Source organism: Ruditapes philippinarum, unplaced genomic scaffold (genome assembly GCF_026571515.1).
Source record: "Ruditapes philippinarum isolate M1 unplaced genomic scaffold, ASM2657151v2 ctg6617_1_1_1_1, whole genome shotgun sequence".
Taxonomy (NCBI): domain Eukaryota; kingdom Metazoa; phylum Mollusca; class Bivalvia; order Venerida; family Veneridae; genus Ruditapes; species Ruditapes philippinarum.
The window spans coordinates 69342-141430 of record NW_026855916.1 but is presented as its reverse complement, the minus strand read 5'-3'; the positions used below and the strand labels follow the sequence as shown (position 1 = coordinate 141430).

Here is a 72089-nt window from a genome sequence, read left to right as displayed (position 1 = left end):
TTATGTACACATAATCAATATAATAAAATCGTATATTTTATGTTTCAAGCAATCCAGCAAAAAAGAATAAAATATGTGTTAAAGATTTTGGACTCGTTTAAAGAAACGACTCATTAAATTGGTCTATCATATACATTTCAATTTTCTCCCAAATTACCTGAAAACGTGTTTCATACAATATGCATTCAAAATAAAAATACAAGAAGCATAATAATGATAATTAGGATTAAGAATGAATATTGATTGATCACTTTGAACAGAATATCTATTAACGAAATGGTACATCAGACAAATTCAATAAACATTATCTCGGATAAGGCATGGATGAACATCTTCCCAAAAAGGTTTAACTATATTTTGATTTATTACACTAGTATAATTGAGGGAGAAAAATACATATAAATTCATTCTATAAAAAGTAACTACAATCCAATAAAAACGACTCATTTGTGAAAACAAGGATCTTTTAATAAGCAAAGCATGATCATTATTCTTGCATTCTATCTTTGAATCTAAAGAGAATGGCCATGGTGATCAATTTCTTATTATATAAGTAAGACGTCTTCATAATTAAAATGAAATTAAAGATAAAATGTAAGATACACTTTTAAATGACTATCGGTCTTTTTGTGTTTAGTTGTTAAGATTGTTTAGATGATTATTCTGTTTGGAAAGTTGCAGACAACTGAAATGATTGGTAAATAATAAAATCTATGATATATTCTGATTCAATCGGTTAAAAAGCGGCATGTTCGATTATATAACGATTCCGCGTATAACATTGCTTCTCGACCCATAGTTTCACACGCTACATAATTCTTTACTTTTCTTTTGTATGTTTGTTATTGTATAATTACCTATCATCTTTGAAGCATATGTTATACATGCATCTACCTTTTATATTTCGATTTTCAAGATCCTTTTCATGTTAAGTGTAATTACGTGTTCATTACATTGTAGTACACTTTGTATTACACTTTATAATCCATTTATATCATCGGAACATCGGTAAATAACAAATACAGCCATTCTAATTTTTGATGATTTTTTTTCTTTTTGAAAAAAAAAACATATTTAATTGGTATCACAATATAATATATAACAATATATATAGTCACATGTATCTACCTTTTATATTTCGATTTCAAGATCCTTTTCATTTTAAGTGTAATTACGTGTTCATTACACTGTATTACACTTTGTATTACACAAAGTATTTTTTGGCGTCACAATATCATTTTAGAAATATCAATTTTCTTCCAAACAACCAGAAAAAGGTTATTTCAGACCTATCAAAATAGAAATGTTACTAACGTAATGATGATCATTAAGTTGTAGTTTTAACATTGATTGATCACTTCGAACTGAATATCTATCCACGAAATGTACATCAGACAAATTCATTTAACATTATCTCAGATAAGGCATGTGATGAGCATCTACCCAAGAAGTCAAGATACATTGTGATTTATTATACTAGAATAATCGAGGGAGTCACAGACATATCTATATATTTTATATACCTTGGGAGCAGATATACCTGTAACGGATGTCTGATAAAAATGCAATTACGCAACAGAAATCACACTGCAACATTTCAATAGTGACAGTAAAATTAAGGATTAATTCCTTTTATTTAATTTATAAGGATTTGAGAAATTTACTATAATTCAATTAACATGAGTCATTTTTGAAAGAAAAAACCTTTCAAAACTAGGATCTTTGAGTAAGTAAAATCATGATCATAATTCTTGTAGCCCATCTTTGAATACTTTCAATGACAATTGATTACCGATACTGTGTTACTTAATAATAAGATAAAAATACGAGTTTATTCTGTGATTCTGTTCAAATTTGTTATCGTTATATACTTTAAAGTATGACTCAATACCTTAGAGCATACATTGTTATATCTGGGTTGTCATGGATCGCGTCAAATACCAGAGAGTCTTATCATAAAAGTATACCCATTTTTATTAAAATAGGAAATGAAAGTTATAGCAACCAGATAGTATTTTCTTGCATGTCAGACAGGATTATCTACCGTTTACAACGGTGCTAGAAAACCCTGTCTTACACCCCCATGTAAGACAAGTCGCGTGCTTTAAATTACGTCATTGCTGCGCGCCTTTTATGAATGAATTTCGTTCTTAGGATGACGTCACTTAACCGTTATGAATGAAGTTGTAAGTCCATACGCTACTATAAGAAAAAAGTGCGTAATGGAAATATCAGGTTTCGTAATTTCTGTTCTGAAAATAATTGGTATGTAATATGCAAGAAAAAGAATCAAACACCGGCTGTCGGTACAGACGGAAATATCTAGCTCTTGGGTAACTGTTTAAGCGGAAACTCGGCAGAGCCTCGTTACCGCCGTAAACAGTTACCCTCGAGCTAGATATTCCGGTCTGTACCGGCAGCCAGTGTAAGATTCTTATAATATACCATAGACGTTATAAAGCAGTTTAATAATCCTTTTTATGTCAACTCTTTTTATGTCATCTTTTTCGTGTCAAATTTCGGAAATTGTGATAGATGACGGGAGTAATTGTAAATCAAATTTCCTTTCGAGACAATATTAATGCCAAGATAATGATCTATTAGTAACATTATTACATAGTTATCTGGAGAAATATGTCGGGAAAAAGGAAAAAAATATGTAAGCTTTCGATATTTTCTTTATACAGTTTTGCAAAATAAAAAAATGCATTTTGAACTTTGGAAAAGAAAATAACGACAGAAATATATATATATATATATATGTACTTAGTCTTAGTTATTAATACCTGGATAGCTTAACAAGATGTCAGACATAGTTGATACTTGTAAAATTTAATGTGCAAACAATTAGCGTATATATTTGTAGTATATCGTTTTATATTAATGTGATCATTACTATCAAGTATGAAGTTATGTTATAGATTTTTTTCTTGTGATAAGCAAAAACGTCGGCAATTATAAACAGTGAACTGAATCGCACAATTAAATAGCCTTTCTTATTCATTTCCGAAATGCTGGCGGCAAGTATTTCTTAAGGTTTACTGATGTTGAAAATGTCTAGGTTCTTTTCTATACATTATTGTTTAACATTGTTTTTCATTCGATTTGCCATGCTCGTAAATGCTTGTTTTGCGCGATTTGGCGGAAAAGAACAACATTATTATGACGTACTCAAAATATCGTTTTATTAGAAAGTTAATCTGCACATGTTCATAGCATGTGACCTTTTGAAATGAAAATTGAAATTGGTATTTTATTTTACTTTCAAATGACTAATTCTTTGTATTAAAATTGCTTTGATCGCTTGAACGGCCAATACACAATAGTAGCTGCTGTAAATATGATATTCCCTAATCATCTGTAAATCAGATTTTAAAGGTCGGTTACATAATGAGAAATCCTATGTGAATACGTTGTCTTCCCATGTCATTATGTATGCCGTTGCTATATATAGTCGTGTTTTTCGCTCCTACATTATATTCTAGCTAAGTTAGCAACCTACTGAGCACAAATCAAATTTATTGTATACCAAATGGGTGATAAATCAAGAAATATATATGGAAAACATGACATTATTACAAAATTTACCCTAGTAACATATATACCATGATAAGGCTGTAATAGTCATGTGGTTTAATGATATGGATCTATATTTATTAGATATTCTTTGCATTGAATGTACACGTTTGCGGAGACTTTTTTTTTTGGGGGGGGGGGGGGGGGGGGCAGCAATTAGTTTGAAAGCATAAGCATTGATTTTATTAAAGATAAAAACACTTATTTACAACTGATGTCAAATGCAAGTCTTTAAAGTTCTGTCTTTCAGATTATTCTTTTATTTATATTTTTTCTGGTTTTTTTTGTTATATATGTTACAGCATGCTATCGAGCATTTGTTTGATAAGTATCAATCATTAAAGGTGCTCATTTAAACCATCATTTGGTTCATGCTGTGTCCATGCTAACTGCATAGCAAATGAAAAAAAAACACCGTATTTTTTAAAGTCAATTAAGTCAATTTAGTGTTTGTTTGTTGCCCATACGGAACATATTTCTGCAATCTTAATTTTTAAAGTAATTCGAGCATACACGTTACACTGGAAAGGATTGAAAAAACGTTGAATTGACTAGAGGTAGAATTCAAATAGCAACTTTCAAGCCTTACTGGTAGGGGGATACCTTCTTATATAAGCCTCGAACAGGCACCTGAATAGATCCATTGACGTTCCAAAAGCTAGCTGGATAACTTACTCGTGTAAAAAAATCGCATGACATGATTCGAATCCACTGTGGTCAAGTGGTTTGAAGTTAACTGTTTAAACTTTATCTCACTCCTTTCAACATATCATTCTTTTAGCACTTTCGTTTAAATTATTGTTTTTTTTTCCTTCAAATTCATACATTCTGTATCTTGAACAATACAGGCCGCCTATCAAAATAACTAAAACATTTAATTTTATTTTTACATTCCGATTTAAAAATTATATAACGCTCATCGCAAAAACATATTTTATATCATATATTCTAACATATTCAAAATTATTACCCTATATAACAGATAAGGAAAGCAGATGCATTATTACACAAATATGTATGACATTAAAAATGAATGTTCACATGTCATATTACGTCACATATGACGTCAATAAACTAAATGACGTCATGATACTTCTGCTGTGCACAATGTTGGTTTTCTGGCACAAATTGGCTATATGTAAAGCAAGCTTGCTTCCGCTGAAAACAGAATCATATGTTCCCAAAGGATTGGTAAAATTTCTCTTTCATCGTTTTGCATTAAAATTAATCATATCAAATCTGAAATAAATTTAGGGCTAAATGATTTTAATCTCCCAAGAATGTGATTGATTGTTTCAATTTATTTCATTTTCCTTTCTCCCAAAGAAAATGCATTATACAAAAATGCATAAAAAATAGTCTCTTGTTGGCATCATCAAAATATATTAAGAAATAAACGCAGGTTTTATCCTTGAATCTCATTATAATGGCTACTGTGTGAAAATTTGCAAGTTGTTACTAAATACACATTAGCTTAGTTAACCAGACAATTAATGAACTGAAAAGCCTCAAAGCATGAAAGACATGGGTTATTAACATTGTTGGAAATGTATGCATGAAAATATTATTTTCAAAATAAAAAATCAGGAAGATGTTAATGTTTAACGCGAGGTTATATAATTATATTATACAAGTGACTAAAGATATGTGCCAAAAGATATTCACAATTATAGAAAAAATGGAGAAGTCAATTGAAAATGAGTACAAACTTAATGTTTCTGTTTTGTCGTGACCATTTATCTTATATCACATATTGATACTGTAATATATCAACTGTAGAAAATTTAAAGAAAATGACTAGCAACGCGGCTTTTTCTTGGTTTATTATACAAATAAAAAAAATGATTGTCACTAGAGAGTAACTTAAGATATAAGCCCATTAAAACCTTTATTTGTTTCAATATTTTCTTCAAGTTATTTTACTGAAAGACCTATGCTGATTTATAATATCAAATGGATGAAGTATGCAGTAGATGAATATTGTTACTCAAAATACATATTTCCTTCAAGTTATTTACTTTCGAATCGTACTTTTCATAAATTCCTCATCCATACATTCCATCGGCCTGTGAATAAAATTTTCTACAGCTTCCGTGTTTTCTTTTTTAATTTATTTTAGAAACAAATCTTTGTACATGTATTAAATCAATTTTATAATTTAGAAACATTTTTGTTATCCACATATTAAACGGAAATTCTCAGTAGATCAACGTATGGAATTAAAAGTCTGTATTTTGTTTTGATTTGAATGATACACATACAAATTTATGGAAACAGTGATAATGGTATGTCAAAACAACCTATTAGTAAAAACGTTTTACACTTTTAAGAATACACAACACAATATTCCATTGACAAGTAAGCTAAGGATACATGGGCACACAGAGATTTTTCAGAGGAACCTCTTGTCAGTGCCAGAAAAATGATCAGATGCCATAACTGTACACCAGGAAGCAAATCAGAGATGATAAATTATGCAATAGTTAAACGCGTTGTCTGCTTGCAATGTGATACATTGTACTTATACCGTTGGGAATGTTGTAGACAACACAATTGATTAATTAACTATGTTTCGATTATATATTCTGATTCAAATGGTTTAATAGTGACATTTTCTAAAATGTAATGATTCCGTTCATAATACTGCGAAACATATTTTACACACTAAATCAATGGCACTTTTACGTTCTTGCGGTTGTCTTTGCAAAGTTATTTATGATTACTTTTTTTAAATCATAATATGTTATAAATCCACCTTCTTAATTTTGATTTTCAAGATACTTCTGCACATTTAATTAAAACATCATTAAGTGATAAGAAGCGAAACGTTGCATTACACTTTGTGATGATGAAATTTATGAACCTGTATGTAAACAATGTATTAAAAATTTATATTTTATCGTTCAAACAATCCATTTTTTATCACCAGAGTGTATGTAAACGACAAAATAAAGCCATTCTAAGATGTTTGGAAAAAGGGGATTTTAAATGTTGACTCGATTTCAGAAACAACTTTTTAAATTGATAACACAGTATAATTCTATAGATTTCAAATTTCCTCCTAACAACCAGAAAACGTATTTCAGACCAATCAAAATAGAACTATAAGTAACATTATGATGATCATTAGGTTGTAGATTGAACATTGATTGATCACTTTGAACTGCATATCTATCCAAGAAGAAGTACATCAGACAGCTTCATTAAACATTATATTAGATAAGGCATGTGATGAAGATCTAACCAAAAAGTCAGACAACATTTTGATTTACTACACTAGTAAAAGACATTGATATAAACGCAATTACGTTATAAATGCACAATGGCGTATTTCAATTATAGTGGCAGTGACATTTACAGCTAAATTTAGTAAAATGTAAACCGTATTTGATTAAGAGCTAATATAAATGCTATTAAAATGAGTCAATTTTATAGAGAAACGTTTAAAATACGGACCTGAAAGCAAGCAAATTATAATTCTAAAAGTCCATCTTTCAATACGTTAAACAATGACAATAGTGATAAATTTCTTATTATATAAGCAAGGCGTGTCCTTGATTCAAATCAAATTAAAGAAGATACAAATTTTAAATGGATTATATACGCTTTAAAATGAAAAGGGGTTTTCTCTGTTAACATATTAGATGGTAAATGGCCAAAGCAAAATTTTAAATATATAATAAGGCTGATAAATAATCTGTTATTTATCTGTTACACGAAAACTGACTAATAAGTCAGATAGTTTACGTGTTAATAATATGGTTTACTATTGGGAGAAATATGCCACCATTGTTATCTTTTGATTTAAAAAATACATACTTTGGAAGAATATTTGATGCGTATGTGTTAATTCATTTAGAGTGTTATAATAACATTAGGGATAGAACTGTATCAGTATTGGCGGATAATTTATCTTATTTTTAATGCTTAGCTATGTCATTCGGAGATCATTTTGATAAGATAATGTTAAAGAAAATGACATTTTGCTGACAATAATTATAGCAATTTCGAAAAAAATAATTGTATTGAATTAATCTCATTCTTTGCAATTAATGTCAAGCAATAATTTCAAAGAGTCTGAGATGGCTTCTTTTCAAGTTCATTAATACATTGTCTAACATTGACAGCTATATTGTATACCAATCATTCTAAACGATTATTATAAGAATCATTTCTATTTTTTTTATATTAATATGTTTCTGTCAATATTTTTAATGCTATAACGTCGCATAAGCACACTTTGTGCATTCAACGGCATATTAATTACATCACTAAAAACACCGATTTTATTGATTTTAATCATCTTAAAAAATTGTTTTCCTGTACAATATCAAAAACGAATTTCATGAATGAGAACCATATGTTATATTTCCTTTTCAGAAAAATAGTATAAATTGTTATACATGTGTTTAACGTTTTAATGTAATGCAACATAAACGTATACTCTATGGAACAACGTTTCTCGATACTATTGTATAAATGAAACCTTCACATACAAACATGAACTATTTTTAAGAATAAAAAAAAAACTTGAGTATGTTGTATAATTCTAAATCGCCGAAAGCTTAATAATGACCGTATTTGTTATATGTGCATTTTTTAGGCTTTCATTTTTGTGTGGCACGAAATGACTAAACCAAGCTTTTACAAAACCCAAAAAATAATTGCTGTAAAAAGGAAGGGATAAAAAATCCCTGTTTCAAATTTTCCCTTTAAATCTTATCAAAATCGGGAAGGGAATTTGAAGACTAAAAAAGTTTTAAATCTTCCGAGAAGGGTTTTTAATTTATTGATATATTATAACACAGTATAACTTTATAAATTTCAATAATTCTTCTAAACAACCAGAAACGAATTTCAGACCAATCAAAAATAGAAATATCAGTAACATGAGGATGATCATTAGGTTGAAGATTGAACATTGATTGATCACTTTCATCTAGAAGAAGTACATCATACAAATTTGACATTATCTGAGATAAGGTATGTGATGAACATCTAACCTAGAAGTCTGTCTTCATTTTGATTTATAGCACTAATATATAGTAGGGAGTTACAGACATATCAATTCATTTTGTAACCCTAAGCAGCAGATAGACCTGTAACGGGTTTCTGATACATGCAATCACGTTATAAAAGCACAGTGCAATGTTGCAAATTAAAGAGACCTTTTAGTTAGAGATATTCTCAAAACTAGGATCCTTAAGTAAGCAAATTATGATCATTATTCTTTTAGCCAATCTTTGAATACACTTTATAATGACAAAAGTGATACATTTCTTATATAAGCAAGAAGGAAATTAAAGATTTACTTTAAAATTAGTACATGGTTCTCCCTATTCTGATGTTATGATGATGTATGATACAAAACAAAATTGTAAATAAATTATTCAATCATATACTTAGTATTTATGTGTGTATACATATGTATATGTACGTTGAAATATTTCATTGGTATAATGTTCTGGACATTGTTCATCGATAATAAATGTTTACCAATTGTGTAGTAGTATTTGTTTTTTGATTAAAGACAATACATATTAGGTCAGACAATGTTTTGTTTTATTGTTAATTATTTAGGATGCCGAAATAACACATAAGGCTGGTTGAATGTTTCCGGCGAATAATAATATAATGAGTTCGAATTTTATATCAATATTGGGTTTAATTGTTCTTGTTTTTATAACACTTAAATTAAATTGTCTAAGTATCATTCAAACCAAAATGAAATATAGACTCTGAATGCAATACTTAGATCTAAATGTGAATTCCCGTGTAATACATGGATAAAAAAAAATGCGTTTCTAGATAATATATGATTTAATAAAATCTTCCATGCATTTCTTCCGGAAATAAATGGAAAAATGAAGGCTCTGAAAAACTGTAGAAAAATTTGATTCAAGCGTCCACTTGAAGGTAATAATGAGGAATTTATTAAAAGGACGATTCAACGACTAACAATATTCATCTACTGCATACTTCAAGCTATTAAATAACGTAAATAAGCTATGTAATTTTCCAGTCAAATACCTTTTTGAGAAAACTATTGTAATAAAGAATAGTCTCTTGTGGCAATCAAATAGATAAAATAGATCTTTATCTGTATAATAAACCAAGAAAAAAGCCGTGTTGCATGACATTTTCTTTAAAAGTGTCTACAGTTGTAACAAGTTAAAGTATCAAATCTATGTGATATAAAATAAATGGTCAAAGTCAAAACAGAAACAACTAAAAGTTTGGTGCACATTCATATTCAATTTCATTTTCTATTTATTCTGTAAAGATTCATATTTGAATCTTTTGGCAAACACATGATTTGTATTGTCAATCAACTTGATCTCATTATTTTTTTTTTCTTTTGTCTATTTTGAAAATATTAATGTTCTTGTTTAATTTGAAGGCCAAGGATGAAAAGATAATTTTCGTCATTATTTATTTCGTAGACGTCACGTCAACAAAAACAGATTATTTCTTGCATTTTTTTGTGTTATGCATTTTCTTTCGGAGAAAAGAAATATGATTCAATCAATCACATTTTCTTAAAAAAAAAAAACCATTTAGCCGTAAGTTTATTTCAGTTGTTGATAAGATTAAAGCAAAATAATGGAAACGAGCATTCTTACCATTATTTAGGCAAAAAATGATTATGTTTTCAGTAAAAGCTTGTTTTAGTAATTTTGTTCCAGACAAAAATGTTAATTGTATACAAGAATAACCAAAGCCCTACAAAATCCAGTTATAGCAACTACACAGACAATCTTAAGCTTTAGCTAATTAGAATTTAACATCATGGTCAAGTTTTCTGTGAAAACTAGTTCATGTTTTATGAGGAGGTTTTCATAAACACTAATGGTATCGAGAGACGTTTTATCGAATGGGTGTACGTATTTGTGGCATTCCGTTAAATGTTAAACACATGCATAACAATGGCATATTTAAATTTCTTTTTTTATGAAACAAAAATATAACATGTGGTTCCTTTTTTCATGTAATTTTGTTTTGATATTAGTAGGGAAAAACAATTTAAGGACATCATGCTTTTAAAGATGATTTAAATCTATAAAATCAGCCTTTTAGTAATTTAATAAAACTGTCATTGAATACACAAAGATTAAGTGTTTGAAATCTGATTATCCAACGTTTTAAAGCAAAAACAATACTGACCAAAATAATCTTAATATCATCTTATCATGCTTATTGCCTTGATGAGTTTGTCTGGAAAAAAAAACAACCCAGAAACAATATTTGTAATAATCGTTTAGAATTGATTGGTCTACAAATGTAGCTGACAATGTATTAATGAACTTGAAAATGAAGTCTTCTTGGACATTGGAAATTATGATTTGACATTAATTTGTTACCATTGAGATTAATTCAATATAATTATGTATAAGCTTGTTTCGAATTTGCTATAATTTATCGTCAACCTAATGCCATTTTCGTCACATTCATCTTATTACAATGATCTTTTTTAAGCGTTAGGAAAACAGAAAAGTTAATCGGCCAATAATTGATATTAAGTTTGAATTAATTTATATTAAATTTCCTACAAACATTCAGCTAGGTATTAATGTCAGCACTCCAAAGGATTTAACAATGAAACAAAATATTAACTTCCCTAATTATAATAATCAAGCAAACAATAAGATTAAAAAATTTATAAACCAAAACAATTATCGTTACCAGTCTCATCGGATGTCGGTATCCCACAGGGTGCATTTTGCGTTAGAATTGTGTTGTAGGTGGTCTGTATTTGGTATAGTGCGCTCTTAGACGTTTCGTCTTTACTCACATTTTTACCATATGCAACAAAAGTAACAGTTACATGTATTACAATTAATTTTGAGAAAAAAAGTAAACGCTAAATAGAATCGAATTTAAAGTTAATATGAACATGATAAAAAACATTTTTTCCGTCTCAGATATTCTTTTTAAAGTTGATGTATTGTCTTAATAATTTTAAACACAAATACAGTTAAAAAAAATACCCCCAAAGAAATACCCCAAGCGGTACGAATATATGGGTAGATTTTGTACATAAATGTATATAAAATCTTGGTAGAATTAGAAGAGCTCTAAATAGGCGTCCCCGTCTTTTCGTAGTCCAGAAAAATTTCCATCATATACTTTTATATACATATTTATACATAGATTTTAAGATAATTTGTCAGTGCAATAAGCTGGTTTAAATTTTCAACCGTTTTGTTTTATTTCTTTTCTTCAACAAAACTAATTGCTTTTATATGAACTACATCTATACATATGGAAAAAATCAAAACTATAACAATTTAGGAGAATGGTATGGTATGCTGCAATATGTAAACAAAAAAATAATAAAAGAAATATTGTTTTTTTTTATAAATTCATGTTGGCTTATAGATAATGAAGCTCAATTTAGAACGCAAATAATATTCTGTATTCAGTGTCGTGTTTAAGTTTATTCATACACCTTCCTTTATCCTTTTATATTTTTTGATCACCGTTAAATTGTAAATTATTAATATTGGTTGATACGCTGCCTCCTTGCGCTTCAATTCAATACATACTTAGCTACCGATGGTCTTGTATACTTTACTGTGAACATCGCACTGCCTTGGTGATCTTGAGTTTCATATGTTATGTTTATTGCATTCTCTGCATTCTCCACGACTTAGTCATAATAATAATAATAATACAATTTGACTCAACAGCAAAGATGATTATACAAGACATTATACAATCTGTCATATGTCCAGAAACATATGTGTAAAGGCCCATTTACCTAAAAAAAACTATAGTTTTTATTTCTCAAAAACTCTCTCTTTTTTGTTGGTATATTGTATCAGTTTCCAAAACAATACTCATTTGCCACATAGATGTACTCTTGCTCTGTTGGCAATGGGTATAACTTTCCATAACAAATAAAATATGTAGCCCGTCCTTAAAATTATAACGGGCTGTGTTATTCTTTTATTAGTACGGAATGCCCCCCCCCCCTCTCCCAAAGAAGTGTTTTTAGTAAACATATTGTACAAAATGCACTTTTAAATAAACAAAAACGAACGATTTTACATTATTGTAAATTTATCATAATATATGATATACATATGTATTTAAAACATGTAGAATATATATGTTTTAGTATGACCATGTATGCATTCCATTCCTTTTTAAAAGAAAAACAATTATTGCATATAGTATATACGAAACAAATAAATGAGAAATTGTATAATGTAATTCAGTGTATAGGTCAGCATAAAGTTCATATAGCCCGTAAAGTTCATGCCTATTTATCTGTTTCCGATGGAATATCCCTCTAGGCCAATGGAAACAATGATTGGTAACTCCTCGCTCTGCCCTTCTTGGCGCAGTTTTTCATCATGTATTTTTTATGTCAGCTTCTTCAATCAAGTTCTTTGAGATCCTATAATAAAGAACAACCATACAGGTTGAGCTAAAAATAGAAATGGAAAAATAATTTCAAATCTTTAGATGACACAAAGTGTTCATTTAAATATAATGTTCATGAAAATTTTAAATTGTGTATTATAACTGTTTACAATTTTAAGAATAAAAAGGTAAGATTTATAATGATAATTGTTTGTTTGTTTGTTGTTCCTTTTTCGTTTTTGAACAAAAAAAACAATGACATATACTTTACACACATTTCAAGCAGTTCAAGCGTCGACAGCTGTACAGTATATACATGTCGGCACAGGAAACACAATTGACGGACGGTAAGTATTCATCTTTTTTAAAAATAATTCAAAACTTTAGTAAATCAATTTTTATAGTTTTATATCAACACCCAGGGGACAAGCTAAAAAATTTTCGGGCCCTGTGCAAGTTTACTCAGATGAATTTTGCTAAAAATAACCACACTACCCGATGAGATGCATTTTTTTTTTAAACTAAAAAACTTTATTTTCTCTTAAAAAATTCCTTTATCATACGATACAAAACTAAAAAATTTCGTCATTAAATTTTTCAAACCCAAACCCTTTTAAAAATGCTTTTTTGATTTTTAAATGCAGCAAAATTCGTCTCAGTCTCCGCCGCTTTTTAATGATAACATGTTTTTATGATAACATCGACAGTCATTCATCGATAAGAATGAATAACGCTGACAGCAGTTCAAGGAAACAATTTTCAGCGCTTTTGTGTTACAGTAACTAGGAAAGAGTAAAACTTTAGAGTAAAGAAGAGTGCATAGAACGGATAAAACATTTTTAATGACGCGATGAATAACATCATGTTGACTTCCCTGACTTGCATGATTAAAAACACACTAGATTGCGGTGTAAGATTTGGTTTTCGTTAATATGGACGGTATTTCACATGCTCTATTGAATATATATATAACTTTACTTATTTATTAGTGAGATACTAGTACAGTCCATATTCGCTGAGAGCAAACACATTATTTGCTATCTGTTCATTCTTAAGTCATATTATCGATTGTCTACGACGTAAGTTTTGTGCAAAAGAAAAAATTCTAGCACGATGATTTATGAATAAAAATTGCAGTATCGCAGTATTCAAAAGTATATTCGTGAACTTATTTAGAACTATATGAGAATTTAATGCAAACATTAAAACGTTTAACAAGAACACTTTAACTAACATATGGGGTTAAGAATGAAGCTCCTGTTAAAATAAATAATATTATATAGATATAACATTTCTGAACATATATTCCTTTCCAATTATTTTATATTTTAAAAATTTTCCATTGCAAATGGGGGTTATTTTAAAATGAGGTAGTCTAGTATTTTTACTTTCAAGATTAAATTATTTATAATTATACGTATAATATTATGTAAGCATCTATAATCATTTCAACTTGTACAATATGTACACAATACGTTGAACATGTTTTGTATCATTAATTCTGATAACTTAAAGCATATTATTAATGTTGTATTCTGTATCACCACTACGTTGCGTTTTACTTAAAGCCTTAATACCGTTTTCGTTTTTGGAATACTTACAAATAAATAAAAACAAGAAGGCAATGAATAAATTTAAGTAAGTTAAACGTAAACGGCAATAGTTCTGAATTACAAAGTTTACCAAATATATTCTTTAAGTTAGTCATTATTGTAATTGATACTGTACAGGAACGAGTACTTATTATGTTTTAAAAACATTCCTTACGGCCGTTCTTAAAACAACGTGATTATAAAAATGACAACAACGTAAGAGAGGCATATCAAAATACATTCTAATCTTTTTTTTATAAGGGGTTTGTTTTTTTTACTTTTACCTAATTTTAATTCAAGAGGTTGTTTGGGTTTAAAAAAGATGAATGAAATGCTTTTGACGCACGTTTTAAAAATTATGGAACATTTAGCAACTTTAACATCATACAATTTTTAAAACCCCCCACCCTTTTATTTTTTTTTTTCTAAAATCTTTTTATTTTGGGATTCTTTCATGATCCCCAACAATTTCTCACTAGTTTTACCTACCTTCTTTTTCTCCCTATGGCAATTAGTACATTTATAGCTATCTAGTATTTTGTATGGAAATCCAAATACTACTTTGTTTACATTTTTATAATTTTGTGACAGGTTATTTTTTTCTTCAAGTAACAAACTTGTATCTTCCTTCAAAGTGATTTTTTTCAACGTTGTAAACCCATATTCGACCTTTCTAAAGAAGTAAATATTTATTCATTTCTGAGGTGCAATATGTCTTTAAAGTTTTATAATCAGTATTTTACGAGGGCAAAGTAAAATTTGGATTAAAAGTATAACATTTTATTATCGAAGCTTCGACGATACATTGGAAATAAACAGTTGCATGAGTTGCATATGTTAACAGCATTGTTTCAAAATATCAAATTACAGAACAATAAAAAATATTTACAGATTCTACAAATATATGTATATATTTACTTTACAAGTGCCATTTTGTTAGCTCAAGATTAGCCAAATTACGACATGACCTACCATTTTTCATCGCCATACTTTATAATTACATAACATTTCAATGGTCATTTCTGAAAAACAGTTGTCAAGCAAAGTAAAATGACACTTTATCTTAAAATTAACAATTAGCAACACAACAGTACACGAACAGTAATTCAACAAATAATAATTATAACAATTAATAAATAAATTGATTTATTAATAAAACATATGTGACAGGTCGGAAATTTAGTGACATGGTATGGTATTGGTTTTTTTACCGTATAGTACGGTATCTAGAGTTTAGGGCGGCAGTTTCATTTCGGAGCGCTTTTTGTCATTCTCTATCAGTTTGTTGGGCGGAGGTAGATGCGTGAAGCCTTTGGTCACTCTTTTACTTTCTGTTAAATTCCATGGTTATTATTTTTGTTGGAAGAAGGGTTAGTTATTTGTTAAGTTTGTTTAATTTCTCTGTGTATTTTGGCCATTGATTTGTAAAACGGTTTTTTGTTTATTTTTGTTTATATTCTGTCGGGTTTGAATATTTTATTGTTCAGTTGTGATGGTTCGGTTCTTGAAAGAATTTTCCCGGGGCCAAACCCCTGCGTCTTTGACCCCCTTTGCTAACTTTGACTGTCATTATGATCTATTCTATTTGTCACTATTGCCCTAACAATTAATTTTACATTCACAGCATGCAGTTACAAACACCAGAATGGGGAGTGTGTGATGTGTATTGTTTAAGTGGGAAATACCAAGGATCCCATTGATCCTGTAAGTAAATTCTTAATGTTATATTGTTTCTTATTTTTTTAATTTTATTCATTTGGTTAAAGTTTGACAAAGGGTTTTATATGAATTTGTTTTATTTTTAAATTTTCATTTAGGATCGAAACCACAAAGTATGTTCATTCAAGAGTCGAACCCACAAGTACGAATGGCAATGTTAAGTTTTATCTTTGATAACATTTTACCAAATACAATATTTTGCAAATGGCTATATTTCATTTTAAGTAATTTCTTTATATTTTTTTAGTTTAAATTTATTTTGCTAAATTTTTTGGTATATTTCAGGGTTTGGATTATTATATATTTTTCCTTTGTATTTACAACATGAAAAATTTAATTGGGAAAATTTGAAAATTTTAAAACAGTTTTTGAGTTGATCAAAAGTATGTTGAGTTTTTCCTGAAAAGAAAATTTTAAAAGGATTTAATCTGAACTTTTTTAAATTGAAATTTTTTATTTTTTTTTCCTTTACTTTAACCCATGAAAAGATTTTATTAATAACCCTCAGGGTTACAAATTTTATTTTTATGACTTTACAGTTTTTTATTTTGTTTTTTTTTAAAACCCACTTTATTTGAAATCCAAATCTTGCAAAATGTTTTTTTTAAAAATGTTTTTAAGCATAATTACGAGGACGACCCTTCTTTTGTTTTTTTTAAACAGAATCATTTCCATTTTTTTTGTTTTTTTTCTCTGTTTGTAGGGTTGCAACCCACAAGTCTTGCATAGGCTTGTGTTTTTAATTTTTTGTTTACACCCGGTTTTTTTTAATTTTTAAAATTTTGCAAATTTAGGGCGAAGGGAAATTTTAAAGTAAGCATACTTAGTAGATGCGAACTATAATCAATCCGTGTGTAAGTATTAGCACATAGAAACCTTATGCTTCCCTTTTTTACATTCTTCGTTCTATATCTGTTCAAATGATTATTAATATAAAAATGGTGTCCCGCCATAAAAAGACAAGCCCTAAAACAAATACTAACAAAAAAATTGTCGTTGTTAAATGTCTTCCTGGGTGGAGATCTGTCAGTTCTTTGTACCCCAGAAACGTGAGATTACAGCGGATAAAATTTCTAATGAAACCAATTTTAAAACCCCCATCCAGAAGCGGTAAGGGCATCGCGCTAATTTACTAGCCAGCAAAATTTTGAGGCCTTTTTATCAGAAACTATATAAACAATGTCCCCATTGTTGTTCTGACATTGTTAGCCTTAGCACCCCAGTAAACATTACACATACAAACCACGGAAGTATTATCATAATTGACAAAAGAATGGCGTTAAAAACATTTTTCAGCAGCCTTGGTGATATAATATTCAAACACTGATATACTCCAAGTATTCCTATTGAAATGTTAGACATATATTCCGTGATATCCGACACGAACGAGAATACTTTACAAAGGGAGACACTTCTTATTCCGGCGCTTGTCGCGTCAAAAGACTGTGCAAGAAATGGCAAAGCTATTCCTCCGAACAAAATATGAATTCCAGTCATATGAATTATAAGACAGTTCCGGAAATGACGTCGTTGCTTTTCACTTAACAGAATGGCAGCGACTAGAGATCCGTTCATGAGAACTATAAACGCAGCAAAGGCATGATAAACATATTTAAAATTCTTCCGCTCTTGTATCATCTTTTGATAAGCTAAATATTCTTCTTCATTATTGAGCTTTCGTTGGTGAAGTAATAATGTGAGTAGTCTAACGTGTCATTAAAGTCGTAAAAAAAGCTGAAAGTATTCATCTCTAGGTTCTCTATGCTTTATTTATTGATTGCAAATGAAATAGACCAATTAATAAGATTACCAAAGTGAAATGGGCTATGAAAATAACCTTTCAAATAGTTATATTGATAATATTGTTTCTATTTCATCTTTGATTGAATTCTGATAAATGTACTAACTAAGTAATAATGATTGCCATGTTATCCTTTGCTTATTAGCAATTGTTAGAAATATTTTGCAGATATACACTGATCTTCAGGGACGGCGCATTTAGTTTTATACATATTTTATATAGGCTAATCACCGACGTAATAAGGGCAGACATAATTGCAACAGAATTTCTTGTAACACTATACGAAGGCAGTTATTGACATGAGCACTTTGTTAAAAAATCCCCAAATACCCAGCATGCAATAACGTGTATTTGCAATTTAAATCACGATGATTCAAAACAATCTAATAATAACCCTTAAATCACACCACATTTCGAATAAGGCACATAATTATGACGTCACAAGCAAAACTATCATGGTGGCAAAAATAGATATAAAAAATATGTAAATATTTCAAGATGTGAAGTGATTTATGTCTTTATCGCTGAATTCATGAAGAACAAGTAAAATATCAGGTGCGTGCACATTTTAATTCAATGTTTTAAAATAATTACCAAAAGTTATTTTCAATTGTTATAAACACAAGAAGGGCCTACTGTTTAACTGCCCTCCATTTTCAATTTTTTGAAAGGAAATAAATAATAAATGTTATTTTGAAAAATGATGTTCATAGATAGTGTTTGGTGATGTCACCGATTGTGTTGATAATATTTGTGTTTGTCACCTTGTGTTGATAGTGTTTTATGTTGTTCAACATTGGTGTTGGGATAGGTGTTTGTGTTGTCACCTTGTGTTGATAAGTTGGGGGGGGGGGTTTTTTGGTTCGGGGTGGGGGGGGGTTATTGTCCCCCCCCCACGACCTTGGGTGCTGATAGTGTTTGTGTTGTCACTTTGTGTTGAATAGTTTTTAATCTTAAAATGGAGTAACGGTTAAACCATGCATGTAAAACATAATGTTGCTGACAGGTTGTTCAAGGAGGTTTAAATGTTTAAATAAAATCGTTATTCGGAAAATTCGGACGGATGGTTGTTGAGAGTTATACAAATTTAAATGTGTTTTAAATAAATATCTAAATTTAGAACTTTGTTGCATGGTTAAAAGCACATTACACATTAAAGCTAAAATATTTCTTTTACTTTTAAATACGTTTCTGGTTAACTTATACATATACATCAACATGTTTAATTTTTTAACGAAAACGTCAAACGTAGAAATAAAATGTATTGCTTAAACATTTTATCAAAGTATGTTATTTAGCAACTAAATTTAAATAATATATGCAATATTTTTAATACAAATAATTTTTTATTTATAAAAATAAAGATGGAAAATAACTTTTTTATAATAAATTTAAAAAAAGACATCTGAGCATTTTGAACACTACATTGATGCAAAAAAATATAACGACTCCAAAAGAGTTTTACTTTTGACCAGCAACATCTGACTGTTTGTTAAAACGCCGTAAAGTCCAGAAAGAAGACATGCATAATTTCAAAAGTTTTATTAACACTAAACATACCTTGCTATCTCCATATCTCTATCTACGAAGAATGAATGTCAATTTTTATTCATATAATAATATCAGTATATAAATTCCATTAGTTCATTTCGTTTTCGCTGTGCCCAATGCAATCTCCGATCCCATTTGTTTTCGAACATATTCTCATAATACAGTCGAACTTCGTTTGTTCGAACTCGGAGGGTCTGTGCAAATTTGTTCGAGAGGTTGAACTATTTTCACATTGGACATAACGTTGTACAGCCTGGCGGTTAGATTTATAATACTTTATTGCAAAACTCGTTTCGATGACATGATTTTGTTGCAGGTTTTTCACAACCGGTTTGCAATGCATTAAATCTCTCTTATATCCTCTCAACATTATTATATTTATCTTTTTATATAAGGACTGACATGCAGTACGTTTATTCATTAAAACTTGTATAATTATATGATTTAACATCAATTTCCATCCTAAACTCGTCTATTTATCATTGCAAAATATATGATCATTAAATGTTTTTTTTTTATTTAATATGATCGCATTTGACACGGCTTTATTTAGTAGTCTCTTATACGTATTCCTAACCTAAAATGACAAACACAAACCATTATTTAAAGCAATGTGTTACAATTGCAATAAATACAATTTGCTAAAAATAATAATTAATTAATATATTGAATGCCAAAATAACAAGTTTTCCTAGACCTTTTGGCTGCCTGGATGTTCCGTCCGTAAACTTGATGTAAAAACACCAGTAAAACTGACTGAGATCTTTGAAATTCATTTTATAACTCTGCAACTAAATGTAATGAATTTCAAAATTCTGTTGAATGTCTTCCTCTGTACATCTGTTGATTAATAAACAGTATTGTGTATATATCTAAGTCAGTTTAACGGGTGTTTTTGCTTTATTTTTGTACTTTAACTCCTTTTTTCAAAAATATATTGTATCAACTTGATCCTATCTATAATTATTACTATATATAAATATTTCTATCTATAATTATTGCTATATATAATTATTACGACAAAACTGTTTTTTATGAACAGAACAGAGCAGAACAGAACAGAGTTTATTTCATAACTTGTACACACATAGGTACATCGTTATAACAAGCATTTTGAAATATAATTTTAGGTCACATATTTTACAATTAGGAAAATACACACATAAAGAAAACAAATCAATACAATACTGTTTTGACGTCTTCGCTATTTACGTCATGTGACGCTCATATAATGTTCCTGTTTATTGCTTTTTATTTATTTTTGTACCCTGAAAAGGCTGTTTAGCCGAAACGTTGGAACTTTAAAGGGATGTTGTAGATGACAACATATTATTTCACTATTACATATTTATAGTTTGTGCACATTAATCTTAAGTCAAATGATTTTGCACAGAATTATATTTGTACTTCTCACTTATTTAGCAACTTCGGCCAATAACTGTTTAAAAACATGTCAATTTTCTTTGCCTCACTGTAGAAACACAGATTGTGATTGTAAAACAAATGTGTTATTAGGTATGTGGAGGAACGTTACGAATTTCTTGTTTTTAGTTGTCTTGTTTTGCTATTTTTGTTATACTGATTGTTTTTGATGTAAGTTTTCATGTCATTGTTTTCATTGTCCGTCTGTATCTTATGATTAGGGTTGAATTACTAATAGTTTCATACCAATGACATTTTGGTGACATTAAAACGTTCTGACAAACACAACAGTTGGTATGTAATTTGCCAATTAATTGTTTCGTTATTAGGTTATAATAATTCAACACTTTCTAAGCACACATTAATATGCATTATGTAGAACCTTTAAATGTTAATAGCGGAAGAGGAATGGCATTGTAATTTATGGAATTATCAAAATGTAAATCGTTGAATAGTTAACGAGTTCTCTTATGGCAGGGCAAATAAGTTAATGCTAAATTTTGATATTCTAAACACTAGCTGAAAATATTGTTTTTCTTTTGGTTTTAATGCATGACTGTTATTCATTGCTATATTACAAGGTTGCATTTTTCTATGAATTTCCTTCACCTAATTGCTGAAGTTGCTCGGTCTGCAAACAGACATTTGTTCAATCAACCTTTGCAATGTATTCGGTAGGGGAAGTAACTCTCCCGAACCATTAATATCCATGATTATGTTCAAGATACTTCTATAATAACCTATAGAAATTCATTTTCTGTTCTGTTCTAATAGTAGCATTTTTCCTAAAAAAAACCAAAAAACTTTGAAATTCCTGTCTGCATTTCTACTCTACTGTACTTTGAGATAAATGCACGGCAAAGTAGGGCCGGTAGGTGATAATCGGCCCGCAAAGTGAATAATGGCCCCGACGGCTTCAGCCCGAGGGCATTATTGATTACAGGGTCGATAATCACCGTCTGGCCCATCTATGACGTATATTAATGTCTTTAAACCACTTCATACATCTTATATTCACTTTGATATTTATTTCGTTGAAATTCTTATCTCTGTAGATTTTAACAGTACTTTACAGTTACTTCTGAAGCTTCCCTTAAAAATGTGTATGCAACAAAATCTAGAAGCATGATTTATTTTCACATTTCTATTTTCCCATTTTTGTAACAATTTGTTCGAACGGTGAATTTAACTTTACTTTCAACTAAATAATGCTAGTTATGAATGCCGTAGTAGCTCCATTTACCGGCTTAAATGCCAAATCACCACAATAACAGCTTTACATTGGACATTTTCCTGTATTGTAAATCAGACAATAAGGTCGGGAAGGTCGAAGCCGAAACAATAGGAAATCCTTTGTGAAACCCATTGTCTTCCTTTTATTTAATATTTATGTCGGGAGCTAATAACGTGTGTCTTGCGAATACTGTATTCATTACAGTTTCTACAAAATGTGCAATAAAAGTATTAATTTGATGCTGCAAAAAGTTTAAAAAACAATTGATTTATAATTCTTCATCAAATTAATGTTTATGCGAAATAGATCATAGGACGTGTAAACACAGCGAACCACATCGTTATGGTCGTGTAGTTTTATGATTTTTATCAGATCCTAGAAGCCAATTCAATTGAATTTACAAGTCTTGAAATCAACAGTATTATTTGAAAAGAAAAATGAAATCAAATTTCATTTGTAAAGACCGCTTAAAAAATATCAGTAATCTGATGAGCAAATTTAGTATATATACATTAATTCAACATATTTCTGTTCCTTCTGTTCTAATTATATAGAGGTTTTCTGTTGATCCTAACTGCACAAAACAATCAGCGTAAGTTAACTCCAGATTTAATTGCATTATCAATAAATAACAAAAATGTTTCTACTGAATCTCTCCCATGACATTAAAAAGGCAAAATGATTCTGACAGAAATCACGACGAATGTATCAAATGTTGCCCCAGAGGAGAAAAGAAATTTTAAAATGCTACAATTTGCGTATCAATTGACAAATCGTTTTGACTTGAGTTTGTACTTTTAAGCAACTGCGTTTTACGAACAAGATGACAAATATGGTGAAATTGTTTTATACGTAAGAAAACATTTATATAATGTAACATATGTGAAACTTATTTATACATTCATGTCAATTCTAATTCAAATATTTTATCCAAAGAAAAAAAAGAAGAAGGTGTATGCATAAACCATGCGGTCTTCACTCCACATAACAAGTATTATTAACCAAATAATGGTACTTTTGAGTTATGACGCAGTTCACATTTCTTCAGAGTTCTTTTGTTTTAATAATGTTTGCATTCACAGCAACCACAGTTAAACAACGAAAATTAAATGCATAATCTTAATATGGTCCTATACGCATGTGCCAAGTAGAATTAATTGAGTATTTATTGCATCATATAGGTCATGGTCTAGATATCTTGTTATGTTTTAGATGACAGAACTTGCATTTGCATTCGTTCATCATTGGTTCATAAACATTTACAAAGCAATGAACAATAAAACGATGTTACAAATCTACTAAAGTCTCCTATTTCTATAACAAGTACCCGCAACCTGGCTTTTTTGAGTTATGCTTAAATAAAGTTTTTTTTCTGGCGGAGATACCATTATTCTGGATTTTCTTTGATTTTTTTATAGGGCGATTTCTAAAAGAAACCAGTAAAGAGCAAACATTGATTTATGTCATTACCATTTTTGCAAATAATTTTATAAACTATTAGGTGTTTGCGGTTGCTTATGGACGGAAGGAGCGTTCTCTCCTAGCCATTCCGATGTAACTGATTGGAGACTTATGAATTGTAACAAATTACACGCCGTTGAAAGTATTTAACATATGCTTAGAATACATTAATGATCAAATGACATTTATTTTACAAAATTTAATTCACCTTCGTCCGTGTGTCTACATTAGTAGAAGCAAGGAGACGTGTGTTAAAGTCTGAGCCCGCAGGACGAAGGATTTAATATGCCGTTAAATTATTGTTTTTGCGCAAACGTGTACGTATAAGAAACCATTGCTTTTCCTATGCTTCCCATGTGCTTTAGTGGTTTCATTTGACAGATATGTTTTAATATTAAAACAAATGGGGCCTTCAGATGATATAATATATTAATTCTCGATAAAATTTTTGGTAAGATTCGTGAGGTAACGCAGTAAAATATGATTTAATTTAATTTGAGTCCTTGAATTAATTACACTGAGCCTTACAGCACAATGCTTATAGATCGATACTGCGTTGGTCTATGATTATTCTTTTATTTTTGTCTTTGTCTTCATTTTTCAACATTATTGAAGCTATGGTCGTTTTTTTTTGTTAATCGATCTGTTTAAACATGTTTGAAATAACATTGTTTAAGAATTAATTTTTAAAGAATTATACGGATTAAATCAATAAATATAATTTTAATGTCGTAAAACACAATACAAATTGAGACAAAACAGTGTTGATAAGTTGTTTCATATCCGTGTAAACAATTTTGCAAGCACTATTTCAATTAAGATATTCTGCAAAAAAAAGACTAGGCAGCAGGGATCGAACGACAGATCACTCACTTAATCGTTTGTGCTTTTTCGAATGTGACGACGACCTATACTTTAAGCTGGTTTGATTTTTTAAAACATGTATTTTTTACTCCATATTGATTCTCATAAACTACAAGGACAGAACTATTTAAAATTTATTGGAAATAAATAAATTCAGACTATAGTCAGTTACTGCGTGTACATGTTTTGTTAATGTATATCTCCGTGCGGAGTTTTTATGCAAGAATATAGTTTATGACGTTGTACAAAGTATATATATGACGAGGTGGCCGAGTGGTTAAGGCGATGGACTGCTAATTCATCGGGCTCTGCCCGCGTGGGTTCTAATCCAATCCTCGTCGATATATTTTATTTCGAAGGCAAGGAACTTCATGACTTATTAATGTGATTCTACTGAAATTGGAATCAACACGATCTGCTGAAGTCCCCGATATATTTTTGAACACGACGGGCATATTTAGCATCGTAAGTGGTAACTGTTACTATCATATGCGCATATTACATATCCTTATGTTATAAGCAATGTTCATGATTTCAATTATGAATAGTTCTTTTAAAAATAATATTTGAAAAAGACAGTCAGCAAATAGTTATTATCATGATTGTACACATATGTAAAGCGGGAACGAAAAAAAGATGACCGCGACAAGACTCGAACTCGCAATATCCATTAGGCCACGCGGCCAGACAATTTAAGAATTCTCAATTATATCCTAATTCACTCTCGCTTAAACGGAAATAAATCATTTATCCCTTATTCTACAGAAACTAAGAAAATATAACCCAAACACATATGTAGAATCAGTCATTCACATTGCATTTATTCTATTTAACATTTTATATTTAAACATCAATATAATGTATCAAAACATAACACATAATCGTTTGACTCTAAATATCCAGTACATACATAACTATAATAATGAATCTGAAAATTCTCAAAATATGAAATTCTGTAACAAAAAGATCTTATAATTGAATTTATTAATTAATTAAAATTGATAAGAGAAAAAATACCCAAATAATAAGAAACACTGTACAATTTAATCATCAATCTAACTAACCTAAAAAATGTTTCTTATAAAACTTACATGAATATGTTCGGGCGGGGGGGGGGGATCAAACTTGTAAACGTGATTGACTATGCAATGCAATGTGAAGACCTCGAATGATTAACTTTAGCGAACCGCTAAATTATATATCAACACGGCACGTAAATTTCGTGCAAATAACAACGTGTAGAAACAAGGATAAATACATTTATTTCCTAATTCGCTCTCGCTCAAACGGAAATAAATCATTTATCCCTTATTCTACAGAAACTAAGAAAATATAACACAAACACATGAATTATGTAGAATCAGTCATTCACATTGCATTTATGATCGAATTATCAAAGAACGGGCCAATGGGGCCAAAATTAACAATAAAAACTAATATAACTCAAACAATTGAAAAACGAAATTACAATCCTAAACATTTACTATCTAAAAGTCGTTTATCAATGTCATCCTTAACATAAGAGTCCTTAGCCTTTTCACTTTTCCAACGTCCATGACGTTTAAATAACCTATCTGACACTCCAGCATTGGCAGCAGCTGAAGCGCCACCTGATCTCAGACTATGTAATCCAAATTTGGATTTGTCCAAACCGATATGCTCAAACATATATAAAATAAGTTCACGAGCTCTAGTGTAAGACAATGGAGAAGTACCTCTTAAATTATAACAATTAGAACTCTTGAAAAAAGTAACAAAACGAAATATAAAATCATTTGAGTTTTCATCAATGTTTGCCATAGTTAAATAACGCAAACACATGTAAACAGAACAAGTTAAATTTCCAGTCTTTGCTATTAAACACCAACTTCCATCTCGATAAATGTCTGTTTTAATGTGATCAATAAACAATACAATATGATCAGTCTTAAAAAGAATATCAGAACGCTTAATATTTATCAGTTCAGAAAATCTTAGAAAACCAGCGTAAGCTATAAGACACATTGTTATATTTCTAAGATTAAATAAATTTACATCAGTATTACCAAAAACATTAACCATCTTAAAAAGTATTTCCGGAGTAACAGTTTCTTTCCTAGAAACACGATGTCCCAGAATTATATGAGCAGCCTCCCTGACTCATTTCACTAAAATGGATGAACAAGGATAAATTAAATTTCCTGCTAAATCATTAGCCCATTTCATACCATAAAATGCTTCATCCACAGTAGATGGAGAATTACAACTTTGTATTAAAGACACTAAATATAAAGAAAAATCAACATTATTGGCAGGGAAAACGACCAAACCATGCTGTTTGGCCCATTTACTCCAACTGTTGTAGGATGTCTGGTATGTTTACTCGTATTACAGGCTTTTGATGAAAGAGCGAATTCCGGAAGTGAAGCAGCCAAGGAGGATAACTCTGGATCATCGTACACTTTATGATTTAATTTGTTCATTATTAAATATGAAAAATGTATAATAAATCCAATCATTAAAAAACTGATCAAATAAGAATTAAGTAAGAAAAGCATAAAAAACATAAAATATTAACATGCCTGCCAGACCACTTATTTACAAAATATCTTTAAATTTGTGCCTAGGCCAAATTACCCTAAACTAATCACATTAGACACGTCTAAGTTTCACTTAAACATAAAATACAAAACGTGTCAAAAGGCTACAATAACTCATTTGTCCTGGCCAAGTGGGCCTGGACTATACATATCTTATAAGAACAGGTCAAGTGACCCTTGACTGAATGAAAATTTACTCACGCTAGCCCTGGCCAAGTGGCCCTGGCCTATACATACATGTATCTTAAATAAAAACAATGTCATGGTCCAGTGACCCTTGACTAAATGGAACATTTTTCGTACACTAGCCCTGGCCAAGTGGCCCTGGACTAAACATATCTTAAAGAAAAAACAATGCAAACTAAAGTACACAAGTCCTGGCCAAGTGGCCCTGGACTTAACTTAAAATTTATGTGCAAAACAGTGTCATGATACAAAATGACAAATAACTAATACGCAAGACCTAAACAAAAAGGCCCTGGCTCCGTAAATTAACATTATGGAAATCATAAATCACTTCCAGAAAATTAACAAATACATGGAATGAAAAGAAACTTCAACAACATTCATAAATGTCAAACTTGTTTTTATATTGAATAAAAATATCTTGACCAGCTTTAAATTCGAGCACTTCTAAAATCATAGATTGCTTAATACTAGTATTGCCGAAAAGTAACGATAGTTACGGCCAAAAGGCTGCAGAGGACCAATTCGGAACTATCAAAGTTCCAACAGCCCCGCAAGAAACTAGGCAATTTATAACTCTCGGTACTAAATTTACCGGCGGAACTAACCAATTATTTTCTTCAGCCCAAGATTCTGAAAGGGCATCAACATTTTCAGTCCCTGGTACCCAAAACTTAGAATTAAATCTAGGAGATTTTTTGTTATAATGATTAGCAAACCGGTCAATTGTATGGGACCCCTCAGACTATCTAAAAAATTTAAAAAAGTCCTCAGAAATTCCCCAATCATCCCAATCAAAAACTTTACTGATTGCGTCGGCAACAGAATTTTCTTTCCTAGGAACCCACTGCAAACAAAGGGAGATGTTACCTTCAAGGCATAATTTGAAAATTTCCAACGCAATAGCATGTAATTTAGGTTTCGTACTACCACTATCGATTATAACGACACAAATTTGATTGTCCATGCACAAACGAACACAGTGACCTTTCAAACGGCTGAAAAAAGATCGTACGGCAAAGTTGATAGCAGTTAATTCCCGCCAAGTAGAACTTTCAGACTTTTCGGATTCCGACCAATTTATATGACAGATTTCGTCGGGGGAACCTTGAATTATAGCCCCGGCGGCATAAGAGCTAGCATCCGAAACATAGTTATTGTGTGAGACAAGTTACTAAATACTGGCCGTACCGTATTTTTATGAGCTTGTTGCGCCGACTCAGTTTTTTACGAATGTAACAGAGGCTGTTCAAAACAGACTGACGCCTTTCACCTTTCTTGAGCAAGTCTGAAGTTAATTCTAAATCTTGAATCAAGTCAGAATTGAATGTATGTTGACGCTGATTCCCTTTATACTTGAACGTGTAAGAACTGCAATCTCCTCGAAAACGTTTAAAAGTTTCGATTGAAGAAGTATGCACTTCGTCTCTTAAATCTCTCTTTAACGAATTAAATTGCTGGTCAAAGTAATTTCTCATCAAATCAAAAGACTGTGAAACAACGTCGTCTCTAGAAATGTCCAAATATAACCACGTGGTCGCTCGTCTTGCACTTCTTCGTTATCAGCCATTAATATCAAATTTGTAAACGTGATTGACTATGCAATGCAATGTGAAGACCTCGAATGATTAACTTTAGCGAACCGCTAGCTTATATATCAACACGGCACGTAAATTTCGTGCAAATAACAACGTGTAGAAACAAGGATAAATACATATATTCTGAGCACTTTAGTTATTTTTTTTAAATATCATGTATTAAATATTCTTATAACGAAAGCAAATACATCAAACTTTATATAGTACATGTCTATATATGAAACATGATATAATAACGACAATTTTTTTTAGGAAATTAACACTAAGCAAATTGAATGTTTTTTTTAGCTTTATCAGTAATATGTGTACTTTAAAATAATAAAGCAACAATCTACTAGAAGCAATAAAATTACAGACAGAAGCTATATTGATAATTTAACAATTTATAAATAATCTAACGTTAGAATGACATGTGTGATTATTAGCTTGAACTTATAATAAGCAATAAACCTTTCAGACAGACAAACCAATCAAATTATAATGAACACCCGAGACACATTTTCACAGACATGTGATATAAAATAAAACATCAAAACCGACGTATGTTAAAGGTCTACATGATAAAACTTGCTCCCACAGTTATAATGCAAATATGGAATTTATGGGATTTAATGTCCCGATGTTAATTTTTTTATGTCAGACGACTTTACATTGTTCCAACTATAATGTGCAATTAGAAATATCTACCACGCCAGATTAAGAAACAAGCACCATACAAACACATCAACGCAAAATAATGAACATATTAAACCAATTGTACATTTACAAAAAATAGGTTGTAAAACATTCATTTGAAATTTAAAACATGGGCATGACGTAAATTCTGACTTATTCAAGTGCATACGATCTAGTTTATAAAATATGACTATAACGTGGGCCAAGACGTTGATTTTTTATCTATTTTGATCACACCCATTACTTTTATTGTAAACATGTTTGTCAATAAAGCAATCATTGTTTATTAGTGGCATTAAATGTTTCGAAATTTTAGTAGATCGAATTTATGTCAAAACACGTTTGCTATTATATGTAATAATGAATGAAACAATAATATATTATGCACTTATCAGAATATGTTCTGTTTAATTGCAACCAGTTTCATAGTAACTGAAAGGGCTCACGCAAATTAGATATGCAAGTAATTTTGCTTAATATGCTTTTTTGCTTCCATTTTCATTTAAAAGTGCACTACACCAAATAACAATCGTTACTTGTGTTATTATGTACAATTGATACTTAAAGCAATCAAATCCATCTTTATTATCGGAAAATAATTAAATAACAAATATAAAGCTATCAAGGGTTTTAGATGAAAGTAGGTTAGAAGTTGGATCGATTTGAGAAAAAAAAAACTATTAAACACACTCAGTTTAATTCTTTAAATTTCAATAATTCTTCATAACAACCAGAAACCAATTTCAGACCAATCAAAATAAAAATATCAGTAGCATGAGGATGATCATTAGGTTGAAGATTGAACATAGATTGATCACTTTCATCTAGAAGAAATACATCAGACAAATTCATTTAACAATATCTTTGATAAGGCATATGATGAACATCTAACCTAGAAGTCCGTCTACATTCTGATTTATAACACTAATATAATTATAGTAGGGAGTTACAGACATATCAATTTATTTTATAATCCTAAGCAGCAGATAGAGCTGTAACGGATTTCTGATAAATTCAATCACGTTATAAAAAACAAAGTGCCATATTGCAATTAAAGTGACATTTTCGATAAGGATACTCTCCAAACTAGGATCTATAAGTAAGCAAATTATGATCATTATTCGTTTAGCCCATCTTTGAATTCACTAAATCATGACAATAGTGATACATTTCTTATATAAGCAAGAACGAAATTAATGATGAAACAAAAGAGTTACTTTAAAATAAGTTCAGGGTTCTCTCTATTCAGATATTATGATTGTATATGATTCAAAGCAAAATTGTGAATGAATTCTTTAGTCATATTTGGTGTTTATGTGTGTATACATAGAGATATGTACGTTGAAATTTTTTTAATGATAATAATGTTCTGGACATAGCTCATCGATGATAAATGTTTACCAATTGTGTAGTATTATGTGTTATCTTTTGATTAAAGACAGTACATATTAAACAAGACAATGTTTTGTTAAATGGTTTATTCATTTAGTATGCCGAAATAATACCTAGTTGAATGTTTGCAGCGAAGAATAATATAATGAGTTAGAATTTTATATCAATATTGGCCGATAGTTGTTATTGTTTTATAACACTTAGCTATGTGCTTATAAATTCACCCTTATAAAATCAAGATGACGACAATAGCATTTGGTTGACACTAATTATAGCAATTTCGAAAGAAAGTTATTTCATAATTATATTGCATTCATCATAATTTTAACGATTAATGTCAAACCATAATTTGCCAACCGTCTGAGAAGGTTGGTTTTCAAGTTCATTTATATATTGTATAACAATGACAGCTATATTGTAGACCAATCATTCTTAACGATTATTATATAGATTCTTTCTGTTTCTCAGACAAAGTCAATAATGTAATAAGATGATGCTAAGATGATTTCTTATGTATTGTTAAGGAAGAATTGAGCTTTTATTTTCTGTTGTACAAAACTATTATTTTGTTTCAAACTAAGCATGTGTATTTTATTGCATCATATCACTGTTTTGTTTGTTTGATTGAATTTTACGTTGCACCGACACAGTGTAGGTCATATAGCGACGTTCAACTTTTTCTGGTGGGGGGAATACCTCAGGTGCCCGTCCGTGCATTGTTTAAGGCACCTGAGTAGAACCACCGACGTTCCGTAAGATAGCTAGATAGATTCCTCACATGAGAAAGGTCCCTGTCGGGATTCAAACCCACAGCGATAAAGGGCAAGTGGTTTGAAATCAACGACCTTTACCACTCGCCACGGACGCCCCTCATATCAATTTTAAACCTGCTTCAAACCAGCGCCCCAGGAACTAAGTTGCGCTCATTTCTAAAAAAAGAAGATCGGGAAACGAATTTTAATATTCTCATTTAAATATAAAGAGCAGACCGGTTGATTAGAGGTGTTGAGAGATTCTGTTATTGTGTATGCATTTTATCGTCGGCAAACATCTATATTTTTTTATTTAACAATAATATGAAACGATTTATATGAATATAACATACTTTATCAAGGCCGCTTTTGATATTTTATTTCATGATTTAATTTCACAACGAAAGTTGTTAATTTCATAAGACATTACCATTATCATAACAATAATGTAATTCTACATAATAAGATTATTTCAGTAGAAACACATATAAGGCACCGTAGGCACGCTATATGATTCTTATTGTTTTCATTTACTTAAATGTTTTAAAGTCCATTCTCTTAACGCGTTCTCGTTTCATGACTACTGCTACATAATTGAATTTTTACCAACTTAAAAACAAAGATTTTTTACAAAACAGTTCAATAATAGGGAGGATAATATTTAATTATCAGAGATTTCACTTAATAAGAAATTAAATTTATTTTGATAGTTAAACGTTATAAATGTGATTGATGATGATTGAGTATATTTCTAGTCATCAGAGAAAGAATTTTCTTTAAAAGAGTGACGTATACGTTTGTTATTATTTCTTTTGAAAAAAAAACAGGTCCACATAAAATCAACATTTGGACAAACTGCGTATATACATGTATTCTTTAAACTCCAATAAAAAAACTAGATTATGTTTGTTGTTGCTGTTGTTTTTTTCTCTATACAATATTTAAATATAAGATAACGATTGTTCGTTTTTATCCAAAAATATCATCTTTAAATAAAATCGTCCTAAGCACTATACTAGATCAGGAGGACCATTGTGTTCATAAAGGGGCGGGGGAACGACGGCATTTAGAACACGGAAGGGGTTGTAAGAAAGGTTTTTTCTTGCAAAAGTGTATATATTTTCGAAAAGAGCCAATTCCGTGCAATATACATACACATGCAGTTTTATTATTATAATAAACTTAACGATACCACAACAATACATTATTATATCACCTAGACGTAAAAAGATAATTCAATATTCTTTCAATGTCAAATGATTTGATGCAATGTTTTCTGTGTCAAATAACGAAAATTTTGATTTACGACGGTTTTGGATATGTTAAGTAATTGCAAATAAATATGCTACTGCAACTGCTCAGCTACTGCAACTACAAACTTCACGTTTTATAAATTTGCAACTGCTACTGCTGTGCTACTGCTACTGCAAACTTCACGTTTTATAAATTTGCAACTGCTACTGCTCACTGCTAACTTCCTACCGGTACATTTAACAAGACACATTATATAGCTTATCATCTTTGGCAACATTTTTTTGCGACACAAATGAATGATAATGCCTAATTATAATGCCTATAATTTATATATTTTAAATCAAATGCATTTGTTACAATTAGTGCACACATTACAGAATACGAACTCATCAACTCATTTTATTCCCAGGCATTACTGTTTAAATTCTGACTTTACTTCATATGATGTTCTTTTTATTGACCCACACTTCTGTTATTTATTTTTCCCCGCAAAAAGGATTGCTTATTTCAGAAACATTCAGAACCAATCGTGCGATACATTTATTAATTTAGGAATTTTTGTATTGATAATGTCTTCGCTTTATTATTTTATATCGTTGCACAGTATAAAGCTATTTCAATATAGAGAGTGTTAAATTCAATAACATTTAAAAATGACGTTTTGTATTTTTTTATATCAAATAATTCTATTAAGACCCTTAATATGAGAAGCGCTTTGTAAAACATATTAAAAAAGACATGATTATTCTGTGTCATAAAGTATCCTCAATGTTCCAGTTTATTTAGGTATTTTCTCACCGATTTGTTACTGTTGTGGTTGGTGTTTCTTTTTTCTTTGTGTTAGATCTTATTTACTTGTCAGAAAAAAAAGTTTTGAATGCAAATAAGCATTGGTCAGTAAACTGTTTTGGAGAATCTGTTCATAACAAGGCAATTTGCCACCGATGTAAGCACACAGGTTTTTATTTTCTTTAATAACAGTTTTTTGTGTGTGTAAGCATTGCATCAAAGGTAATCAAATAATTAAAAAAATGCATGATTGAAAATAGAACGGTACAAATACTTTAAACTTGTTTTCCTTTAATTTTCTTATATGTCTTCCTACCAAATTCGTCTAAAGTTTGGATATAAATGATATAGACGTATTTTTCTTTGAAGCAAAAGTTGGGTTTAAAGTTTTATTCTATGCACACTTGTGTGGATATGATGTAGAAAACTCTCTCAAAATAAAAAAGAATGAGTTTTAGTTTCATTTTGTCATTCAAGTCTTAAGGTAGTACGGATAATATATTCTGTTGTTAATTGTTTTTGGGTTACCATTTAACAAAAGGTATAATTGTTTGTATAAGAAATAACTATTATATGAATTAATGTGGTAACTTGAATGTGACTCATTTATTCTCCTTGACACTACAAGCGAAAAAATATTAAAGTAACCTTTACACACAACATCGTTATAATCGTGTAGTTTTATGATTTTTATCAGATCGTAGAAGCCAATTCAATTGAATTTACAAGTATTCGAAAAAAGTTACCCCTCTGAAACAATGAAATCAACAGTATTATTTGAAAAGAAAAATGAAATCAAATTTCATTTGTATAGTCCGATTGAAATATTTCAGTAATCTGATGAGCAAATTTAGTGTATATACATTAAATTCAACATATTTCTTTTCCTTCTGTTCTAATTTTATAGAGGTTTTCTGTTGATCTTGACTGCACAAAACAATTAGCGTACGTTAACGCCATATTTAATTGCATTATCAATAAAAAACACAAATGTGTCTTCCGAATCTCTCCCATGACATTAAAAAGGCAAAATGATTCTGGCAGAAATCACGACGAATGTATCAAATGTTGCCCCAGAGGAGGAAAGCAATTTTAAATACTACAATTTGCGTATCGATTGACAAATTGTTTTGACTTTGTACTTTTAAGAAACTACGTTTTACTTAGAAGATGGCAAATATGGTGACATGGTAAAAAAAAACCGTGATATAATATGACATATGTGACACTCATTTATACATTCATGTCAATTCTCATTCACATTTATTCTCCAAATAAAAACATAATTTATGCATATTCCATGCGATCTTCACTCCACATACTAAGTATTATCTACCAAATATCTGTACTTTTTTAAATTATAACACGATTCACATGTCTTCAGAGTTCTTTTGTTTTATCAATGTTTGCATACACAGGAACTACAATTAAAACAACTAAAAATTATATGCACAATCTGCGTATGGCCCTTAATGCATGTACTAAGTAGAATTTACTGAGTATTTACTGCATCATATAGGTCATGCATGGTCTAGATTCTTTGTAATGTTTCAGATGACAGATCTAGCATTTGCATTCGTTCATCATTGGTCCATAAACATATAAAAAAACAATGAATCAATAAAACCACGTACACATCTACTAAAGTCTTCTATTCATATAGCAAGTACTTGCAGTTATTGATATATTCAGGTTTTTTTTCCGGACGGAGATACCAACTTTCTTGATGTTCTTTGATTTTTATAGGGCAATAAAAATGAAGCATTGATTTATGACGTTACCTTTTGTTCAACTAATGTTATGGACTATTTGGTGTTTGCGGTTGCTTATGGACGGTAAGAGCGTTCTTCTTTAGCCAATCCGGTGTAACTGGTTGGGATAATAAGATGTCACAAACTACACGCCATTGAAAGTATTTAATATATGCTTAGATTAATACCTTAATGATCAAATGATATTTATTTTACAGTGTAAACTCACCTTCTTCCGCGTATCTACATCTGTAGTCAGAAGCAAGGAGTCGTGTGTAAAAGGCTGAGCCCGCCAAGGGCGAAGGATTTAATATGCAGTTCAATTGCTTTTAGAGCAAATGTGTTCTTTTAAAGAAATCATTGCTTTTCCCATGCTTTTCATGTGTTTTTGGTGGTTTCATTTGACAGTTATGTTTTGATAATGAAACAACTATGGCTGTCAGATAATACGGTCAAAGCACACAAAATAATAATATTCGATAGATTTTCGGTAAGTTCCGAGAGGTATACGCAGTAAAATGTGAATTAATTAAATTTATGTCCTTAAAATAATTATACTGAGCTTTATAGCGCAATAGGGTACTAAACTACGGGCTTATAATATCGGTACCGCGTAGTTCCATGTTGTTGTTTTGTTTTTTTTTGTTTTTTTTTTATTATTATTATTATTTCTTTTCAACATTATTGAAGCTATGATCGTTTATTATGTCATTTTTTTGTTGTTCGTTTTGTTTTAATATGCTTTGCACTTATTTTGGTAAAGTCTATACTCTTTTGAAATAACATATAAGAATTTTTATTTAAAAATCATACGGATTAAATCAATAAATGTAATTATAATGCCGTAAAACACAATACAAATTTTCGACAAAATAAGTTTCTAAGTTGCTTCTTATCCCTGTGAACAATTTTGCAAGCACTATTTCCATTAAAATATTCTAGAAAGATAAAAGAGTAGGCAGCAGGGATCGAACGACAGACCTCTCATATATTAAGCACTCACTGAACCGATTGTGCTATTTCGAATGTGACGACGACCTATACTTTAAGCTGGTCTGACTTTTCTAAGCATAAGTTATTTACTCCATATTAATTCTCGTAAACTACACGGACAGAACCCAAGTGGGATCGAATATTTAACTGAAATAAATAAAATCAGACTATAGTCAGTTAATGCATGTTTTGTTAATGTATATCTCCGTGCGGAGTTTTTACGCATAAATATAGTTTATAACGTTGTACAAAATATACATATGACGAGGTGGCCGAGTGGTTAAGGCGATGGACTGCTAATCCATTGGGCTCTGCCCGCGTGGGTTCGAATCCCATCCTCGTCGATATATTTTATTTCGTAGGTTAAAACGCGGCAAAGAACTTGATTGATGTGTTTGAACTGAAAATGGAATCAACACGCTCTGTTGTAGTCCCCGATAGTTTTATTTTTTAACACGACGGGCATAATAAGCAATAACATAGTAGCTGCTACTATCGTATGCGCCTCTTACATATCTTTCTTTTATAAGAAATGTTCATTTAAACTGGTTCAATAGAAATCATGTTTGAAAAAGACAGTCAGCAAATAGTAAATATCAAAATGTACACATCAGTGAAGCGGGAACAAAAAAAACCGCGAAGAGACCCGAACTCGCAATCTTCTGATTCGAAGTCAGACGCCTTATTCATTAGGCCAATCGGCCAGTCAGTTTAAAGATTTTCAAATAGTCTTAGCACTTTTGTTTGGTTTTTTAAAGATGTAATGTATTAAATATTCTTATAACGAAAGTAAATTAATTAAATTAAGGATAGTACATGTATATATACGTGTGTGAGAAATGGTATTACAACGACACATTTTTAGGAAATTAACAGTAAGCTATGTTCCTTAGCTTTATGACTAATATGTGTACTTTAAAATAATATAGCAACAATCTAGAACTAATGAAGTTAAAATAGAAGATGTGTTCATAATTTAACAATTTATAAATAATCTAACGTTAGAATGACATGTGTGTTTATCAGCTTGAACTTATAATAAACAATAAACATTTCAGACAGACAAACCAATCTAATTATAATGAATACCCGAGACACATTTTCACAGACATGTGATGTAAAATAAAACATCAAAACCGACGCATGTTAAAGGTTTACATGATAAAACTTGCTCCAAAAGTTATAAATTAATGCAAAAAATGGAATTTATGGAATTTAATGTCCCAATGTTAATTTGTGTATGTTAGACGATTTTACATTGTTCCAGACAAACCAATCTAATTATAATGAATACCCGAGACACATTTTCACAGACATGTGATATAAAATAAAATATCAAAACCAACGTATGTTAAAAGTATACATGATAAAACTTGCTCCCAAAGTTATAATGCAAATATGGATTTGATGGCATTTAATGTACCGATTCTAATTTGGGTCTTTTAAACGCTTTTACATTGTTCCTACTAAAATGTGCAATTATGAATATCTACTATGCAAAATTAAGACGCCTCATGCAAACACATTAACGCAAAATAATGAACATATTAAAACAATCGATCAATTTAAAAAAATAAGGTGGTTAAACATTCATTTGACATTAAAAACAAGGGCATGACCTAAATTCTGACTTATTCAGTGCATACGATATGACTATAACGTGTGCCAAGACGTTGAATTTCTATGTTTTTTTGATCACATAAATTACTATTATTGTAAACTTGTTTGTCAATAAAGCAATCATTGTTTAATGACCATTAAAATGTTTCGAAATTCTAGTACATCTCTTAACTTCAATAACTTGAATATGTATCAAAAACGCGATTGCTAAAATGAATGAAAAAATAATATATTGTTCACTTATTAGAATATGTTCTGTTCAATCGAAACAAGTTTCATAATAAGTAAAAGGGCTTTTCGTGTTATTATGTACACGTAAAAGACCTATTTTCTTGCGACAAGGTGGCCAAGTGGTAAAGGCGATGCGCTACTTAGCCATTGGGCTCTGCCCGTGTGGGTTTGGTCCCATTTTTGTCGATACATTTCATTACGTAAGACAACAATTGTGCCACTGAGTATAAAGTGTAACAGTTGTGTTTCGTTTGAAAAGAAAAATAAAACTATCTAGTGCTAAATCAGTTATTTATTATTTTCAACACATTGGGAATAGTTAAAATTGAAGATGGTAACCGCTTCTATTTAATGTGCATATTGCATATTATGTTGAAGAATAAAATCGTAATGAAGGAAAATTTAAAGTAATATGAAATTATGTTGCATTTTCAGTCAGCAAAGAATAATTATGTTGAAATATGTTCTCGTTAATAAAGCAAGGAACACATATATACAAAGATGCAGCAGGGTGTTCTATAGATTATAGGTTAAAAACTAAGCGCTTTTGTCAGTTGTTTTTTGTTTGTTTGCTCGTTCGTTCGTTCGTATGACAACAAATCATTATGTGTTCTAAAGTCTAAAGGACGAAAGTGCCAAAGATGGTTTTCAATTGATCAATGTAACAGGCTGTCCAGCACCTTCCGACATAAAATTAGGGCGAATTTTAGGGCAATGTTTTAGAAATTTTAGGGCTAAAATTAGGAATTTTATAACTAGACTAAGGCCCAAAAAGACCATGATGTGGGCTAACCTTTGCATATTTGATATAAAAGAAACTCAAAAATAATTCTCTAGTTTAGTTAGAGCAACGGTGTCTACCAGTGTGGACTCACTGGTCAACTGCCTCCCCAGCGGAAATGGTCATAGTCGAACCATGTTCAAACCTGCGAATTTTTCACTTTTTTAGGAATTTTAGCCAAACTGAAAAAAATTAGGATTTTTTAGGAATTTTAGGTACGCTGGACAGCCTGATGTAATGGCTTGCAGGTCAAATTTAACGATAAAAATGAGTGTTTTTTATTTCTACGTTGTAGACTTATTGATTACATGTATTAAAGTTTATAATCATGTTATAAAATTTTAATATTCTGGTTTTCTCTAAGGAATCTTAATATCAAACAAGAACATTAAATGTCAGAGTTTCCCTTACCATTCATTTGTTGTTGTTTTCCCCTTAAGACATGATTCACGAGGTTGAGTCTTTTTAGATCACGGCCTTGTTGCCTCGTATGATAACAATAAATATTTAAACACTATTATTGTGCCACTTACTATTATTATTGCGATGCTATGGTATGATAAGGTAATGCAGAGAAAAACACGTGATGCATGCGCAAAAAATAAATACATTTTCATCAAATTCATATAATTCAAAAGGATATCTAAACATGCAATAAAGTCAAAATAATTAGATATATTCTTCAGCTATAATTCTATATTTTATAAGATCACTTTAAACTTCGTGTAAGATATATGCAGAATATAAAATTTTTGTACTTTAAACTCAAAAACAAAATTTGAGGGAACAAAAAAAATCACTTTTAAAAGAAATTCAAATAGAACACATGAACATAAAAACTATTTTTAGTTTAACGCTAAAGAATATTGTCACATCTTTAAAATCACAGTATTTGTGTTCATATTTAAAAAAACTATAAAATTATAAAGAATACTCTAGACATGTATATACAGACAATTTATAGAATTCAATATCAAAACTGACACATGAGAAAGGTTTACATGAAAAACTTGTTTTTCTGATTTATTTAGAAAAATGATTTTGGGAGAGGTACATGTAGGTATAGACATATTTATTTGCCAATGTTTGAATCTGTACGAAGTTTTTTGTTCGTTCCATTAGTAAAAATGAAAAGTACATCATGGCTAGCTTAAGTAATAAGCAACGTGCAAAAGAATGCAATATACTTGGTTGATGAGATTATTTGAAAATACAATGTCAATTTGTGGCTAAATGAGTTCAAAACAATGGTGACCTCCCTCGCCGTAAGTAAAGAATCATGATGTCCGTCAATTGGCTCACTACTCCCTGCGCTAAATTGTATCTTTGTGATATAAAACGTTACAAAAACCAAATTAACAAGCCAGATAGAGAATACATCCGGGCAAAAAAAAACATTAATGATTGTTTACATTCATTCACTATATATTTTTCACACTGATAAGCATTTATTTCAAGACCAGCACATGCACTGGAATGTCCTTTATATAGTTCAGGAAACATATGCAATCGAATATAATTTCGTATAATTGAGCAGTTTTGAAATAATAATATTAAGTCTCATTGACTGTGTCAATTATTTTGGTGAGTAATTAAAAGTTAAGTAACATATTCATCAAACCCTTCGAAATGATTCTGAGAATAAATCCATATTTTCTGACCGAGAAAGTTATTTTCTAAAGCATTCTGAAATTGAAAAAATACAGAAGTGAAATAGCCGATAAGGGCCGCTCAGACAAAAAAAAAATCGTTTTTTATAAGACAAAATCAGGGAAACCACTAATGCTTTTCTCAAGTGCAGAATATTTCCGCTGGCAATTTTTGTATCAGGCAGTTATTTTTTCGAACCAAAATGTTGCTACATCAATAATGAAAAGAAAAGTTATAAAAGTTAATAACCATTTTTACTTGAATATTGTTTAAATCTGTATTTGTTATATAGATACAATAAAAGTTAAACTAATATATCATGCTAGGTTGTAAAGTGATTTCATTTGTGCTATAAATCATCATGAACTAAATAAGTTAAAATGACGTCATTCTGGCACTTTTCTATGAATGGGTTACATACTGTGTACCAACTGCTTTACGCTGCTTACGAACCGTAGTTTATCCTATTGCGCTATTGTTCATCAGTTTGCAATTGACAGGTTAATAAAAACAGGCAAAACATATAAAAATCAAAAACAGTTGTTTATTTGCAGTTTTAATTGTTTTGTTTTTTTGTGTTTTTTATTCTGTTTGAATTGTGATAAAATCACCAGACATAATCACCAGACATATGAGAATATTACATAATTTTACTCAGTCATGTGACGAGGTGGCGAAGTGGTTAAGGCGATGGACTGCTAATCCATTGGGCTCTGCCCGCGTGGGTTCGAATCCCATCCTCGTCGATATATTTTTATTACACAGGTCAAAAACATAGCGAAGCACTTTTAATGTAAATCGTTTGAAAGTGGAAAGAACACTACTGATTCTTAGATAATTATATAGAAAATAATTATAACACAAAACGGCATAGTTGGTAATAGCTGGGTTTGGGGTTCCTAATATTAATGTGCATATTGCATATCCTTGTTTTACATGTATAAGCAATGAGAAAGACGGTCAGCAAATATTTTCACGTTAGCAAAGAGGTGAACAAAAAAAGATGACCGCGACGAAACTCGAACTCGCAATCTTCTGATTCGAAGTCAGACGCCTTATCCATTAGGCCACGCGGCCAGTTACTATAAAACTTTAAAAATACATTAGATTTTTAATCTGTTTTATATATATATTAGTAGTTCTAGTACTTTTAATGATTGTTTTTCAGATATACAGTGTATCAAATATCCTTATTAAAAAAACAAACAAATAAAATGTATAAGTATATGTAATAACAATCATATGATATTCTGCTAAAGTCACAGTATTAGGAAATTAAACTCCTACATTTTTTCCTCATGTGTACATAATAAACTTGCTTTATGATTTATAATTCAAATATTTTAGGTGGGTTATAATTTATAAACATAGAGATAAGTGTCTTCCAATTTCATAACTGAAATGTGCATTTAATCCAGATAATGGTTAACAAGCAAAAAAGTAACAAGCACCATACGAATTAACATCAACCTTAAATAATGAGCATAAAAAAGAAACAATTTAATGTTGATAAAAATGATCTTAAAAATGTACTTGTAAAATGCCTGACTGTATTTCTTTGACTTTAGCTAGCGCAACAACATAAAAGTAAAGCTGAGAAAGAGCATATTAATTTTACTTCAACAAACGACGAAGACTATAATTCCCTTTTCTCTATTGATGACTTAATTTATTCAATCAAAACTGCAAAAGATAGTGCTGCAGGCCCGGACGAAATTTACTACCAGTTTCTTAAACATTTACCACCCCAATCCCTAGACTTGCTTCTTGAATTTTTTAACAAAATTTGGGTATCTGGTGAATTTCCCAAGACTTGGAAAAATGCGTTGGTTATTCCTATCCCTAAACCTGGAAAAGATTCAACTGACCCTACAAATTATCGTCCAATTTCACTAACAAGTTGCCTCTGCAAAACATTCGAGAGAATGATAAATAATCGGTTAGTTTGGTATCTAGAAAATAATTGAATTATAACTAATTTTCAGTCAGGTTTTCGTAAACAGCGAAGTACAAACGATCATCTTGTACGACTTGAGACTTTTATTAGAGAAGCCTTTGTAAATAAACAACACCTGGTATCAATTTTCTTTGATCTTGAGAAGGCTTACGACACTACTTGGAAATATGGTATCCTAAAGGATCTAAAGGATGCTGGACTTAATGGCAGACTTCCTCTTTTCATTTCTGGATTTTTAAACGATAGGCACTTTAAAGTAAGACTTGGTTCAACGTTTTCTCAGGACCACCAACAAGAACAAGGTGTTCCTCAAGGAAGCATACTGTCTGTTACACTTTTTGGCCTTAAAATAAACAATATTGCTAGCGCTCTTACACCAGGCATAGATTGTTCTCTATATGTAGACGATTTTCTTATCTGCTATCGATCGAAAAGTATGAGAACAATCGAACGACAACTTCAACAAAATTTAGATAAAATTCAAAAGTGGGCAATAGAAAATGGTTTGAAATTTTCAAAGTCAAAAACTCAATGTGTTCATTTCTGTCGATTGCGGAAACAACATAATGAATATCTGGTTCTGAAATTCCAGTAGTTGATGAAGCTAAGTTTTTAGGAATTATATTTGATAAAAAAACTTTCTTTTATACCACATATTAAACATTTGAAAACTAAATGCCTAAAAGCTTTAAATTTACTTAAGGTTTTATCAAGTACAAATTGGGGATCAAATTCTTCCACTTTACTGAAATTATACAGAAGTCTTATCCGATCAAAATTAGATTATGGTTCTGTAGTATATGGGTCTGCAAGAAAATCATATCTTCAAATTCTAGATACCATACATCACCAGGGTTTACGTTTAGCTTTAGGTGGTTTTCGCACTTCACCTGTAGAAAGTCTATATGCGGAAGCTGGGGAACCATCGCTTCATCTTCGTCGAAAAAAGCTATCACTTCAATACGCAACTAGAATTTCATCTAATAGCAAAAATCCAACTAAAAATATTATTTTCAAACCAAGTTATACTGAAAAATTTGTTAACAAACCAAAGGAAATTAAACCATTAGGCCTTCATTTAAAAGATGATTTAGATAAACTTAAAATTAATCCAGAAAGTATCCTCCAAAATGACGATGAGGATGTTCCACCTTGGACTTATAATTCCCCGAAAATAAATATTAACCTTTCAAATATAAAAAAGTCATCAAATTCACCTGAATACTTCAAAGAGAAGTTTCTAGCAATTAAGGAAGAACATGAAGATTTTATACATATTTATACGGACGGTTCAAAAGAAGGTTGCAAAGTAGGTGCGGCTCTGTTTGAAAATAATTTTACATCTAGTATGAGGTTACCAGATAATGCATCAATTTTTACTGCTGAAGCAAAAGCTATCGATTTAGCATTGTCATACATAGCACAGCATACCCACGATAAATTTGTGATATTTTCTGACTCGCTTTCTGTTTTAATATCCATTAAAAATAAAAAATCTGACAATATCATGGTAAAGAAACTTCTTTTACGATTTCATGATATACTAAAAACAAAAAATGTTAAATTATATTGGATTCCAAGTCATGTAGGAATACGAGGAAATGCAAAAGTAGATGCTTTAGCTAAACAATCATTAAATTTTCAAAAAACTGACTTATTGTTGCCTGCTTGTGATTTTAAACCGGCTATAAATAAACTCGTATCATCTGAATGGAAAGCAAATTGGGACAATGCCGTTTTTAATAAACTTCACGATATAAACCCATCTCTTGATGTGTCACCATCTCTATCTCTGTCAAACCGCCGTGATCAAACAGTTCTTCTTCGATGCCGAATTGGACACACTAAAATTACCCACTCTTATCTCCTTACAAATGACAATGCCCCTTTCTGTGTAGGTTGTACTGAAAATTTTACGGTCAAGCATTTTCTTCTTGAATGTCATGATTTTTCACAGGCCCGTAATAGATTTTATTCTGTAAATTCACTCAAAGAACTTTTTAATACAATTCCATCAAAAAACATAATTGATTATTTGAAAGAGATAAACTTGTATTCTAGGATCTAATTGGCTCATTTCTATTGTCATTTACATAGTTTTACATAACATTTTAAGCCTATTATAGCATTCGGCACGATATGGCCAGTTATGTGTTGACGTGCCGTAAAAATCCAAACAAACAAACAAACAAGCTAGCGTCACGTCCAATATAGATTTGACAGCTGTGTAATAGTCCAATATATTCCAGTATTGCACTTAACAATGTATTTTAACATCAGATTTGTTATATATAATTGAGTAGACAAATGTTATGCAGTAATTACATTTTCATCAAGTAACTCATCTGAGACTTTATTTGATAAATCAGCAGTAGTTTGAATAAATACCAGAAACTGTCTCAAAACATATTCACATTACACGCTATACCCCGTACACTCAAATAGTATACAAAATAAACTTTCGTCTTTATTTCATGCACCTTTTGGAGTCAATTGTTTGTATGTCCTACTAAAAATGGAATTTGAGGTTTAAGAAAACAGCCGATCCTGAATTTTCATTCTTGCATAGCAGACTACTGTTTTTGGTACTTTGGAAACTAATTTCCCGTGAGCAACGGCGATCTTTAAAAGAATAATAATAAATAATTAATTAGTTTTTAAACATGTACATATTTCATATCTAGCATTACATTGTGTATATATATCAAGGTCAAGGAAAATTCAAAGTCAACACCTGGTCAATAAGCGATAAATGAGTTCAGAATTCGACCTTTTTACCTCTGGTAATTTTCTTCATCAAGACCCATACCGCGTTTATAAAGCTTATTTCAACGTAACAAACAAATAGTAACGCGACGAGGTGGCCGAGTGGTTAAGGCGATGGACTGCTAATCCATTGGGCTCTGCCCGCGTGGGTTCGAATCCCATCCTCGTCGATATCTTTTATTACGTAGGACAACAATGTCTATGTTTTAACATAAAGGATACAGATGACAATAACATAGTAGGTGGTGACTGCTACAATGTAATACGCATATGAAATTTACTGTTAAAATATCGTTATTCAAGTTTTATGCAAATCATGTTTCAAAGAATCAGTCAACAAAGATTGTAATTACCCCTCACTTTTTATGTAATGTTTATTTCCCATAGGCCGCTGGGAGTTAGTTATACTGTTAATGCAAGTGTACCACATGACTATAAAAATTCGTTTTGTTACAGGGTTACAGTTGTTTAACGGTATAAATTCCACTCACATTGTCTATTTTCTAAAGAAAATCAAATCAAATCACCATAAAAATCATCACAGTTCTTTTTCGGGCTCATAAAATAAATAAAACATGCGTTTGTAACAGTAAAAATAGCATCCTGTTAATACAGTATTTTCCTCAGAGTGATATTTTTACTATTACCCACAAACCCATGTGTTATTTATAAAACATTGAAATATGTTTTCATTGGCAAAAAGGGGAATAAAGATAGATGACCGCGACGAGACTCGAACTCGCAATCTTCTGATTCGAAGTCAGACGCCTTATCCATTAGGCCACGCGGCCGATCATACAATAGTTACCAAAGATAAAGGTTTATAATATTCATATCCCTTTGACAATTGTCTTTTTATATAATTATAATGGTCTTACAAAACTAACGAATAAAATTAAGTTTAATTATAAAGTTATTGTCCAGCAAAGTATATGTCAACTATAATGGAAAATATTGATCGCACTCAAATGTACCGAAAAATGCTGCCGGTAGAAACTGCTGGGCACCCAAGAGTAGACCACTTTTGTATAAATATGGATTCAGTTATATATGGATAAGCGAGGATGTTGGCGATGTCAATTCTTTTAATACAAAACCGTTCAGTTAAGCTTTTAAAGTATAAATCTTGCTTCATCTACAAACTGTCAGGCTTTTCCCGTTATATCAGAATGCCTGCAATATTAAACTAAGTCCCAACAGCATATCTTTATAGGTTTTCATTTCGTTAGTATATAATTAATAGTTAAATATTAATGTGTTAGTCACACGGATGATGGAAACAAACGAAATGTATTTTGACTTACAGTAAGATTGATCAATCCAAACTTACCAATATGAAATACTCTTTGTGTAAACAAACTGTGATAAAGAAAAATAATTCATACCAGACATTTTTATAATGTCTTGAAATAAGTGATTCAAAATTTCATTACTGTCATAAATTCTGCAACAATTAATGTCCAAATTATTTTGATACAGATCGTAGATAGTTAGATCTAATAATGTTATAAATTGCTAATTTGCAACCACATAAAAACGGCTATATTGTCATTAGAAAATAAATTGTCTGAGTTCCAATTTATGGATACAATAATAAGACGAAATGTACAATGTATTATAAAGCTTTATCAAATGTTTTTAGACGTTCTTTTATTATTAAAGCTTAATATTTTGAGAAATTTGATTTGAAGTTACCATTATGATCTCGATTTGTTGATTACAGACATCATTTGAAAATAGTCATTAATATGACATATATAGGTAAACATTAATTAAATTAGTATCAGAAAGCTTGCTCACGTGGTGTATTATATTATAACGTAAATCTTCTGAAAAGGGAACAAAAAACAACAGTTAAATAGTTAATAATATACAGAGTCAGGTTTAAACTATTTAAGATTCAGGCCTTAATATTTCAAGATTATTCGATACGTGTATAATAAATTTCAAGTTTATGAGACGGACACTCTTGTGGCAAATATTATTGATTTAATAAAGGACAATAATTTGCGGATTTAAATAACAATTTATAGGCTGTAAAAATGACTAGACAAAAATACAAATATCAGTTTTTTAACAGTTACATTTTCCCGTTTAATTATTATAATAACAGACACATAGATGGATAGTTTTATAAACTGAAATGTTCAATATACTTTCAAATTTAAATCTAGGGTAGTGTCATAAAATATATCCAGAGGTTGATATCATTCGAAACCAAAATATTATATTTCAATCATACCCCCGCATACCACTTTGTCAGAATCAACAGTGGCCATTTAGAGCTCAATGACAACATCCTGCCAAATCTGAGGTTACTAAGCCAGTGCATTGCTATGTTATGTATTCTATATGCTTCAAAAGTGAAAATGTCAAAATCAATACACTGAGGACAGGCATTCTTAAGAAATTGAGGGGAAAAGCTTTTTTTTATTCAAGGTCCCTGTCATCTTGACCTTTGACCCAGTGACCTAAAAATCGATAGCGGTCACGTTATGGTCATGATCAACCTCCATGCCAAATATAAAGACTGTAGGTCAAATTAAACTTAAGTTAATGGGCGGACAAATTTTTTGAAGTCAAAGTCCATGTGACCTTGACCTTTGACCCAGTGACCTAAAAATCAATAGGGGTCATCTACTCATCATGACTAACCTCAATGCCAAATACGAAGGGCCAAAGGAATCTCAAGTTATTGGGCGGAAAAGCTTTTTAAAGTCAAGGCCCCTGTGACCTTTACCTTTGACCCGGTGACCTCAAAATCAATAGGGGTCATCTACTAATCATTACTAACCTCAATGCCAAATTTGAAGACTGTGGGTCAAAGGAATCTCAAGTTATTGGGCGGACAAGAAAAAACCGACGGACGGCCGGACAGCCGGGCGGACAAGCTGATTCCAGTATACCCCCCTTACAACTTTGTTGTGCGGGGGTATAAAAATATAACAAAAACATTCGGTTCCCGACCGATTGATTACAGTACAAATTGCAAATTTTCTTTTAGAAATAATGTGATAGTTCAGTCAATATACACTATGCTGGAGGTAGACGTTTAAAGTCGAATAATTTGTCTGCTCTCCGATTTATTTTGGCAATTACAAACTGTAATGTGTCTTGAAGGTAATACATCATTGAACCTTTGAATACGATTGCATTGCTTTTACGCCAAGTCATTTTAAAAAGATTATATCAAGAAATAAATGTTTTTATTAGATACATTCTAGTGATTTATACGGTTTTCGTCTAGACACGTTTATATTAACATACCAATTTCACAAACAATTTGTTAATATGACAATCAACAGTTTAGTGATTTAAAAAGGTTACGAGATTAATAAAGCGGAGATAATTCGGAATCATTAAAACAACGAAACATCATACAGGTCATGCAGACTCGGTTGGAATTAGTCGGTTCAAGAAGACTAATGGACAGATTGCATCCCACTTTAAGTCCATAGCTTCATCAATACTACATGTGCGGGAATCAATAGTCTCGAAGGACTGGGCAAAGAAAACAACACCGAAATAATGAGATAGGCAACTTTTTACAGCTGCCATACGGCTCTTACCGACTGCTGCTATGTCAAGAAAGAAGTTTTTTGTTTGCGTTGTTAAAATATATATTGAAACTATGCAACTTTTAACTTGTTCTATGTTTGTAGAACTCACGTCAGATTAATATGGTAAGAAATTCGTGCAAAACTGAATATGATTTCATTTTTTCGTTCATGCTCAACATTAAACACACATCGTAACATGAAGTATGTTACAAAATGACAAGCAGGATTAACAAGGAGAGGCGGCGTTCAAAACTATTGTTTATAATTTCATATGCACAACATATCTTCATGGGAAATTAAAAATTCAACCGTATTCGCTTGATAAAGTTTAATGATTTTATACAATAATGAGGCTCAAGCAATTTAATGACAAACTTAGGTCGTTATAACTGAATGCATTCATTTACTATAAATTGCTTTACTGTGATAGATGTAGATAAATATGAACTCAAACAGAGCGGCTGGCAGGCATGAACAACAAGTAAACAACACTTTACAATTTTCAATTTGCTTCATGAACTCATTTATTGCCGCCCTACCTTGTTGTCGTTTGTTCTAATGGTTTGTTATAACAAATCTTTATGCAAAATAGAAGCTTTAGTTGACCAATTTATTAAGTGTATTTTTAAAATATCAAATTATATTCTTTAATTCTTTAATGTAATCTAAATTGTTTGAAACAAGAAATATCTTTAAAAAAGATAATCGGCGTAAATTCAGTGCAAAATGTCTCATAGCTTTAGAATATTTTCAAAATTAATGATATTTATACTTTATAACAATATAAATGTCTAAAGTGAAATATATTTGGTGGTTACTAGTATAATCTATGACAGTTGTCTAAACTTAGCTGAAACATGTATGCTCCTATAATGTCAACAAATTAGTCATGTAATTATAGATGCTAGAAGCTTTTTTGTCACCTTGACTTTTGACTACTGGTTTCAAAGTCAATACCAGATAATAACCAACCACACTACCAAATTTAGAGACTGCAAAGGCCACAATCAGCTGACAACTTGAATTTTATTGTTAAATAATATTAACTTATATGTTTCTGACCTTCATTTTGTAAAAGCACTTCTGTGCATAAAATGCTGCAATTATTGGTTCATGATAATAACACCAAAATCTTTTGTTGTTTATATCTTTTTTTTATGAAAAAATACAAACTGTAATAAACAATCAATGGAACATATCAAATCTTAACTATACTATTTATAATGCCTTCTTATCTACCTGACAATGAAAATGAATAATTGAAGACTTAAATCAAAAGTTAAACATAACCTTACTAGTAAAAGTTATAAAAAAGGGATTTCTATTAAAAATTGCACAGCTTGACTAGTATTTTGTATATACTAGGGGTATGAGGTGGAGCTAGTACTAGTTAGGCTACGTGTCGTACACCTACACAGGTTATATTTTACAATGTACTTTAAATGTGGAATATAAAATATAAATGTTGTTCCATATATACAGAAATATATCTATTTATCTTATAATAAGTACTAAACTCAATTTTGTATAACCCATCAATGACACTGATTATCAAGTGAGACAGTTTCAGATTGAGGTAGTCAATTGGGGTGTATTTCGGTAAATTTACCTACCGGTGTAAACAAACGCCGAATAACTATGAATAAATTAATTTGTTATTATTACGCACAAAAAAATAATACTTAAAGTTTTGCGATTCTTTATGATAATGTTGCATTTTAAATATATTAATTTTCGCAATTCATATCAGCTCTGGAGAATCTTTTTGTTGATCAAAAATATCGTTCATTTTCATAGAAAACAGAAAAGCTACGGCAAATAAAGTACGAGTGAGTAGTAATCGAATGTTTAAGAAAAGGCTGAAAAACAAAAAGTTGGGTTTGTTGTTAATATTATCAACAAAATAAATTGTACATGAAATCATATGTACTGTATATTTTTGTATTTTGATATATCTTTGTTTTGGTCATAACGTTGTGATATTTAGTTTACGATTGTATAAATATTTTTAATACAACTTTATTCTTAGAGACAAGTAAACTAAAGATTACGAATTTGTCCTTAAATTTCATAACAGCCAGTCTTTCCACCAATGAAAAACACCCTCTTTTAGCTGAAGATTTTGTAACTAACAATTTCATTTGTTACAAATCTAGGTCAAAATCCATTTTAATACAGCTACGCCGAAAAAATTAATAATAAAGTAGAATTTGAATGACCCTAAACAATCATTTCATCAGATCATAAGTCGATATTTGCCTACGGTCGCAAAATAAAAGCACCAATTATTCCATGAAAACTAAATTGTTTACCATATGAATTATTCATGAAGTTGTTTATAGTAAGGTTTAGCCATTCATGTTTTCTTCGTTTTTCAAAAAACCATATGTACCATATCTTATTATTGAATTGTACATTTACATGTATATCAGGCTTTTCAACACTCAAGAAAAAAAAATATTTGTTCAAGCATATATGGGTTTCAACTTGGTTATATTCCTTTGATAAGGCAAATGAAGTTAAAAGTACATTATATCGACATGTTCACAACTGTGGTTTTTATTGCATTTTCATTGTGTAATTTGTATTATTTCTTTACAATTTAATTCATTTAGGTACACTGAGCGTTAATACGTGTATAAAAATCGCAATACGAAATAAATACAAATATTTACTTATTTAATTAACTTACGCAGTGCAGCATGAATATAACAAACATGTTTATAGTTACAAATGTGAAAATATCATTTGTTTTATTGTAGCAATAACCTAAACACGAGAAACTGCGTCAGACAACCGACATAAAACAGTCATTAGAGATAATCTCCAATCAGTTTACAATGTATCTGGGGGGGGGGGGGGGGGGGCAAGCAAAAATACTGCCTTCAACGTAGTTTGTTTGCAATAAAATAAGCATGAAGTCATATTAAATGATCTCCTAGTTTTGTTTTTTTTCTGTAATAATATCTCCTTACATTAAAGGTAATCTAGATAACTTCTTAAAAAGTAAACTTTGAACTTACTTCACGCGCAGTGTATGTTTTCTGTTGACATGTTCTTTTATGGGTAATTCAGGCATAATTATTTGGGAAAAACTTAAAATAAGTTAGTTGAGATCACTTGCAATAATAAACAACTGGAACTTATCAAAGTATTTGTGTTTTATTTTTGCTACTGTCTTTTTCTCTGAAAGTAACCATCTACTAATCTGAATCAGCGATAAAATGACCGATAAATTCAAAGATCATTTTTAAAGAGAAATTGTTTATCTCCATTGCTTTTTCTATTGAGCTGAGTGGGATTACTTGACAATGCTGACGAGAGTTATAGTGCTAAATCTCTGTAGCGAACGTGTTACACTATCGCGTTTTCCGGTTACAGTATAGAATTTTTAAGATGGAGGATTATTTGCCAGGAGGACAGGTAGGTGATTTTTATTCCGGTCCATACTACAATTTGTTTAGTTTCGAAAAGATGTTTTTGTGCTTTGCTTGTAAATAACAGGATCCGGTATCTAGTCATTTATTTATTCATACCCAGCACCGCAGATTTACCTCTATATTGTCTCATAAATATGCAGATTTGACAGTTTGGAAATTTGAATCGAGAGACCAACGCATTTCTCCCATTTCGACATTATTTATGCATGCCTAGACAAATACATCTGTAAAACATTAGTCCTTTATGTTTAGAAACCTTTATAAAAGTAACTGACCAGTTTAACCTATTTTTTTTGTTCGTCAGATACGCTTTTCGCTGGGCTATTTTACCTAAATATATTATCCTTATACCCGCAATACTTCAATACAAGTAAATCTATGGCTTAGCCGGTCCAATGCCTTTCTCTTCAGAGGGAAGCTTTAAACCTCGGCGACAGATCACACAAAAAGTGCATACTCTGTGATACTGCTTGCATGCCTTATCAGGGAAATGAAAATGTCAAAGAAATTATTTAATTATATGCCTGTGCACATTATCAACAGATGCTTAATTACAAAATAAGATTTATTTTATTCATAGGAGTGTAATAAAAGTATCGTCCTCTTTGGCATAATGGTACATTCATTGGTATTATGTCAGTCACATAATAATGAAAACATACAGAGGACTCTAAGTGACAAAAACGAAATCGGTGGTCTGATTGTTAAGCTATAAACTATCACGGGTTTGAGCCTTAATCGGTCAAAACCATGTTTCCTCATATGACGCCTGTTCTGATTTGTCCTAGGAAGCGGACTTGAAGGCGACAGTAAGTAAGATGAATGCACTTATTTGGCAATCAAGCTTAAATGATATGTATTGACAATGAGATTAATGAAATCAATTCTTTATTATATTACATTTGCCATAAGACTAATTTGACGTAAATCGTTATACATTTCGTTAATAGTTTTGATATGCGTTTTCATGATTTTATCATACGGACTAAAAACTGCAACTGACAGAATCTCATGTATAAAAAATGAATGTGTGTCATAATATTACCAAGAGTTATCATTAATCATAATGCTAAATTAAAAAATTGTCAATGTTTCATGCTATCGTCTTTATCGTGTATCAATCATTATTGTAGAGACAAAACGACTGATTGCTTATTGGGTTGGAAGTAATAAAAGCAAAGCCAGAAGATGGTTAAAGCGGGTTCTCTGATGCTAAATAAAATGTTATCTAGAGATAATAGTTAATTCACTGATTTCCATAATTGACATAAAACAAAAATATTATACTATCTTATGCATTAATGTTGAACTATTTTTCTATGTAGTCATTATCTGCTTATGGGCTTAAACCGGAATTTGGTTGTTAATTTCATTTATTTATTTATTTTTTTGTACAAGTGCAAATTGTTTTAGCTTAAAATACATGCACATATTTAATTAATATCCATAAAAAACGTAATTAAAAGAAGATTCGGAAGAGTCGTTTTTATTGTAACAGTTGTATATGAAACACTCTATATTTCGGGAAAATTGACATAAAATAATTTTCCAAAATCGACATTTATTTCTTCATCTATTCAGCAAGTAATAGACAGTCATATCAAATGAAATACATTGACACTTGTGAACTCCTGTGATGAAAGTTGGGTTTAAATCATCTATGTTACTCCATTGATCTTTATATTATATTTCATTTCTTGTATATTTTAAACTGAATTAGTTTAATCTTAGTTTTATTTTTATCTATTTAATTTGTAAAAAATTTATTAAGATTTAGTTAATCCGTTTAGAGTAGTTAGGAAAAGTGGTTGATTGTTGTGTATTTCTTTAATTCAAGGTAATATATCATTGAACATTTGAATTATAAGATTGCAATATTTTTACGGCAAGTCAGTTGAAAAAATTGTAAGAAAAATAAATGTGTTTATTGGGAAAGAATGTAATATTTTCTGTCTAGACACGTCTATAAAAACCTACCAATTTAACAAACAATGTGTTCATATTACAATCAAAACTTTGTTATTTAACATTATTACTTAATTCCAAAAAAGGATAGATCCTTCCAAATCATCAAAACAACAAAATAACATGAACATACAGACTCGAATTGTGTATGTTCATGAAGGAGACTTGAAAAGTACAGCATCCATCGCGTCTCCAGTACAAGCTTTGGCGGTATCCAATCCTCAACCCTACATGCGCTGGAGTCAAAAGTCCCAAATAACCAGAAAAATCAAGATAGCACCGAAATGATGTGTGAATCAACATTATTACAGCTGTCACTCGGCTTTTGACAGTTGCTGCTGAAGAAAAAAATATATGCACTATCAAAGTACGAGTATATATACAACATGTCCAACGTTAAACAAATTGAATACGTTTGTGGAATTTGTGCCATATTCTAGGAAAACTAAATTGCTTACCATATGAATCATTCATGAAGTTGTTAATAGGTAAGCTAAGCAATTCATGTTTTCTTCGTAATTCAAAAATATACTATATCTTATATGTGAATTGTACATATATATCAGGCTTCTTAATAATCAAAACAGATTATATGTTCCATAATATATGATTTTGAACTTGGTTGTATTCCATTCTGATAAGGCCAATGAAATTAAAAGTACATTTATTTCAACATGTTAACAACTGTGGTTTCCATTGCATTTGCATTGTCACACAGTTTAATTTGTATTAATTGTTTAACAATTGAATTCTTTTAGGTACAGTGAACGCTAGTACGTGTATATAAATCGCAATTAGAAATAAACACGAATATTAACAAATCTTTTTTTTAACTTACGCAGTGCAGCATGACTATAACAAACATGTTTATAGTTACAAATGTGAGGATATCATTTTGTTTTATTGTAGCAATAACCTTAACACGAGAAACTGCGTCAGACAACCGACATAAAACCGTCATTGAGATAATCTCCAATCAGTTTACAATGTATCAGGGGGCAAGCAAAATTACTGTCTCTCAACGGAAAGCTTGTTTGCAATAAAATAAGCATGGAGTCATGAATGATCTCGTAGTTTTGTTTATTTCTATAATAATTATATTTCCTTACGTTATAGTTGATCTAGATAACGTCTTAAAAAGTATTTTTTTGAACTTGTTTCACACACAGTGCATGTACTTTGTGGTACTTTTAAGAGTATTAAAGCACAAATGCTTAGGGAAAACTGAAAATGAGTTAGTTGAGATCACTTGAAATCATAAACAACTAAAACTTATCAACTAATTTGTGTTTTGTTTTTCTACTGTTTGTTTAACGCCAATAACAACATAATTCAGTTAAATATTTCGGTGGTCTTTCCGCGCAACAAGGCAGTTGTTGTCAATTACTCTGCAAGTAAACCACTTACTAATCTGAATCGGTGGTGAACGATAAATGACCAATAGACACAATGTCAAAGATCAATTTTTACAGAAAAAATCGCATCTCCAGTGCTCTCTCTATTGAGATTAGCGGGCATACTTGACAATGCTGACGACAAATGGAATGACAAATAAAACTACACAATTGAAATAAAAACAACATAATAATTTAAGCATATATTTTAATGTAGACAAATGAGGATAAGTTCATGGTTTTTAGAATTCAACATTTTTATTTATATATTTCTGTTTACATATTTCCGGTTTCCCATTTTAAGGTTATGTAAGGATATCAATGACATTCGAAAATTTCAAATGAAAATCTAGTTCTGTCACAGCGTGCTTTGAAAAAGTAACAATAATAATGTTAAGCTAAAAGTCTTCCGCAGGGGTATTTTACCGAAATATAATATACTTATCCCGCAATATTTCTATGGTTTAGCCGGTCCAATGCCTTTCTCTTCAGGGAGAGTTTTGAACATCAGTGACAGATTACACAAAAAAGAGCATACACTGTAACAGACTTATGTGATACTGCTTGCATGTCTTATCTCGGAAATGAAAATGACAAAGAAAATCATCTAATTGCATCTGTGCGCACTATCAACTAAGTGATGCTAAACTTCCAAAAAAAAAAAATAAAGTTATAGGAGTGTAATGTATGTCTCGTACATACTGGTACATTCATTGGTATTGTTTCAGACAGATAATCGTGAAACATACATAGGATTCTAAGTGACAAAAACGAAATTGGTGATCAGCAGGGGTTGTTAAGGTATCAGAAAATATGGGTTCGAGCCTTAATCGGTCACGACCATGTTTCCTCATATGACGCCTTTTCTGATTTGTCCTAGGAAGCGGATTTGTAAGCGATTACAGTAAGTAAGATAAATGTACATATTTGGCAATTGAGCTTAAACAGATGTGTTGACAAATAGATAAATGAAATCTAATTCTTTATTATACTTAATTTGCCGTGGAACTAATTTAGCGCAAATTACTTGACATTTCGGCAATAGTTTTGATATGCGTTTTCATGATTTCATCAAACGGACAAATAACTACCATTGTTCAATAGAATCTGATGTTTAAAAATGAATGTGTGCCATGATATTACCAAGAGTTATCATAAATCATAATAATAAATTAAAAATTTGTCAATGTTTCATGGTCTATTCTTAATCTTGTATCAATCATTATTATGGGCGATTAACGCTTAAATCAAAATGACTGATTGCTTATTGATTTGGAATAAAAGCAGAAGTGAGACGAGGAAAATAAGGTTTTATGATGCTAAATTATAATGTTTTCTAGGGATACTGTAATACCTGATGATTTCCATAACTGAAATACAAAAAATATTACATTATCTAATGCGTAAATATTGTTCTATTTTTCTAAGTATTCATTAAATAGAGGATATTGAATGAGTGTAATTTATTGAACTCGTTAAATAAAATCATATTATGCGAGCCTCTGGCGAGCATAATATTGTTTTATTCAACGAGTTCAATAAATTTAGTATTGAATCTACACGAATATAATATTCTGTTTATCACATGTATAAATTAGAACAGTAAATTGTTAAAATGAGTAATTTTTCAATGACGCGCCCATATTGTAACGCTAACATTAGCGCGCTTTAACGCTATGTTTATATGTAGCGCAAATGACGTCACGTCAAAGTGTTATTACACTAGTGTAATATCGTTTTTATTAAATGGCTTTATTACACTCCTGCGCCGCGATATATGTGATACACCTGTATTCCATTGTTCTTTCATTTGTGTACACATCTGCAAATTGATTTATCTTAAAGTACACGTACTTGCTTAATATATGTAACGTAATAGAAGCTTAAGAAACGTCGGAAAAGTCGTTTTTATTGTAATAGTTATATAAAAAACACAATATATTTCGGCGAAATTGACATAAGGTAAACTTCAAATTCGACATTTATTTCTTCTTTTATTCAGTTACAAGACCGTAAGTAATAGATTGTCTAATAAAACAAAACACATTGACAATTGAGAACTCCTGTAATGAAAGCTGGGTTTGAATCATTTGTGTTACTCCAGTGTTCTTCATGTCCTAGTCTATTTGTTGTATATTTAAGTTTTATCTTTATTAAATCTGTAACAAATTTCTAAGATTTTGTTAATCCATTTAGAGTTTCCAGGAAAAGTGGTTGGTTTTTGTGTATTTCTTTTACTTTATTTTAAAATTATTTTAAGTTCAGTACATCACTATCATGCCAATTATATTTTTAGTCCTAATGGAGATTTTTGAATCACTGCTGCCTTCGATGACTTGAATGTAAAGAATATAGCCCTGTCTTTTATTGATTCAATAAAAATGTGACAAAACCTTTATTATGTCCGGTAATTAGCATAAGAACTTTTATTTCAGTTTCAAGATACTTTTGAAAGAAAAATCAGTGAACATCTTACCTTACATATTACATTTATATTTTATTATTACTAGATAGAACATCACATGCAAATGTACAAATTTAAAAACAAAATTTTATTACCAGAAACACTAGCAACTGTCTGAGGCATAAAAGTATAAAATGTATTTCATGTTCATTTAGTTTATTAAAGTTCAAGCAAAACGACTCTAGTGACGCAAAACAAGTAAAAATTCATATATTAAGCATAGTAAGTAACTTTTAGTTAGCTTACTTGCAAGGTCGGTAGTTCTACTGAAAAACCCACTCTTGTCTAATGTAACGCACGGATATCGTTTCTAATAATCCACCAATTAAGCTTGAAAGTCGCTGAGTGGCTTTAATAAATCGTCGGAGTGACATAAAACTCAATCAAAAACACTTATCTTTATCATGTTGGGGATGCGTTCGTTGAAGGCCGCCCTTCCTAAGCTTGATGATCTTGTTTCTCTTATTCTATCATGCAAAGTTATGACAGTCGTTCATGTCGAAATTACCCAGTTTAAACGTGTCTGATCAGTTAAAATAATGATTTACATAATGCAACACTATTCATAAACCTGTATCTTATTAATTTGTACATATTGTTGTAACGTATGCAGTTTTATCTATTTTTAGAAACCGAACTTTTTCTGCTCATATTTCATTTTGCAAAACGGACAATATCTTAGTGTACATATTTCACACATGCTCATATACAATTCGGAAGCAAAGTTTGAGTATATCATAGTAATAAAAACAGAAAAAGAGAACATTAGCTATTTTATTCAACATTTATTTCTACTTTAATCAACTTACAAGACAATTAAAAATAATCAATCTTATTACAGAAAGACATAGGCAATAAATGTCTATTACATCATTGATCACTACTGCACTTAAAAATACTGGGTTAAGGCCATTTATGTTGCTTCAATTTTATATCTTCATGAACCTGGTGCGAATACAAATTTCATTGTTATTATAAAATAATTTAATGCGTTTTAAAATCCTAATCGACAGCTGATCGAACATCTATGTGACTATTCTTAAAATAAAGGAAGGACGCTGGTTTGCAATCAAAGGGGTCGTTTGTGCGATCTCAAAGAGACAAAATATACAGCGCAATACGAACACATTTCTTAACAGTCATAAATCAAAGCAATATGACATTTCATTTGATGGGAATATGATATAAATTCCACGTGTAACTTAGAATATGTTATGTTATTTTAAGCGTGATTATCTCTATATATACGATAGTTCTTTATATTTAATAACTATCATTAGCTTGTAAAGAGTGGTAGAGATAAACAAGTCGCCAAGTACAAATTATTACAAGCCATCCAATTAGATGAAACATATCCGTAGTCATATAAACGTGTTTTCAGGAAACTGGCATTTCTGTTGATCAAATAAATAAGGACGTTATGTTTTCTTATTATTCAGGCAACATAACAACATTCTAAGAATCGTCAGAAGAACAATAAAAAGTTGTGTGAGAAAGTACAAGGATCTTTTATGTGTTTTTGAACTCAAGGACCTTTCACAACGTTCAATAGAAAAACCATGTAGCTCCTTTTAGTTTTTTTCCAACATTTCATATTTTTACATTTTATTATTTTTTATGCCTCCTTTCGAAATCAATTGGTTATATTGTGTTGCAAATATCGGTCTGCCAGTATATCGGTTGGACGATATATCACTTCATTTCGGTAATAGACTAAAGAACTACTTAACCCACAGCCTTCAATCTGCATACAATGATCACCTTCATTAATGATAAAATATGAGAAAAATAAAGAATCACTAAAGAACGCACAAAACGACAAAATTGAAAATGTTGCAGGCTTGGTTTTAATTGAGCCGGAACATGTACGGTAATAGAAAGTCCAATTTCACGTCCACGCCTTGCACCGAAGACCCCTATTGTTTGTGTGCGATGATGCTTGAAGCACCGGCTTAAGTAGAATTCAGCATTAATTTTGTTAACATCCGCATATAATTCATACGGCGGTTATCATGGAACTTAAATGTGACAATTTCGTGCCATTCCGGTGAAAGCGGCGTACAGTTCGCAAGTAAGAGAATGCAGCCCCCAGAAAACGCTAATCTCATGAAAATGTAAATTTGGCAATAAATAAAATATTGTTAACAAGATCAACAACTTGAAGGAAATTTGGTGTTCAACGAACGTAACTTTCACACGACCCAGCAGCCAGGTGCCAAAGTGGTAAGTAAACTCTCATGCTGCTTCACTGCTTGCATGTGTATTTCTTTCCTTCCCCTTTTGTTTTTTGTTGTGGGTTTCTACTGCCTTTACCAAAAAAACTAGGGAAAAGGTAGGGCATTTTTTTACCAAAAAATAGGGCAAAGTAGGGATTTCTGATGTTAAAAAGTAGGGATAAGGTAGGAATTTCTTACCGTTTTAGTTAAGACTTACCAAGACCACATCAGGCTGTGTGTATCTTCAGTTCAGTCCATGCTTGAAAGACAGGCACCTGAAATTGTTTTTTTATTTCTCTTTAAATACAAGTGCACAAATACAAAATGTTATTTACAATGATAAGGACAAATATAATCAGCAAAACAAACATACAATGAGTATATCTAGCACATAGTCTTAAGAACATTCACATTAGTAGAGCGAGAGCTACTAGATCCTAGTCTATTACATGGTCAAGGTAAATGCAAACAAGCTGTGAATACCAACAGCAGGATGTACACTAAAAGCTATATGAACAGGACTGCATGTTACTGTATGAGCTACATGTACATGTAGGTTAAACTGATGTACATTGTATATTCATGTTAATATGTTGCATAAAATTAGAATATATTGCAAGGGCAAAGGTTATCATGGTTATGTCAAACATGCCAAAGTGTAGTATTTTAAGGAACAATCTAACTACAACAAGAGGTACAAGTAGGTTACATGTATGCATGCATCAGTACACTGCCAAATGTTAATGTTAAATGTTACATGTACATATACATACAATTTGTGATTTATTTGCGAAACATGAATAGTTACACCTGTAAATACAATCTAGCTGAGAAACAAGCCTAACCCAAGCTTACTACCAGATTGTTGTGCATTATTGTCAACAAGACAATGAAATGATTTGAATTTTTAAGACCTGTCATTTTCATGATTAAGCTTAACATTATATCATGTTGACAAAATGCACAACCATCTGATGGATAGTGATGAAGCAATACCAAGGTATTTGCACATGTTAGATTTTTGTTAAGTGACAATTAAAAGCTGGGAATCTAAATTGATAAGTCACACTGCTGCAACTCTAACTCTACTCAGACACAAGAACAATTGGTCAATGCAGTGTTTGATACCCACAGCTGCCAATGCTTTTATCACATTTCAATGTTTTATTTAAACATTGTAAAAATTTTAATTGATGACTTTGTTTTAAAAATTCAAGTAACATGTACATATATGGTCTAATAGACATGGGGAAAATAACACAAAAACCAAATGAAACAATAACAAAATATGTTCTTTTGAATCAGTACAGCATGGCAACTGTGGAATCCCTCAGCTAATGCATTATTGGGAATATTTATAAACCTAATTTAGACATTAATAAGCACTTGGCAGTGTCAAACTAGATTGAAGCATGCATTCGTTTACAAGAGGAACATGGAAATTATAAAATAGTAGTTATTTAAACAATCAGTATGGTTTCATGTATTTACCTCATAGCCAGAATGTTGCTGAATGTTTTGCCAAGGCACCATGAGTCTTTTAAGGATGGACATCACAAGGAGACACACACACCTGAACTACTCATCAATTGCAACTGAAAATACTACTGAAAAACCGTTTTAAATATCTTCTTTTTTTCATTTCATTTCAAAATGAAAAAGTAGGGATAATATGTCTATTTCAGAAAAAAGTAGGGCAAAGTAGGGATCAAAAGAAAAAAGTAGGAAAGTAGGGACCAGTAGAAAGCCTGGTCGTAACGACACATAGATGTTGAACTTGTACCTCTAAACAATAGCACTGTATATTTATAACCTATTCGTTATAAAAGAGAAAGAGATTGACAATTATAATTATCTTGCTTATTGAGCAGTTTGCTTATTTGTATATTTTACGTCAATTTGAACACGTTTATTGGTCATATTTTTGCGTTCATGACAACTAACCAGATATCCTTGATAAAGTACCAGTAATACAAATGTTGCCGCAATTGACCGACTACTTACCGTGCTTTTGAATTAGCGATGACGCAAATGACCATTAAACCGACTAAGACCAATTTTACGGAAACTACGACTTGACCGATGATGGAACCTGCAACCCTCAAATGGAAAATTCAATACTTAGCTTTTGAGCTATGGGAGTAAAAATACTTTATTATTTGTGTGTTTAAACTACACTAAGTCTACATGAGTACTTCACACTTTGTGATTCATAACAAAACCATGATTGCAGTATTTAGTGTTCCGACTTTAATTCTTAGGCATTGACTTCATAAAACTGTTTGATTAAATTGTTTTTGTATAACACACATATTTGTATGCGTTGATAAGATAAATAACGTATCATACACGAAATAGTTACAACATTAAGAAAACAACAAAAGCTTGCAGTAACAACTATGATTCTTTACAATTAAGTAATCTTTAATATTTGAAATTTCAAATACGTCATAAAAAGATATTAAAACAATTAAGAAAACATAAATAATGAATTTATCTTCAGAAGTATGAAACATGACAAGCATTTTCTGTTAAGTAATTGCGTTGTTTTGATATCATTTCACTTAATTTAACATCAATGCGAGTTTGGAATGATAAGAAATATACAGTTCATTGCAATTCCGCAGACTCATTGAATATAAATTTTGATATTTATATTAAAATTGGTATAAAATTCGGAAAATATATATCTATGACTGCAATTACTCAATAAAATTTGCCCGTGCATGAATCAAAGTCTGAGATATGGTTTACTAACCTAAATCTAAATTGGATAGTAAATAAACTTCTTATTCTTTACATTTATATATCAATCAAATAGAATGTACGTAGTCAAAAGAGTCTGTGTGTTTAAGTGCTTTAGAACGCAAAGCATTTGAATTGAGTATCAATTCGAAAATATGTTCGCTTAAAATTTTGATTCATATAATAATAGCACAATATTTCCGTCCTTTAAGTAATAAAAGTTAACAGTTTCTAGAACGTTCTGATTCATACAACTTTTATAAATATATTATAACAGGCACGTGACATACACAAGTAATCTAATAACAATTATCATGAAGGAAATTAAATATAAGTAAATTAACAAAGAAATTTCATAAAGAAAAAATCAGAAATCCTCCCGCCGGCTGAATAGTAGGAGCTTTATATTTGTAATTCAGCGGTTCCAGTTCGATGCTAAGTTGAGGCAGTCTTTCTCTGTGGAAATTGCGTCTGTTGGTCATTTATCTCTTACCGCTGAGAGTAGTGATGTAGGAGCTGCAGCTATTTGATGGCAAATGACCTCAGTTGACCTTATGAAAGTCTGCGAGTATCTCAGAAACTGTCGCAGACCACTGATACGGACTCTGGAGGGTCTCTAGAAGTCAAAAATGTCATTTCCATTGGCATCCAAAATTCCTGAAAGTCTGTGACAGTGCTAAAATTAGTCGCAGACCAATTATTTTGACTCTTAATAGTCCTTAGATGTCAAAAATGTCATTATATCCTCTGGCACCAAAAATCCTGAAAGTCTGCGAGTGGCTCAGAAACAGTCGCAGACCAGTAAAATGGCCATAGGAAGGTTTCTAGATGTCAAAATGTACAGGCTGACCTAATTAAATATTATGTGTGAATAATTTCACGGTTATCTAATAACAATTATCAGGGAAGGAAATAATTAAATGAACAAAGTAATTTCTTAACGAGAAACTCTGAAATGCTCCCGCCTGCTTAATTGTAGGAGCTTTATATTTGTAATTCAGCGGTTCCAGTTCGATGCTACGTTGAGGCAGTCTTTCTCTGTGGAAATTGCGTCTGCTGGTCATTTATCTCTTCCTACTGAGTCAAAAGTATTGCTAGTTTAGTAGTCGGTCACTTGCAAAGACATTGGTAATTTCTGGTTAATTCTTAATTCAGAAAACAGACCGACTGCTGATATGACTAGAAATATGTTAAAATTTGCGTGAAAACCAGATTTACTAATACATTTCTCTCATTCCCTATTGTTTTTACTTGCGCCGACAACAAATGTTTTGTAGTCCTTGCACTTGTTACATATTTTCAATGAATGAAAAGATTATTTTGGTTGTTCTGCAAACAAACAGTTACTAATAACAGATGTGCCATTTTCAACAGTGAAAATCAAACTATATAACCCTTCATAATGTAGCATTTAACAAGTACAGTGAATCATATTTATCGGACACAATTTACTATTTCATGGTAAAAACATGTTGTGAATAGGTTCATTGAACTTCTGACTTATATTAACCTTGTTTTATTCCTGTAATTGAATCTCTTCTTACACCACAATAGGAAAACATCGTGAACGATTCTTCTGTCACGTATGCAGATTTTTTAATTTACAAATATATTAGATTATGTTTTCCTATTATATCTTTATACAGAATGTATTGATATGACACATAAATCAAAGTAAAGGACTAATTCTCTCATGTCAGAGGCATATATTCATAATGCTTTCGTATATTAGAAACTCATATCTCTAAAGGAAACGTAATTATACAACGTTGATAAATAAATACGATTTTCCAATTGTTGGACCTTGTTGTTGTTTTTCCTTGGTGTACATTTAAAAGAGCCAAACTACAGGCCGTTAAATCACCGAGCTTATGGTTACCTAAAGAACAGTGTGTAAATTTATACGCGGTGTCTTTGATAACATAACATGCTTAGAAATGATACAGGTATAATGTTTTCTTCGGAATGTTAACAATTTTTGTCAACGAAAATAGCTTGTTGAGATCTAGCACTACTATTCGTAGTTCATGACGTTCAAAGCTGCGGCAATTTGATATTATTATTATAATGAATATAAAAGAAATCGTAAATTGTATGCAAACCATTAAAATGTTAACCCAAATTAAGAGTAACATTCTATAAATAACAGTTTGAAATAAGCCAATCCTTTGTTGCATTGAACATTTATTTTATTTCAATTTTGGGCAATATACCTGACGCAAAAACAGATATGTAAGGATGTTATGAAACAAATAACAGAGATGTTAGAGTTACATACGGGAAATAAACATTAACCAAAACATTTATGTGTAATTTTATATTTTAATTCATGTATAAATATGAACAAATGATGAAGTATTAAATTTTACAAAATTATTTGACTTCTACAAGAACTAAATGGGGTAGCAAAAACGGAAAACGATTACACGGTAGGGAATCACGTTACTTTTACGGTAACGCGTGTTAACAATATGGCGGCCTAAACACTTCTCGATATGTGTCTTTCAGGTAATTCTTTATTATACCCCTAATACTAACATACCAGACATGCTGCAGCCTACACGAAATAAATATTTGTTGTCGCCTATAGTTTATTGTGTACCCCTGAGCTGCAGTTCTCTTGTAATTTTGTTGTGATTAATGCTTCCGAGGGATCACTTTATTTTCAGATTTTTTTTACAAACACTCAAGAAATCAACCATGATTTTAATTGTCGACAATTATTTTGCGTGTAATATTCACGAAAAGTTTGTATTTTTTAAGAAATTGATGAAACAATGTCGAGTTGGAAAAGAGAAAGTGTCAAAGAATTTGAAAAATTTGAAAATGTAAATACTAAGACTGGTCATTTTCTTTTCCTGTACAAGAGAGAAAAATGATTTTGGTAACGGATACGGGTTCTTGTTTTGTTGATAACTCCCACGCAATATATTATGTACAAGCAATATCTTTACAAGTTAACAAAATTATGATTGATGCATTTAACATAAAACTTACATAGAATTTTGAATTATTTTAAAAATACCGCCAAAGGGACTTTAAAAGAATTAAGCCCCACAGGTAGCAGAAAAATACTCAGATGAATATATTGAATGTATCGATATAAATGAATTAATCAAAGAAATTAAGTCTCAAATATTGGTAGGTCTTGTAATTCAGTTTTAGCACAATAACAGTAGTCACTTTTCATGTTTTGCAGATATGGAAAGTTCCGGCTCAAACATTTGTGACAAATGTGAGATTATATTTCGTTCACGGACTGGTGTTTCTTTATGGCCACATGAAAAGGCACCTTAACCGGCACAGGACCTTACAAATGTGATCAAATACAATTAAATACAAGTCAAGTTCAAGTTCTAATTTGCTCATGGTCAAATCTCTTTCGTCGGTTTCCCTCTTGAACTTGAAAAAAGTGTATAAATTCACAATTTCTAACCATCTCGGTTACAAATATGCAATATGCAAAAGGTTAAAACTGAATAGTTTCAATGCCTTGGAATTTGTAAAAAAAATGGATTGTGATAACATTGAATAGTTAAAGGGCCTTGATCTTAGAATGAAAAAATGGTTTGTGCAAACAACCTTAGAACTAAATATAATAATAACATTTGAAATGTTGGCTGCATGCGGGGACATTCGATGCGTTACGTCACATATCTGGTCTCTTTGCTTTAGAAACAGTTTAAAATAATGTACATAAGTTAAATACAAACAATTCTAAAAGTAGTGTGTGTATGTAACATAGATAAACATTTTATTTCAAAAATCTAAAGCAAAAAAGGTCTTGTATGTAAGTAAAAGGGATATAATTAAGAAATACCTGAAAAACACATGTGAAGCGAGGTGTTAAGGCCGCCACATTGTCAGTGTGCGTTAACGTAAAAGTCACGTGATTCCCTACTGTGGATTAGGAACAAAATGAAAGTCAAACTATTTGGTATTTCCCGACCCAAACGGAATGACAAGGCAGTATCTATTTGATCCCACATCCATTTCGGGGAGCATGAAATATTGTTTAATAAAGTCCACAAATTAATGAAATCAAAATACATAATTATTAAAATTATCGATAATCTTAAATTGTTTTCGTTTGCACCATTGATCTTGTTTAATTTATCAAAAGTTTCTGTTGCATTATGAAGAGAGCGTACATTAATCTGAACAAAATACACAGGTATAAATATGTTAATTACAGTGTCCCGTCGGTAGACATTGTTGATTTTCAGGACTACATTCAGCGTCTTTATATGGGGGCTTGTTTCACCAAGATCGTACTGCGTTTCGCTTCATTCCATGTTTTGCTTCTGCATCTTCCTTCGAGAAGCTTGAAATATTCACTTTACAGTAATCTTTGCAGACACTACATAATATTATACTAATCAGCTACCGAAAAAAAGTCTGGTGCGGCAACGTAAATAACATATCAGAACAATTATCGAGGACTAAATTTGTATCTCACATATTACACACGCATTACGTTGACGTTTTGTCTATACAAACTTACGGAATGGGCAAACAATATCCTCACTATATTTCCATTCTAACATATCAATAGTTTCAACTTTCTTACAGATGAATGTAAATTGTGTTTCATTTACTGATTTACTTAATAATAGTTTATGACATTTCTAAAATAATAGGCAAACAGATGAAGGTAAAGTGTTTTTCATTAACTGATTAACTTTGTAATGATGTATTTAATTTCTAAAATAATACGCAGCTATTACCTACATTAATCTTAACAATAACTCAAACTAGACATTTGTGTTTTTTAGAATAACTGAGAACACTTGTGCTAGTATTTGAACATGGCCTTGAATTTGTAATCAATGGTGTGAAAACGCTGTCCCAAGCAGCTTGACCAATAGTCAGAAACATGACATTTTAGGAATTGAAACTTCATGTTGGTGTATTGATTGTACTAGACTTACAACTCGTTAAACGTTACCTCCATGTTTAGACATATTTTACATGTTATCAATGCATTGAACTTGCAATTACTCATGGTTTTAAGTGGTGACAAATCAATTGGATATAGTGTTAAAGAAAACATGACACTGTTCATTGCTTTATTTTTTTCCATTTCTGCACTGTTATAAATCATTATTAACCAAGGACAGTTTCAAGCTGATTATTCCACAAAGGCCAAGAGCTCTGTGTAGACATAATCATAACATATGAACAAAAACAGATTACATTATTGTGTCTCATTCAAGGCAATGTATATTATAACCCCTCACTTTTTTGTAATGTTAAATTCCCATAGGCCTCTGGGAGTTATTCTTACTGTTAATGCAAGTGTACCACGTGACTAAGAATTTAGTACTGTTACATAGGCAACAGTATTTTTTTACAGTATAAAATCTAGTCACGTGGTCTATTTTCTAAATAAAATAGAATGGCCGCTATTTTTCACTCGATTCATTCTTATTTTCGACGGTAGGGCCTATGGAATCACCAAAGTAGCTATGACTCTCATAAAATTTAGCTCTATGCACCCTAGAGTTCTTTTCGCGTATCAAATATCTTTTTGTTGAATAGTCAAAAAGTAAACATCCGTTTTCAACGAAGTTATTGTAATATGAATAATTTTGTGTCAGCCTGGAACATACAGACGATTGAAGCATGCAACAAAGGATTATTTAACAATTTTAACCTGTGAAACGTTACAGATAGAGTTGGTGGACAGACATCTGTAGGATATCATCGTTAAGTTGTAAATGCACTTTGTCAAAAACCATGCGATACAGAATGATCGAATTTCACAGATCATAACCTTATAAATGGGTTACTGTTTTGTTTTCTGAATAAAACACGTTTATTGTACGTTTATGACTAGTAGATATCATCACTTGCTTAAAGAATAAAAGAAAAAAAACAGCTTCTCAAGTACAGTAGGCCTACAGCCTGCAAGGTAAGGACAGTTTCGTTATTGCTACTCTCGGTTTATTTTTGTTACAGTTCAGATCATCACAGTATTTGTTCGGGGTAATAAAATAAATAACACATGAGTTTGTGGTTAATTGTAAAAATATCATCCCTCGTAAAATACTGGCTCGGGTAACAGTATTTATTTTCCTTGGTATGATATTTTTACTGTTACCCACAAACCCATGTGTTATTTATATACTGTTGTTGTTTTTGTTGTGATATTAATTACATGACCTGTCAAACTAAGAGCCGATGAATAATTATTCTAAACTTTTATAAAACAAATATTTTAAAAGCAAACGTTAAATATTAAAAACGGAATACTTAATTAACAATTGTGCCATAAAAATACTTATTCAAAACACACTATCAAAAATGAAATAAAAAAATCATACCTTGATATAGAGCAAAATGATACTTACTAATAATTGACATTTCTTCAGGGTCCAAACAGGTATCTATAAAATACATACATAATTCTTTACACACCCGTGTTTAAATTTTTTTGTGTAAGAAGATTATAATAAATATTCTGCATGTTTATGTGTTTATTTTGTTGAAGCTAGAAATGTTCGTGGATTTGTTATAAGTGACATATTCGCTGCTATAAAGATTCGCGGAATCATGCCTACTGCGAAAAACGCTAACTTAAAATGCGCGAAATCTTTTCTAGGAATACAGTAATTCACGACTCTACAATTTTCACCTTGATATGAATAGTGGTCTAGTTTAGGTGTTATTATATCTATTTGATATACATCTTAATTAAATGTTTATTTAAAAATGAAATAATCACTATAATTTTAATGAAAAACATACAGCAAGACATACCACACCCACACCTATTAGAGTTTGGAAAATGTTTTTACCCAAGATTGGAGCCTTATTACATGTACGAAGAAAGCTCAAGGTCAGCAATACTTGCTTTGACCGTCGTGAACTGTTTATCGGTGGCTGTGGGTAGGGCTATTGTTCATGTACCATAGAAACTGTTTTACAATAGTTCTTACAAATAATTGTAAAAGGCATGAAAATCAAATAAATTTAAAGAAAAAAAAACACCTCTTTTTATGTAGCCGGTCATCCTGGTATTGATTGAAAAGTGCAACTAAAGATAATTCTATTTCGAAATGAAGTTTACAACTTTAAAGACAAACTGATTTGATATTTAAAGTTAAAAGAGACAATAATATCCCTATCACCAACTAGCTATTATGCGTTATTTTATTACAAAGTGTACACACATATTTTTCTATGTATTTATCTTACTATCATTTTAATCGATACATAGATCCGAATACATGATATTTGGCCATTTTTGCAAATAACCGTGGCATTTGATTAGAAAAATCGTATCGTATCCAACGATATTTCTTTAATGTTGTTCACTCTTTTTTGTTCCAAACAATAGACAATTGGCCTTTGTTTTTTTATTTTTTATTTTTATTGTATCTGCAAGAGAAAATCATAAGATTCTGAGACGAAATGTAAAGAGATAACAACGAGACAAATGGATAACATCCGTCGGTAATAAAAACTATAATACTGTTTTTATATGGTAATAAAAATGCCAATGAATACCTTCAATAACGTCTGTATAGGAAATGAAAAGTCTTATAAGGTAAAGACATGAATTTGTCATTTATATATAATTCATTACTACATTTAGCCTTGCACTTTATATTTCATGATACAGTTTTCATATACAAGACAACTGACGAAATTGACAAGCATGTTGATTGTAGTTACATTTGTGCTGTCGGGAGTATACTGTACAATGTTCTATTATGCTGTTAGACAAGAAACATGCACATGTAGCCATAAATAAGATATATATCAGTACGAGTCTGCAATTCTTATGTAATTTTGCTGTGATTAATGCTTCCGAGGGATCACTTTGTTTCCAGATTTTTTTTTCTACTCAACGCCCCTTTTTGTTTGTAGATCGCTAATTTGACTTAGTGACGATAGTAACGAATCTTCTTCATTTTTTGTAATCTACTAGTATTAACAATTACTTTTTATCTAAACTTCAATATTTCAAACATTTCAAAAACCCGTCATATTTAAAGTTAGGAAAAGGCCTTTATAATAATTTTATGCTTTCGGATCTGATCCTTTTTCAGCATTGTATTGTATTATTTTACCATTGTATGTAAATCTTGTATGTGTAAAATGTTCGAAATAAAATCTGTTTAAACTAAATATATCTATATATGTTGAACGAAATTTAGACGCCGACTGAATCACCGAGTAGTTAAAACAAGTCATGTGACTTGAACAAACCCTTGAAGTTACAATAACAGATATGTTGGATATCGTATGATTGAAACATGTCTAAGTCGTTCATTTGACATGTTCTTCAAGGTTTCGAGACATAACTTTGACAACTATTCTGAAATCTTTACGCTGTAACCCTGACCCCACCCCAATGGCACATACACACCATGTAAATTAGCAAAAAAATGGTCAAATATGTATGAATTGCCTTTACTGCGTTAGTAACGCAGTAGAAATATAGTTGTAAATACTGAAAAATCAGTCACTAATCGCAAATAATATGTGTAAAATATTACTTGAATCTTGAAACTTTTTACTTTTCCTTACAACTTAGTATGTTTTTCACAAAATATGATAAACAAGATCAACAAGAAAAGGCTGCGTTCAATGAACGAAACACCCATACGACCCAGCAACAATAACCAGTGGCAAGGAGCCCAGGTGGACCCCAAACAAAAACCGGACAGGGCACAAGGCAGGGCACGGACAGGCTAATCACTTAAATGATAGGTAAATTGTAACTGATAAGGA

The 72089-nt window shown here is 30.8% G+C and overlaps 6 non-coding genes across 6 annotated transcripts; 4 read left to right on the top strand and 2 right to left on the bottom strand.

The window, feature by feature from the left end:
• Window positions 1–24848: 24848 nt before the first annotated feature.
• Window positions 24849–24930, top strand: Trnas-gcu (transfer RNA serine (anticodon GCU)). Its single transcript has one exon. It is a non-coding gene; the product is annotated as a tRNA-Ser (tRNA).
• Window positions 24931–36820: 11890 nt separating this feature from the next.
• Trnas-gcu (transfer RNA serine (anticodon GCU)) lies at window positions 36821–36902 on the top strand. The gene has a single exon. It is a non-coding gene; the product is annotated as a tRNA-Ser (tRNA).
• A 4602-nt stretch (window positions 36903–41504) lies between these two features.
• Window positions 41505–41586, top strand: Trnas-gcu (transfer RNA serine (anticodon GCU)). The gene has a single exon. It is a non-coding gene; the product is annotated as a tRNA-Ser (tRNA).
• Window positions 41587–41844: 258 nt separating this feature from the next.
• On the bottom strand, window positions 41845–41917 carry Trnar-ucg (transfer RNA arginine (anticodon UCG)). The gene has a single exon. It is a non-coding gene; the product is annotated as a tRNA-Arg (tRNA).
• Window positions 41918–45651: 3734 nt separating this feature from the next.
• On the top strand, window positions 45652–45733 carry Trnas-gcu (transfer RNA serine (anticodon GCU)). Its single transcript has one exon. It is a non-coding gene; the product is annotated as a tRNA-Ser (tRNA).
• A 548-nt stretch (window positions 45734–46281) lies between these two features.
• On the bottom strand, window positions 46282–46354 carry Trnar-ucg (transfer RNA arginine (anticodon UCG)). Its single transcript has one exon. It is a non-coding gene; the product is annotated as a tRNA-Arg (tRNA).
• Between the last annotated feature and the right edge of the window lie 25735 nt (window positions 46355–72089).